This window comes from Sceloporus undulatus, chromosome 2, assembly GCF_019175285.1.
Source record: "Sceloporus undulatus isolate JIND9_A2432 ecotype Alabama chromosome 2, SceUnd_v1.1, whole genome shotgun sequence".
Taxonomy (NCBI): domain Eukaryota; kingdom Metazoa; phylum Chordata; class Lepidosauria; order Squamata; family Phrynosomatidae; genus Sceloporus; species Sceloporus undulatus.
Window position 1 is genome coordinate 214716696 of NC_056523.1, and position 64667 is coordinate 214781362.

The 64667-nt window shown below is 40.1% G+C and overlaps 3 protein-coding genes across 3 annotated transcripts; 2 read left to right on the plus strand and 1 right to left on the minus strand.

Moving 5' to 3' along the window:
- The first annotated feature begins 1344 nt into the window (after positions 1-1344).
- On the plus strand, positions 1345-16721 carry TMEM175 (transmembrane protein 175). Its single transcript, XM_042449606.1, has 10 exons — positions 1345-1378; positions 3071-3168; positions 3913-3964; positions 7557-7592; positions 9068-9146; positions 10180-10184; positions 10280-10444; positions 11930-12008; positions 13985-14114; positions 14585-16721. The coding sequence occupies exons 2-10, from the start codon at positions 3125-3127 to the stop codon at positions 15246-15248; spliced, it is 1254 nt and encodes a 417-aa protein (XP_042305540.1). The 5' UTR covers positions 1345-1378; positions 3071-3124; the 3' UTR covers positions 15249-16721.
- A 1878-nt stretch (positions 16722-18599) lies between these two features.
- On the minus strand, positions 18600-26127 carry MYL5 (myosin light chain 5). Its single transcript, XM_042449604.1, has 7 exons — positions 26044-26127; positions 25541-25648; positions 22450-22525; positions 21816-21920; positions 21044-21122; positions 19606-19654; positions 18600-18768 (listed from the first exon to the last, which is right to left on the minus strand). The coding sequence occupies exons 1-7, from the start codon at positions 26044-26046 to the stop codon at positions 18670-18672; spliced, it is 519 nt and encodes a 172-aa protein (XP_042305538.1). The 5' UTR covers positions 26047-26127; the 3' UTR covers positions 18600-18669.
- Positions 26128-32445: 6318 nt separating this feature from the next.
- Positions 32446-39840, plus strand: ATP5ME (ATP synthase membrane subunit e). Its single transcript, XM_042449605.1, has 4 exons — positions 32446-32596; positions 37771-37825; positions 38848-38946; positions 39714-39840. Exons 1-4 carry the CDS (start codon positions 32489-32491, stop codon positions 39737-39739), a joined length of 288 nt encoding a protein of 95 aa, XP_042305539.1. The 5' UTR covers positions 32446-32488; the 3' UTR covers positions 39740-39840.
- Positions 39841-64667: the final 24827 nt, after the last annotated feature.

The following is a 64667-nucleotide window of genomic DNA, read 5'->3' on the forward strand; positions in this document are numbered from 1 at the left end:
TGTGTCCAGTTCTGGATGCCACAGTTCAAAAAGGATGCTGAGAAGCAGCTGGAGCATGTCCAGAGAAGGGCAACCAAAATGATAAAGGGTCTGGAAACCATAAAGCCCTATGAGGAGGGACTTAGGGAGCTGGGTATGTTTAGCCTGGAGAAGAGAAGGTTAAAAGGTGATATGATAGCCCTGTTTAAACATTTGAAGGGATGTCATATTGAGGACGAAGCAAGCTTGTTTTCAGCTGCTCCAGGGAATAGGACACGAAGCAGTGTATGCAAACTCCAGGCAAAGAGATTCCACCTCAATATTAGGAAGAACTACAAAAAGAGTGGTTCGAAGTGGAAGACACTCCCTCAGAGAGTGGTAGAGTCTCTGGAGGTCTTTAAACAGAGGCTTGGATGGCCGTATGTTGGGGATGCTTTGATTGTGAGTTCCTGATGGCACGGATGGCCGTTATGGTCTCTTCCATCTCTACAATTCTATGATTCAAAACTCCAAGCCAACCCTATCATGGGGGTTTCTTGGGAAGTTTCTTCAGAGGGGGGTTGCCATTGCCATGGCTGAGGGAGTATGTCTTGGCCAAGGTCACCCAGTGGGTGTCCATGGCTGAATGGGGATTTGAACCTTGGTCTCCAGAGTCGTAGTCCAACACTCAAACCGGTATATCACATTGAACATACCACGGGCTAAAAGGATATTCTCGGCAAAACTCATCCCTTCTAAGATTAAGGACCAAAGTCCTAAAAGAAGATGGTCTACCTACCAGTCTCTGTACCAGCCACAAAATTTAAAGTTTTCCTCGCATATCCCAATAATTGTGGTTATTATACTTTACATTAATCTCTATCGCATTTAAATCATACCCTCTTTTCAGGTTGATCAAAGAGGCGCACTTTATTGTTACAACAACCCTTTGAGGTATGTTAGGCTGAAAAAGACTGAGTAGTTCAAAAGGACATAAAGGAATCCTTATTAGGGGCAGCTGTGTTGGCCATATAGCAAAGTACAATAACATCCAAAATCTACAAAACAATCATACTTCAAAAGCATGTATTTTATGCATTTTGGTTGGTCCAATAAAGTTATAATTGTTTTGTGGAATTTGGAAGTTATTATATTTTGCTGTATGGATATGTCTTCTGTATTGCATCTACTTTGTTCCTAAAGCTTCTGTTTATAATCCTATATCATTTTACTAGGTTAATTTTTAGGGTGATCCTGTAATTCCAGTTATTATATATATTTTTATATCTCAGCTATCTCTGCTTACCTATTATTTCATCTATGTGGAATAAAACTGCCATGTTATATATAAATTTATATATGAGTATGTTTCCTATTTCAGATTTTGCCTGTGGCCCATACGAAAATACATGCAGATCAGGTACTGTCTTTTTTATTATGTTTTGATTCAGAGTTTAATTTTGATACAGTTTAATAAATTACTGTATTCATGTATAAGCCTTTGAATCCCCCACAGATGTTTGTTATCATTATTATCATTTATTTATATAACACCATCCATGTACACTTTACAAACAGTTACACAATAAAACACTGAAAACTATTCAATAATACAGAATAACTCAAATACAGTACCATATTAAAATACAATGAATCCTCCTAACACAGAGAGACATAATGCAAAATAAAACAAAATAGACAATACAGATAATCAAGTGTGCTAAAGATGTAAAACATTAATCCGAAATGCCAAACGTTGTAGATAACAAACAAAACAAAACAAAACAAAAATCAGTTTGGATTTAAAAACAGTGAGGAAAGAACAGTCTGCAAGTTTACAGGTCCAACCATCCTTCCCCTCCATTTCTCATCAGTTCCACTCAGTATGGAGTGGACAAATGTAGGCTTCCCTGTACTACAGCAGGGGTTTACCCAACTTTGGGTCCCCAGGTAATGTTGGACTACAATTGCCATCATTGGCCTTGGTGGCTGGAGCCAATGTCACTTGCAGTCCAGCAGCACCCGGGGACCTGAAGCTGGGAATCCCAGTTCTAGAGTGCCCTTTTATTTTGCACATGTCTGTCAAATTAGAAGAAGCAGGCCGTTTTGTAGCTTTGAGGCTGGCAGAGCTATTTTCCTGCTGGTTTGCAAAGATTCATTTGGAGGAGAGAAACAGCAGAAAGCATTTCCTTGCAGAAACAACTTTATGAAATGGCTGCCAATCCATTTCCACTTTCCAGACACAGTTCAAAGTACTAGTTTTGTTCTATAAAGCTCTTTACAGCTTAGGTCCAAACTATCTGAAAGCTCATCTCCCTATATGAGTCTGCCCGAGTCATACAATCTTTGGGAAGGGCTTTCTGTCCATCCCAGGTTTGGCTGGTGAAGGCATGTGAGAGAGCCTTCTCAGCGGCTGTTCCTAGGCTTTAGGCAGATTTAATCTACATCCTCTGTTTTTTCACTAGCAGGCAAAGACCTTCCTGTTTAAATATTAAACATGAGTCCCAGTCCTGAGAAAAGAGCGGGATACAAACAAACAGACAGGCTGACCTGGGTGGAGTGATATGTAACTGGGTGTACAGTTTTAATTTGCAGTGTATATTTTGAGTGTTGTAATTATAAATGTTTTAAATACACTGTTTTAATTTAACATGCTGTTTCATGCTTTTTAAAACTTTTATGCTTCATATGGTCTTAGATGTTCTATTTTATTTATAGTGTAAGCCACTTTGAATCCTGTCTGGCAGAAAAGCAGGATATTAAACAAACAAACAAACAAACAAACAAAGCATTTATTTGTTGTAATTTATAATAATAATTAATAATAATAATAATTTGTTTTATTTATATACTGCTATTCCAAAGATCATAGCAGTGAACAGCAAGTAAGCTAATTTAGCAAGTAAGCTAATTTGCCCCAACAGTCTGGATACTCATTTTAGCGACCTCGGAAGGAGGCAAGTCTAAGTCAAGCAGAGAAGCTCCCACCTTAACAAAAATGACTTTGTAACGCTCTTTCCCCTTACACTTGTTTATACGAAAAATAATTGGTTGTTTCACTAGTTCCTTTAGTCAATAACAGGAGTTTGACAAGTGCTGTGTTTTATTTCAGGAACTCGATGAAAGTGTCCAGCAGCTCCTAGCCACCAAAATTGCCGTCTATCTGATGACTTTTTTAATAGTGACAGTTGCTTGGGCAGCTCATGTCAGGTATGCAGTTGTGTTGAAAAGATACACATGCCAAATTCTTTAAGAAATGTAGCTTAAAGCTCAACAAAAAGGAAGGCATGATATAACATGGCTTGCAGGGGAGATTAGACCTTCTGTGGATGGCAAAAGCCGTTTTCAGGTCTTCCAGGTTCCATTTATTAATTGCGTCTACATAGAAATTAGACTAGCCTTGACAGATAGTCCACAAAAAACACAAGAAGACCCAAAGTCCACAAAGCTAAGCACAATGTGCTTCCATTAGCAACCCACCTTTTAAACAGATAATAGTGGTGACATTTTACAAAAGCAAGTTCTGAAGTTCATATGAGTGTGTTTGGAGTAAAAGTGCAAAACTATGTCCAAAACACACTGCAGAAATAATCCAGTTTGAGGGTGCTTTAACTGCCCTGGCTCAGTGCCAGGGAATCCTGGGAGCTGTAGTTTATTGTGGCGCCAGAGCTCTCTGACAGAGGAAGCGAAATGTTTCACACAACTACAGTTCCCAGAATTTCCTAACACTCAGCCAGGGCAGTTAAAGCACTCTCAAACAGGATTAATTCTACAGTGCGTTTTGTAAACCATCCAAAATGTACATTTGTTAAACTTACAACTTATGTATTCAGTGGATGTGTCTGCTAGTGAAAACATTATGTGTTTGTTTTATTGGACAGTTGTTAATGGATCTCTCTCTCTCTCTCTCTCTCTCTCTCTCTCTATGTTTTGCTTGCTCACTCATTCTCACAGACTGTTTCAGGTGATTGAACTAATAGATGATGTACTTGCCCTTCTAAATTTGGTAAGTGAAATAAAGGTTTATTCAAACATCTGTTAAAAATTTCCACAGTGTTCTGACTAAATATTCCCAGCAATCAGTATTACTAAGAGCTTAGATGAAACAACTTTGAATGCTGTCCTCTCTTGGGGCCCCTCACACTACAGAATTATGGCACTCTGATTCCACTTTAAAGATCATGGTTCCATTCTGTAAAATGCTAGGATTTGCAATCTGTAGTAGGATATTTAGAATTGTCAGCCAGAGAGCTCTAATGCCTCACTGAACTATCTATAAATGCAGCCATGGTAGTTAAAGTGAAATCAAAATGGAGTGTTGTGAAAGGGCCTTGGTTACAAATTTCACTATACAGATATTTGATAAGAGCATTGGGTTCTGACCTTTTTTTGACTATCAAACTGTTACTTGTTTTCTGCTACACTACTACTCTGTTTTGGATTCTGAGTCATCATTGTCTTGTGTATTGGGTGACCTCCACACATGCTTGTACAATGCTTGTCCTACAGATCTTTTAATTTTTAATTTCCCTATATGCCCTTGAAAATACATATCCTGATATTAAAGGAATTGGAGGTCAGAGACTGAAGACCCTGAAAGCAGTAGTTAGCCCTTCTTATACACGGGTTTTTTTATACACAGATTCAAGCATCCATGGTTTGAAAATGTTCAAATAAAGTATAAATTTCAAATATCAAACCTTGATTTTCCATTTTTGATAAGGGACACCATTTTGCTATGTCATTATATTTAATGGGACTTGAGCATACACAGATTTTGTTATAACGGGGGATCTTGGAACCAAACCCCAGCGTATAACAAGGGTCCACTGTACAGTATATGCAATTTATAAGGAATTAAAATTCTTGGGGAAATTAGGCAGCTTATTTTAAAAATGCATAAATGAAAGCTAGCATTTATGGGGTTAATTGGTTGTTGTTGTTGTGTGCCTTCAAATCATTTCTGACTTATGGCAACACTAAGGTGACCCTATCATGGGATTTCTTAGCAAGGTTTGTTCAGAGGAAGCTTGCCATTGCTTTCCCCTGAGGCTGAGAGCATGTGACTTGCCCAAAGTCACCCAGTAGGTTTCATGGCCAAGCTGGAAATCAAACCATTGTTCCAAAAGTAAAAAGTTGCAATTTTTCTCTGCTTTGCTTATGGTTTAACTTCACATTATTTTTCTTTAACTGCGGCATTGTCTGATAAACTTTGGGCATTTGCATTTTTAATTTTTTTTTAATCTAAATCGCGTTTTACAGCAGGCTCTCCCTAGTGTGATAAACTTAATAGTTCAGCACCCAAGCCACTATGCCATGCTGGCTCATCAAGCACAAGATACAATCTGCAGTGATCCTAGCACATGTACAAACAAGTGGTTCAGCAAATCCGCACAAAAAATCTAGCTAATATGGAAAAACAATCTCCATTCTAACATGAAAAAGTGTTTAAAATTGGAGAACAGAATCCACTTTCTGGAAAATATAATTCTGCTTTAACGTAAGTTGCAAACGTTCTGCTTAGTTGTTTATTTTTGTTGTTTTTTGTAGCAGTGAATTGCACAACACCACAGCTATGGAGAGGTGCAGCGCCTGTTAGGTGAAGGGGGTATGTCCAGTGTGGCCCTCCCTGAAGCTGTTCTTAGTACAGCTATCTTAGAGAGTATTTGTATCAGTTGTTTTCTTTTGGCAGAAATCTTGGAGTAGAGCCTTTATGGACTGAAAGGAAAAGTGGTCGAGTTGTGGCTGCAGTCTTTAAACATGTATCTAATCTCACATTCATTTTTAATGTTTGATCACAACAGTTTTGCTGGCCAGTCCAACAGGACATTTTCAAGCTGTGCTGAAGTGGATGGTATCCACACAAGAATAGTTTTTTTGTCCACCTTTCTTTCATTTAAATATGCCTTGTAAAGAATCCTGGCCTTTATTGCTACTGTCTGTTATGCACAGTGATCATGTAGAAGAGAATTTAAGGAGATCTTTAACATGTATGATCTAGCCCTTTACATTGAATGAGTGCTGTGAAAAACATTTCTACATGACATACCTCAGCTAAAAAAGCCTCTGACAAAGAAGATCCTTTTAACCGTCTTTTAATGCCTGCCCAGTCCCCTCTTTTCCTCTGTGCCCTCTTTCTAACAGGGAGATTTTTTAGCAGCATTGGTGAAGGAGGACTGGAGAAACACAGATTTTTGGTGCTGTGATACAATAGGGTGTCTGCATTAAACACTGCAACAAAGCTTGAGCTTGGAAAGAGTAGGATTCTACTCTAACTGTATATACCTCACTATAATAGGGAAGATAAATAGCAGCTGTCTTTTGCTTTCCTTACTGAGCATGTGTGAACAACAACAAGAGGAAAAAAAGGGGGAAAGCAGATAGGTCTGCCTTACCAGCTTTCCCTGGCATGTTTTTTTTTTAAAGATCTATAAGACTGGCCAAGCAAAATGCAAACCATAAGAAATGTGGAGGGTAGTAAAAGAAAAGAAAAATCCTTTGATGATTTCGGAAGAAGCCTTCAGGTGGTCTCTAGAAGGTTCAAAATGTTTTTGTTTACTTATGGAAGTTTTACCTGATCTTGTTGTTTTATTTCACATGCGCAAATTAGTTTTTAATAAAATGTTTGCTGAAGCATGCTGGATTCCTCTTCTTTTTAGTGGTGTAGGAACCTATCCCTATTTTCTTCCATGTTATTTCTTCCTCTGGTACCAATTTTTCTCTTACAGAAATAAGGCCCAGGAATGCATCTACTTTGTTAACTGAGGCCCCATACAGACTGCCAAAATAAAGCTGCTTTGGGTCACTTTGGAGGTAAGCTGTTTAATTGATGCAAGCGTCCTAAGAGTCCAGAAGCTGCTCCAAAGCTGCGCCCCAGTCCTTAGGACTGGATTGTGGCTTTGGCACGGCTTCTGTACTCTTAGGACGCATGTATCATTTAAACAGCATATGTCTAAAGTGACCTGAAGCAGCTTTATTTTGGCCTGTCTGTATGGGGCCTGAGATATACCTGTATATCTTTCAGCTGGTATTTCCACAATACAGTAAAAGTATATTGGGACTGAAGAACTATCACATTCTAGAGCCTTCTTCATTGTGGAATTGTAGATATTACAGTTAGTACATCCTAGGAGAGAACATTTTAGTACCATTTTTGTCCAGCTTAGATAAAGCCTGGGGCTTACAGAGGTTTTCTCAGGTGGTTTGTGTATTGTAGTAAGCTTCTGACTATCAGTGTTCATCTGAAGCTGATCAAGTGCTGCAAGGATAATGTGAGAAGCCCCAGAACCTGTGGCTCCTTTCCAAGCCAGTGTCCTCTCTCCTAGAAAATGGACCAGGTTCAGAAAGAAGGTGGTATATGAGTTTCCTCAGTGTGACCCTTCTGACCTTACCTTGGCCATATAGGAAGGTGCGAGACATGCAAAAGCAGTCGCCTCTGCAGGGATCATGGGAATAGTAGTAAAAAAAACAACTTTTTCCAAGCTGCCACCCATGCTATGAAGGGTAATGTGAGAAGTTTCATACTGTATAAATGTGTTAATATACACTTCAAGCCACTTCATTCTACTTGTTGCTGAATCCTGTCTCTTTTCTCCTAGGCCTGTATGATGCTTATTACCTTTTTGCCATATACGGTAAGAATTCTGCTTCTTTATGTTGGAATAACTGTTTTGTTTGATTATTGGGAAGAAACTGTTTTTGGAATAGTAAATCTAAACATATTATAATAAACAATAGTGTGCCCAGTTTTCTTTGTGTTAGTCAGTCAGTTAGTCAGTTATTTGTTGTTTAATCAATTATTACAAAACTTCATTCATTATGAGTAAATGAAAACTGAGGATGAAATAAAACCAGACCAGAAGCAAAAGCAAAAGCCAAACCAAAGTGCATGTCGGTTTTTTATACACTGAAAGTGTTGTTACGTATGTGCACATTTTATCAGTGTATAGAATTCATTGGAATACATTTTGCTCTCTGTTTGCATTCAACTATAATGAGTCTTACAACTCTAAATCTAACATATGCAGACAAGTAAGTGGTTTTAACTAAATAGTTGGAATTAGCCAAATATTCATTGCTCACTGAATTATGAGCAATGAATTATGAGCTGATGATCACTGGGACTTGTTTAGGAGGACAGCAGTGTCACCATGATTTGAACCAAGGAAACCTGAGGAATGCAAATCAATGTAAATATCAGAAGTGGAAAGCTATGATTGGGAAGGAGGAGTTAAAGTTTGGCCCAACAGCAAAGCAAGCCATTAAAAGGAAACAACTCAAACCTTGCAAAACAAATCTTGTTATTGTTAATCATGCTTTGTATTAGCAATATGGAATACTGTTATTGTTCTTTGCTTTGAAAGTTGATAGCCATCATTATTGTCTTTTAATCTTGGCTTGTAGGCCAATAAAGAACTCCTTTCACCCAGTTCAGCTGCACCAGGAGAATTGAGACCATTAGGGTCCTGAGATCTCTGGGCTCCAGAAGGAGGGCTTCTGCACAAGTCCCTCCATTGCTTCATAGTTCAACAGAGTGGTGGGTTGTGCCCTATTTACATCAACTCTGTTGACTCATTGCTCTGGTAAAGAGTACCATCTTTGTGTCAATACTCACTCATAAAGCTTAAGCTATCTGTGATTCATTTTGGTAGCTTGTATTTGTTTTCGATAGCTTGTTCTGCTATTTGTTTGGTATCTGTACCTTCTCAGCAATGCTTGAAACTGTGCCATGACTAAATAACACATCTCACTGTTTTGCAATCTGCTGTACTGATGTTTTCCAATAGTATTTCAGCACAAGTGCTGGTTTTATAAATTGGGGGGGTTAATCTGATGGTCCATCTGCGATTTCTGCAAGTATATGCTTATTAAGAATGCTGTCAATTAAACTGTTTTTTTACTATATTCCACTGTCTGTTAATATAAATGCTTGGCCTCTGTCAAGTAACTTATAGAGTTATACATTTGCTTATTGGTACAGCTGAAGAACAAAGATTAGACAGCAGAGCTAGGAAAAGCGCTGTAAGCTGCTGTGATGTGCAACATCTCAGTTTCTTCTTTTCATGTCTTATTATGCCATATAACCGAACAAATCTTTCTTGTCTTACAGTTCTCCTTAATGGCCTCCTTTCCAGATACGCCATTTGGCATTTTCATGTTTAGTAGCTGTGCTGTTATAATTGGCGCTAGTCCAGGTACAATTGCCTTTCATTTCTATATTAAAATAAGGCTAATTTTATGTAATGTTAGTAATGTTAATAAAACTAAGGTATGTAATGTTAGGAGATAAGAAGCCATAGGTTGTTACCATATATACTCAACTATAAGTCGAGAAATTTATGCCCAAATGGACTCCAAACTCAAGGATCGACTTATGGAAGAGTCAATAGTTTACTACAGCTGTATAAGTTCATTAAAAAAGTGCCCAACCTTCCTCGTAGCCAAGAAACAGTCCCCATTTGAGTCCCGGTGGCCGGCAGCCTCTCCTGTCTCCGCGCAGTGTGTGTGTGTGTGTGATCCTTCAGCCCTCCCTCGCAGCTGGATCTAACAAGCAGCTACTGAGGGAAGGGAAAGATGCAGAGAGAGGGCATGCCCAGGCTTGGATCCCGTTTTGCAATCCATGTGTCTGGAAATGATGGAGTTAAAGGCAAGGCTGGGTCCTCCTTTTTCCCTCCAAGCCATTGGTCTGGAAATGATGGGGTTAAAGCAAGGCTGGTGTCTTCTTTTTTTTTCTGCAAGCCTTGAGTCTGAAAATGCTGAGCAAGAGGTGTGTGTGTGTTGTATGTATGCACCCAGACTTGTTTCCCCATGCTGATACTGCGTACCCTTGAGAGAGGTTCAGAGAGAGAGATGTAGAGCGGGAAGTGGTGCTTTGTTCCCCTTTAGATCTTTTGTAACATGCCCTCGACTTATCCACAGGTCATATCAAAATCCATGATTTGGCCCTCAAAAACTGCCCTCGACTTATACATGAGTATATACGGTAATCAGTAGATGACTGTTAGTTGACAAATGCTTTATTTTCCTTCTGAGGGTACCATTTGTTTAGAGTCCTTAAAAGAGGAAACATGTTTTCCTATTACTTTGCATCACCAGCCAAAATTGCTGTAGAGGGCTGTAAGAACTGATTTTAGGCAAGGAGTGGCAGGCCAGTACCAGTATAAAAATAATAAAATCACAAAAGCAGGAAAAAAGTAGGAGCTAGAGAAAGAATTAGGCGAGCTCAAGTCTTGTTCTTTTTAGCATTGAATCATAGTTTATTGTTACCTTTAAGCAGCCCCTTGGTCTTCTATACTGATGTACATTTTCTCTCTCCTTGTAGGCAGTTATTGTTGTGTATGGGTTCCGCCATCCTTATTTACTTAATCATGAAATACAGGAGTCTGAAAACCAGGAATTTTATAAGTATCATATTCTGAAGATTATACTAAGAGGACCAACACTTAGTTTTTTTGCTGCTATCTTCTCATTTTTCTTCATCCCATTGGTAAGCCCTTCTTAAATTACAACAGTGATTCCCATACTATGGCATTTTACAGACCGCCCAAAAAGGGTGGTCTTCCGGCACCATCATTTATGGCGCAGAGGAGCCCCAGCGGCCAAACCACATGACTCCTCTGCGCTGCAAAAAAGAAGGTGCAAAATGCAGCTTCTTGCGGCGCCCTTATGACGTTGCAAGGCACCAATGGCACACTCGTGACATCATTTGTGCTGTGCAATGCGTGGATGCTAGGCATCCGTGATGTCAAGATGGCTGCGCCTGTGTAGAATGGGCACCGCCATTTTGTATGCGCCAAGCGCATACTAGGGTTAGGGACGTCCAGATAAGATGCCCCTTCCTAACCCTAGTACGTGCTGAGCACGTACTAGGGTGCCTGTCTGGAACAGGCCTCTGTCTCACAAAATGAGTTGGAAGTGATCCTGAGAAAATTAAGCTGCCAGGTTGGAGGTATCTATCCTTCTGTGCCTTTGGCTGCATCTACACTGCAGAAATAATGCAATTTGACATCTTTTTAACTGCCATGGATCCATCATGTGGAATGCTGGGATTTGTAGTTTGTTTTGGCACCTGAGTTCTATGACAGAGAAAGCTAAATATCTCACAAAACTACAAATCCTAGAATTTCAAGGCATTGAGCCATGGCAGTTAAAGTCATGCTAAACTGCATTAGTTTTGCAGTGTAGATGCAGCCTTTGTATGGAAGACCCAGGTAGCAGGATGCTACTTGGCTTTCTGGGCCATGACAGTGATATCAGAATTTACAAGGCTCTCTAGAGCATCATCATTGCCAAGAAGTCAATCAAATTGATCATACTTTTCTTTCATTGGGTATTGTAGCCTTCTGAATCTGAATTTACATATGGGATTACTTTAAAAATATAATTGCAATGTTTATATTTTGGCAGAACATTTGCTTTACTCAATGTACTTCAAAATACCTAATCTCTTTCAAACCCATAATTTCATTTGACCTGGCCATAGTTTCTGGGGATTCTGGGAATAGTATACCAAAAAATACCTATTACATGATCTAGATTTTTTCCCCTAAGGACAGGGATGTGAAGCATGGTCCTCCAGAATAGCCATTACTGGGGAGTACTGGGAACTGCAGTGCAACATTTTCAGTACTACATGATAGCTACCCTTATCGCATAAGGAACTAGTCTGCAAAGAGACCACTGTTACTTAGAAATGTACAAGCAAAAAATATTAAAATAATTGATATTCTTGTGAGTTGTTTATGACATAGAATTAACTGAAAGGCTTCAGACCTGTTTTTCCTTTGACACCAGTTTTACAGTGAATAGTTCAATTAAATTCAATGTGCTGGGGCCGTCTGCTCTCAGTTATGGCCACTCAGTGTGTGGTTAATCTGGGGAGAAAGTTGACATTCACATTGTACAAGTGTTTTGTTGTAAAAAGAGAAGAAAAAGATTCCTGTGCAGTAAACAAGTCCTTATTTCCTTACAGTCTTACATGTTTCTTGGGCTCGTTACATTTTTCCCTCATATCAGCCAACTAACAAAATGGTTTAAAAGCAAGTTTCTTGGTGAGTGTTTTTTATTATTTTTCTTGTTTGTTTATTTGTTTGTTTGTTGTAAAGCTTCTAAAAAATTTCCAAGTGTAATACAGATATTTTAAAACTGGATACTCCATGACCATAGGCTTTCTGAAAGGAAACAAAGAGAATTGGGATAGTAGGTCTTAGTTAAGCAAAGCTGCTTTAAAGCCGTTTAAAAAATGCTAGCTGTTACAATGGTCCCTCCACATTCGCAGTGGTTAGGGGTGAAATGAATTAGGAAAAACTGCAGGAAAAAATTATTCTTTTAACCTAAGAGAACAGCTCTTTAGGAATCTCCAAGTCCTCCAGTGAAGCTCTATGGTCAACATCTGCTAGAATTTGATCGTAGAATCATTTTGGAGGACCTGCAGATGACTAGGGAAGTGTTTTCTCTAAGAACATCTAGATTCTCCAGCACAGCTCTATGGTCAACTTCTGGCAGAGTTGTGTTGGAGGACCTAGTGATTCCTAGAGATAATATATTAATCAAATCTATACAAAACAAATCTTCAAATGTGGAGGGCTGGCTGTACTTATAAAGCCCTACATGGCTTAAGTCCAGGCTATCAGACAGACTATATATCTCCCCATTCTTTCAGTCGTTCATGCTGTTGGTTGGTACATGAGATAGGCTCTTCACACTCTGGAACTCTCACCTTGGGAAAACTAAAATGTCTCCCTGTTTGCTGACCTTCCTTTAGCAGGTGAAGACTTTTTATTATTCTGACAGGCTTTTAGAATGGAACGTTTTTAAGGAAAGGACTTTTAACAGGGGGCAGTATTGAAAAGGGCTTGGTATAAAATAAGGCTCTTCATCATAATCCTCATTGTCTTCATATAGTCTCCACTGGCATGATCACTGAAGAGCCTGTTCTGGTTGAAGAGACAGGACAGCAGCTGCTCTCAGCCAACCCAGTGGTGTGGAGTTTGCTGCCCATTCTCTCATGTTCACACAGGAATTCTCTCCTTAGTGCTCAAGAGGCAAATTTTAAAAATACCATCAAAGAATGAAAAGGAAAGGACAGTTCAAATTGAAGAACTGTATATACTCATGTATAAGTCTAGAAATCTATGGCCCAATACAGATGGGCCTATAGTGCGCTCTTGTCACATGCTAGGGGTTGGCCAAGGGCACACCTCCCATACGTGCCTCACCCCTGCATGTGATGAGGGCATCAAAATGTCGGCACCCTGTACAGACGGGTGCCGCCATTTTGATGCAATGGACACCTAGCGTCCACACGTCACAACGCCATAATGATGTTGCAAGTGCATCATTGGCACACTGCAGCATCATTATGGCGCTGCAAAAAGGACTTCTTTTTGCGGGTTCTTTTTGCTCCACGAGGGAGCCACGCGGTTTGTCCACTGTGGCTTGGAGAGCAAAACAAGGCACGGGCAGACGGCCCTTTTTGGGTGGTCTGTAGCCTACCTTACTCAAATAACTGATCTCAAAAAACTGAGCCGAGTTATCTACGGGTTCAGGAGTAAATATTTGACCAAAAGAGCACTAGAGAGTTGTAGGTTTTTTTTCAATAAACAAAGATTTAGAAAAATACTGAATAATTTCTGCTTGCTGTGTATTATACTGATTAACTTTAAAAAACAAACAAACTGAACCTAGGCTGGATCACGAATGTTGTGATGTAAACAGTTGGTTTGTCATTATTTGCACTTTATACTCATCCTTTCCCCCTAGAACTTTCAAAATAAGCTTCCAAAATATTGAAGCCTTCCCTGGCAACACAGGCTTTAAAACTATATTTTAGAGCTTGTACAGGCCCAGCTTTCCCAATAAGCTTTGGCTATGCAACCCTTCTCTAGAAGAAAGTAGGAGACGAGTGGCATGGTGCAGCAATTCAGATGAATTATTTTTCTTTCTCTCTTTTCTTTCTGGAGGACGAGACAAAACAAAGGCTTTGCCATATACTGTAATTCTTAAACATGATTGTTGTGGCTTGCAGGTCAAGAAGAAGAGGTACCACTAGAGTCTTTTACTGTTTATCTCACTGAACCTCTCAGTAAGGAAAGAGTAGAAGCATTCAGTGATGGAGTTTATGCCATTGTAGCAACCTTGTTAATTCTGGATATATGGTAAGTCTTCAGCAGCATTCAATTTAAATGTTCCTCATATGAGATTAAAGCATTAAGTGGCGAGAAGAGTGTGTGGACAAGTGTTTTATTACCATGATCTGGAACTCCCTTTTATTGCTCATGGGCATATGACCTCACCAGTATTTTGTGCAATTGAATTATTACTTTCCAAACTTTATGAGAAATATCTGTTCTTAAGTGTTGTCAAATAATATCATGTTTACCTTCCTTTAAAATTGTTAGTATATGGCTGAGGTTATGTGGACTGCATACTGATAAGCTTAATATTTTGTGCATAGCAATCCAGATTCTGTTTCAAAGTAAAAGTTGAATTCTGAGACACATATAAATTGTGTGACTTAGGATGAATTGCATCTTTTACTATTTGGCATAATTTTTATACTACCACTTTTAAAATATTTTTCATAATTTACTTTAATAATAATAATAATTGTGTTTTCTCCCAACAGTGAAAATAATGTTCCTGATGCTAAAGAGGTTAGAGAGAAATACCATGGTCATCTCATAAATGCATTGAGTGAATATGGTCCAACTTTCCTTGCCTACTTTGGATCGTTCGTAACTATTGGCCTTCTCTGGTTTGTACACCATTCTCTCTTCCTTCATGTGATGAAAGCAACTCGACTAATGGGCCTCCTTAATACCTTTTCCTTGGCATTTATTGGAGGTCTGCCTCTTGCCTATCAGTTGACTAGTGAGTTTGCGGAAAAGTCTCACAATGAAATAGAAGCCATCCAGGTTAGCTGTGTTACCATCTTTTTTGCCAGCATTTTTCAGTTTGGTATATGGATTGCTGCTTTATTTTATGAAAGGGAAACACTACACCCTTTTGCCAGGTATGGTGGTAAAGAACATGCCTTTATGTTTGCCAAACTTGCCCTGTATCCCTGTGTAAGCCTTTCAGTCTTCTTCCTAACATGTATTGTTAGTGAATTGAGTACAACCATTTTCCATGTCACCCAGATAATTGTCCCATTTGCCTTCCTTGTGTTGCGCATCCTTGTCAGAATTTGTCTGTTGGCACTGAAGTTTATAATGTCTCTGTCTTCACGAAGGAACAACATACTTGAAGAAGAGGAAGCATGTTTGTCTCCTACTGAAATATTGTCATAGTTTTTCCTGCACTTTATTTGGAAAAATAGGCTATTGCTATGACTTAATATGTATGGCCCATGCCACTATTTGGTATATGCCACCTCTGACCAATTGCGATCCTTTTGTTTGTGAAATATAAATGTTCCCACAAGACTTCAGGTGCAAATCTTAGGGACTGAGACTTACGGACTCCCATTGCCATATTTTGCTTGCAAACTAACATTTGGGTCAATGAGTTGGTCTAATATGACTTATCAGCTGATCAACCTCAGCTTTTGGGAGGACTGGAATGACTGCAGAGGATGACCAAGACATTTTAGAAAATGGTATCGCATCAGCTGTCTGTTAGTGCTGATGTGCTCAATGAAGTTAGTCTGTGAAAGTAAAGCCATTATAATGGAAAAGGTGGATACAAATATATGTTAGCTTGCTGTCAGTGAGTGACCAAGGAAACATGTATTGTTACATATTCCAGAGTGTGTCTACAGTATAAGTGCATAGCTGCTCCTCTTTGTAATACATACCAGAACTGGAAGTATTTGGTGTGTAATACGTCCATTTTTAATAATTTTTACATTTGGTCTGAAAACTAATAGGTGTGTTGTAAAGCTGGGGAAAATTATATGATGGCTAGGGAAGTCTGGGAGTTGTAGTTCAAAAAAGTCATTTCCCCCAGATCTAGATGGAGTTGAACCAACTGACAGTGAATCAGCATAACATGTTGCCTTAAGGGCAATAAAAGAAATGGTTCCTTCAGGACTGGAAAAATCTGAAGGAACATAATTCTTCAAGATTCTAGAAATTTGATGACAGTGCTTGGAAAAATGAAGACTATATATCTGCCTGCGCAGATCTTATGGTGGTTCTCACAGAATATTGACTTAGAAGGATTTTATCACACCACTCCTATTCTCACCATAATCGCATTAAGTGTATACATACTAATTTGGGAGCACTCGGTACCGCATGTTCCTCTAATAGCGTGAATAGGGCCATTGCTGGCCTCTTGCACTCCCTCATCCTTAACCCTACTTCCCTGTCCTATGGCCTACCCAGCGTGCCTTTCAGAGTTTTGTGTTTGTGTGGGTTTTTTTTCCTTAACACAATTGTAAAGTTATGCTAACTCCATGGTTTTAAAAAATAAAAGAACGTAAAAAAATTCCAGCTGTTCTTGAATAGTGAAGGGGGACAGGGGAGAAGAGAAGGCACTGATAACTATATGATCACACAGTCAATTGCAACAGAATAATTTACTGTACCTGATAACTAGCACAATTGGAAACTTATTGACATGTGTTTCTTGTTGGCAAGAAACAGGCCTAACAAGAATTGAAAGACAAGGAAGCAATGGGAGAGAGGCAGCATCATGTGATAGGTAGTGCCAAAGGTACTGTTATTTAGTGTTTATGGTGGTTAAACCACCATAAACATTAAATAACAGTACCTTTGGCACTTGTGTGCCTTGTGTGATAACATCCTTGTAACAGAGACGTTAAGGCCTGTTACAGACAGGCCAAAATAAAGCTGCTTCGAGTCACTTTGGAGGTATGGTATTTCAATGATGCATGTGTCCTAAGAGTCCAAAAACCGCACCAAAGCCACGCTCCAGTTCTAAGGACTGGAATGCAGCTTTGGTGTGGCTTTTGGAGTCTTAGGACTCACGTATCATTGAAATACCATACCTCCAAAGTGATTCGAAGCAGCTTTATTTTGGCCTGTCTGTAACAGGCCTAAGATATCTTTGTAGCTCTGGCTTTATATCTCTTGCTTCCACTGGTGTTCTTCCCCAGCTGAAATACCTAGACCATGCGTAATTGACAAGGCAGTCTATTTATCTTGAATATTATCACAACTCAAAGCAAGAATTGTCTGTTCCTATTGGTTGATGCAGATTCTCTATGAAAAGGTCAGGATTATTTAGAAACACAGCACAGGGTCTTCTAGAAAGGTATAATCATGGGGTATCTTCTGTGTTTTCTTCCTACTGCACTTTATGAACATAATATTTGTATTTGGGTTGTTGGCAGCTTATGATGCTTCTGTAACCTGTACATGATTGATCATGTATTTCTGCTTTGGAGCAATGCCCTGTAAATATTGCAATTCAACCTAAAATCCAAAATATATTTCCTTAATGCTGTTTCATCCCTTGTGATTTTGTACATTTGTTAATTTTAAAATGAGTTGACTATATTTTTATTTTTGATTAAATAAAATGCTATGTTTACAGTTACAGCAGTCAGGAGTTTCATTACATTGCATCCCCTTTATGAATTATAAGCTTCATATTTTAACTACTTCAAATGAAGTATGCCTGCTTGGGATGAGCAGAGAATGGTTAGGGTTTGTTAACTATGTGCTGGGGCTTTATTTCAGAAGAAGGCAATGGCAAGTCACCTCTGTGTATTCTTGCACAAGAAAACCCTATGCAATTTATAGGTTTCTCGTAAGTCAACAGGTGACCTGAAGCCACATACACACACACTAATGAAGCTGTATTACTGAGAATAGTTCAGAAAAAAAATTAAAGCATGAGTACATGCAGTAGGTTTCTACCCAGTTGACTTAGCCTAATGCAAGACATCTAGGTAAGGGGGAACGGTTACTATTATCCGAATAACAATAGTTATTAACTAATATCTCAGATGATTTTATAAGCTGTTTGCTAATTTGGGCAAGACTTAGGACACTTTCTTCTTGTGAGTTTTTTAAAAAACATTAGTTGGGTCCTCCATTATTTCTGTCTTTCATACAAATGAGCTCTTTGGTTCCATAGTGCCTTGTTGGAATGTTTTGGAAAGGTTTTTGGTGGGGAACCCCATCCTGTCCTAGTTTAGATATACCCAGCTGATGTTAGCTCTACTGGGGACACACAGGTACAAATACTCAAATATTCTTGTTTGTCTTTTCCCCTGTGAAATTAAGGGTTGGGAAGAGGTAACGCTTATTAGTGGGGTAAAAACCAGAGGGAACGCATAACAAATGAGCAGCATGCTCAATTTGCATTTAAATAAGCATCCTTCACAAACATATTTGTCATCTTCTAAAATAATCAACACAGCAGTCCCATCGATTTAATTCAAGGCATTCCCAACCACCATCTGGATTGCACAAGGATGCACTGATTTACCTGCCTGTTATTCATAAAGCTGGTCTGTCTTTGCAGGACAGCATCCTCGAGAGACAGATGTGCTAGTGGATTAAAATGTTTCCAGAGACACAAAATGTTTGTTTCATAACTGTAAGCTTTCAAATGAGGAGGCACTGAAAATGTTTGAAAAAACATCAACTCTTCTCATAGGTACCAACACTGTTAATATTGTTTCAACTTTTCCTGTAGGATGTTCAAATAAATACACTGTAAAGCAATTAATGCACAAGAGTTCTTTTTATTAACTCATAGACACAGCTGGTGAAAATACTTTTGAAAACAGGTGGACTATTCTTTTTCATCTCCATGTGTGATGGTATAGCAGAGAGCCTTGTAATCGAGGTTTCCTGCAGCGTCAATAGGAGAACACTGGAACATCTGATCTATCTATACATAAAGAAGGGACAACATATTTAAGGATGGCATTTATAATTTTTGCAGAAGCAGGGGGCAACTGAAAAATGTTTCTGCACTCTTTAACATTAGAAATCACCTTTCAGTTTTACCCAATAATAACACAGAGCACAAATATTATTTCTCATCAAGCAAGACACACCGAAACAAAATGCATCCGAAACCAGAATCCTTTCTATCTCTTGGAGATACCTGAAACACCTCATTTCCTTCTAGCTTTTTTCACATCAGTGCACTTAAATGGGGAGGAAAAAACTTTAAATTGTTTGAATAGAAACTGCTATCTGTAACAGAATAATTTGCCATTGATTATGATAATTCTACAACCCGTGTTAGCTCTACTTAGAATAAATATATTGAAATAAATGGGACTTAATGTCAAAATCAGTCTGAGAAATTGTTAACTACAACCCTATAGCCAGCATATTAAATGGTGAGGAATGCTAGGACATGGGGTTGAACAACATCTGAAAAAACACAGTCTTCCACTCTTAAGCAAAATAAACTTTCCATCCCATTGAGTATTCAATGCAGGTTACATTGAATTTGGTCAGTGAACAATAATTTTAACACTACGAAAAGAACAGGATCATACTTATGGATATGTAACCTGGAGTCATATACAGTTGGTTCTCCATATCCACAGATTCAGCCATGCACAGTTTTAAAAGTTCCAAAAAGATATAAATTCCAAAAAGTAAACCTTGATTTTGCAATTTTATATAAGGGGCACCATTTCTCTATGCCATTGTATTTAATAGGACTTGAGCATCTCTTCTCTGTATCAAACGGTAAATAGAGAATACAAACCTCTTCAGCACTAAACTTGTCACCTTGAGACATCATTAAACGTTTTATGCTGTTGAAGGAACACAGAAATAATCATTAGGAGTTTAAAACATAATGATAAAAAGAGTTTAAAGCACCTTAAGATTGTGAGAGGCAATTTCAGTGCTTAGCAATTAATTATCCTTGCATGTGTGTGTATATGCCTTCAAGTTGCCTGTCGATTTATGGCAACTCCGTGAATTTTATAGAGTTTTCTTGGGCAAGGAATATTCAGAGGTGGTTTGCCATTATCTTCCTCTGAAATATAGCCTACAGCACCTGGGATTCCTTAACAGTCTCCCATCCAAGTACATAGGTCAAATGTTCCTTCCTCTTGGAGTATCAGTGCCACTGAAAAACCTCCCATGCATGCAGTCTATAGCAGTGGGGCTTCAATGGATGCCTTGATGGTGACTTACCAAGGCACGCCAAGCATGGGGGAGGAAACATTGGAAAGAAATCTATTTGAACAGGGACAAAGTAAATACTGGAAGGGTGTAGTTTTCCAGATGTTGCTAGACATCCATCATCTCACACAACTGACTTACCAGTTACACTTGATGGGCACAGACAAAATTAAAGTTGATGGATATAAAGGCATTTGTGACACCTTTGAGACTGTGTGAAAAATTTGTAGCAGGAGCTTTCATAGACTTGGTCTACTTCCTCAAAGCTTATGTTACAACTTCTTTCACACAGTCTCAAAGGTATTACAAGAACCCTTTGCATATTGATATTCCAGACTAACATAGCTATGTCTCTGAATTATAACTTGCCCGATATAAGCAAACTTAACACAACACCCCAAGTCCCGTACACTGGATAAGGTGCAACATTCCCAGTCTGCACAACGAATGGATATTGGGCCAAGCTCCATGTTAAAATGGCAGTAATTTTTTGTTGTGTACCTTCAAGTCATTTTCACTATGGTAACTTCATGGGGTTTTCTTAGTAAGTTTCTTCAGAGGAGGTTTGGCATTGCCATACTCAGGTTGAGAAAGTGGGACTTGGCCAAGGTTAACAAATGGGTTTACGTGACTGAGCCAGCATTTGAACCCTGGTCTCCAGAGTCCTAGTCCAATGCTCAAACAACTATGCCATGCTGACTCTCTGTATGTGCAATATAAATTGGTGAGATGTGATGAATCCTACTTGCCTACAACTTTTCCTACACAGCTCCTCCCTTAGCCACTTGGGGGGATGACTTTGACAGATGAACTGTGGAAGGTCTGGAAGGGTCATCATATTCTACTTGTAATGCCTTTTCCACTTTAAATGGCACACTTTATCTGGTGTTGGAACAGTGGTCAAGAAGGATCGTCAATATCTCAACCAAGATGATTGGCCCACAGCAGCCAATAGCATAAGCATAAGCTGCCTACCAGATCAAAACAGTTCTACTTAGGTGGCTAATACTTACTAATCCTTGTTAATGTTTCCTTTAGCATCTGGGTCAAACATTTTAAATGCATTTAATATGGTTTCTTCAGTGTCTGTACCTGCAGAAAATAATGGGATACCATTGAAAATAGCATTGATAACATGAATACCCCGACTTGTGAAAAACATCATTTAAAATCAGATCTTGAAGATATTCAGCCAAAGGATATGCAGAACCCATTCAGCAGTTATAACAGTTCTTCGGCTGTTATGTATCTTAGAAACTGAAACCTGCCCAAAAGCACTTGAAGTTTGGAAGCAAATTATTTTTTTCTCTCAAAATATGCATTACTCAAAATATTTTATGGTAAAATACACATTCTGAGATGGATTTGAGCCAAGAGCTACTTTGTACCCCTTGAAGAAATGCAAAATCAAAAAGATAATTAGGTTTCAATTTTCACATATGTTCCAGAAGCTCAGAGAAGGTAAGTTTACATCTAAATTTACAGACACCACCACCACCACCACCACCATCATCAATTTTATTTCTTACCCGCCTCTCCCCAAGGCAGGACACAACACAACTTAAAATATATAAAATCATTTAACCACTGTGAAAACACTGTTAAAAATCTTAAGCATAGAACACACTAAAATCATCTAGCATAAATCAATATCTTAATTTAAAATTCATACGCAGCATAGGCCTGCCAGAAGAGATAGGTCTTTAATATTTTTTTCAAATTCAGATGCCTCAAAGACTATTACAATCTTTCCCTTTTTATTTTGTTTTTAATTCTTATACTTACCACTTAACTTTTCCCCAAACAGGTTCAAAAACATTGTAAAATTAATAGGGCCAGTGGCTTCTTTAAGCATGGATTCCAACTCATCATCTTTGACGTTTGTTTTACCTAAAATTGAACAAAAACAACTTTCCCCATTGCATTTAATTTTAGATATAATAATAATAATAATAATAATCTTTATTTATACCCCGCCTTTCCACAATGTGATCAAGGCGGCTGTTAGTAGCTGTTTTTTATAACATTAAATTTCGCACTTATTTCTCTGTTTCTATTGAAATATGATGTAAAGGAAAAGCACATAGGGAATGTAAACTATTACTTTTAATGGCAAAATACAGAACTGAACTTCAGACCCCAGTGTTGCTTGCTCCTTGAATTAATAGCCTATAGCTCTTGGGAATGAGATGGCAGACATTTCCCAATGAGCAGAATTAAATTGTATAAAAAGGAGAAAAGCACATCTACCACCAGCAGCCTCTTGATATAGTTTCTTGTGGGTTTTCAAAATGTATTTTGATGCCACTGTCTTTTAAGCAGCCTAAAAAGGACCTGTATCTTGAAAGGTATACAGATACAGAAAACTATAAGAAATAAAGCAGTTGAAACTGAGAACAGACCATTCCAGAATACTTGCCTAAAGACGCATAGGTATCTTTTAAATCTTCTTTATCGATGAAGCCATCTCTGTTCTGGTCAATTAGTGTGAAAGCCTGAAGAAAATGTGTATACATTTATAAACTTTAAATGTGTCAGGCCACTAATTCCCATGTATTATATTTGCATCCTAATTCTAACTGTGCTTACTTGGGCCCAAGACCAATTCATGATAGATAGGATTTTATCCTTCAACACTCGGAAAAACAATGGTGTCATAAGATTTGACAATTGCATTTATTTATTAATAAATAAATATTTTGATTATTAATTGATAAATTATTTATTTATCAACATGGCAAAACAAAAGTAAAAGCTGTTACATTAGTAAAATACAACTCAAATCCTATTTCCCCTCCCATCCTTTGTGTGTGTATTATGTTATGTATCTTATTAAACAGTTATGTTCCTTCAAGTAATTTCTGACTTATGACCACTCTATCATGGGGTTTTCTTGGCAAGATTTATCCTGAAGAGGAAAACCATTACCTCCCTCAAGCTAAAAGAGTGTGACTTGCCCAAAATCACCCAGTGGGTTTCCATGGCTAAGTGGATTCAAAGCCTGGTCTAACAGAGTCCCAGTCCAACATGCAAACAATTACACTATTCACTCTTGTGTATCTAAATTACTTAGCGGGTTACAATACATTAAATTAAATTATTAAATAGGTTTAGGATCCAACTTAAATTTATACTTAATTATTATAACATGTATAGTTATATATTAATTTAAGATGTGTCTCACAAAGAATCCTGAAAATTTATGAGATGATTCCAATATTTCACTTAGAGAGGGAAATATAATGGACAGATTCTTAAACAAGCTCATCTGTAGGACAGACCTGCTCTTTGTTTATTGATCAATAAAATTGATATCTTCCAATGATCTCAAATTGGTATACCTGGCCTCCCTCTTCCCCACTTCATACTCAATAATTTCTATGGGTGGTTAGGCTAATAGAGAAAGTTACAATGCCAAGTGAGTTTCATGGCTCAGTGGGAAACATGCACATCCAAACCATTAACTGAAACTAGTTTAATAATAATAATTCCCACTTTTCCAGGAAATCCTGGGAACTGTAGCTTTCTGATGTGAAGTACCGTAGGTAAATCTGATAGAGCATTCCATACATCACAATCACTGCAGTTCCCAGGAAGGACAGGAGATGATGACACCATTAAGGTGATTGTAAGCCTGAGGGCAGGGATCCGTCCAATTAAAAAGATTGTATGTACAGTGCTGTGTAAATTTACAGCGCTTTATAAATAAAGGTTAATAATAATAATAATAATAATAATAATAATAATAATAATAATAATAATAATAAGTGAGATAAAACTGACATCTCTCTGTGCTGTATTCAGAGGTAAAGAATTTCTCAAATTGTTACTTAGGGCTCTTCCGGATTAGTCCCTGGGTTTTGCTGGTAGTTGTTGCCTCTACATCTACTTGTTCTCTGCTCATATTCTTCACAGAGAAAGAGGATGTAGAACACTACATATTAAATTGTTTGCAAATGCGGTGAGCATTTATTGTATGTGTCTCCTGCAAATGACAATTAGCTGTTAGACTAAGGGACGTAACAGACAGCCCCTTTGTGACAGCTTCCCAATGGTGTGGAGGCATGTTGCTTAGACAATGCACACGCCAAGCTGGTGGAGTCGCCGTGAAGCCACACACCCGAACACACAGCCAGCATATGGTGTTCATATGCTGCAGGAGTGCAGCAAAGCCGCAGTGGTAGCAGAAAGGCCAGCTTTTTGTCACCTCAAAAAGTAGTGGCTTTTTGCCACTTCTTTTTGGGCCAGCAGAAAGCTGGATCGGTGCTGCAGCATGTGATTGCCACGTCCCTGATGCAACTTTCTCAGGGGCAGCTTAAAATCACCCCATCAGGAAGTCACCCCTTCAAGTTTCAACCCTAAGTTCTGGAGATGTGACCTATGTACTCTAGGAGTGCTTTGTTCTTCCATTTTACATTGATCGTACATGATAACATCTGGATATTAATGTATCCCTGCCTATTAAAAGAAAAATAGGAAGTAATGTAGAAATTTTGCTATTTAATGTTCCCATACTATAAATTCACAACTAAAATGCTATCACTATTTTATAGTCTCGTGTCAAACATATACAGCAATGAAAAGTGATGCTCTAATAAGAATTATGGTATGTCATAATAGATCAGATATAATTTTTTTCGTTACTTTCTATCAAAGAGACGGGAAAAGTTGCTTACAATAGACAGCAAATCCTGAAACCTAATCCCTTAAAACCTAACCTGGAACATCTCATCTATTGTTTCCATTAATACATATGTCTTTCTCTCTTTTGATGTGACATTTGATTGACTGACTGACTAATTGAATTTATATCCTACCCTTTCTGTCAGGACAGCAGAAAGAAAAAATCATCTCTGGATACCTTTTGGAAAAAAAGCCTTCAAGTCTTTAGAAGTCCCAAAACTTTTTTGTTTCCTTTGGCAAGGCTTTTCTGACTCATTTTCACATGGCACATTTGTTAGTTTTGGATAAAAGTTTGCTCAACCGTCTTGAACTGCTTTTTATGGTGTAGGAAGCTATCCCCTGTTCTTTCCATTTATGGTTCTGGTACTAATCTTTTGTTAAATAAGTTATTCTCAGGAACACATTTACTTTGTCAATGGAAGTATAGCTGTAATTTGTTAATCCACGATCTCCTTTTATTTTTTTCTGATCACAGATCCAGATTTGCAAGTTGTGTAGGCTAAACCGGTGGTTTTTAAGGACGATGTAGGGGACCAGCAATCATTGTTTTCCAATATGCCAGGGTCCAGCACTGAATTTATGCCCACTGAGTACAATTGTTTCTTCCTTGCCTGGAAAGCCACCTGGGAAAGACCTGCACTGATTCACAGACCACCACTCTGAGCAGCATTGGGCTAAATAAAAAAAACTTATAACCAATGTCACAATAATGCCTGGCCACTAGACTTTAAATACAACCAAAAACAATCCTGCTTCAGATAATATAAACACCCAGTTTTATCACTTAGAACCAGTCCAAACCATATATTGGAAGAACATTTTCCTACTTCCTTAAATTCCTGAATCTGTGTCTGTTCAAAGTTGGAGAAGACATTAGACGAAGCTCTTTGAGCACGTTTTGCACCACCTTCCTTCTTCTTGGTTTTTCTGCTGGCCTGGAAGGAGGATAGACGAGAATGTCAGTAGCCACATTATCATCCAATATCACCAAAACAATGATATCTTTATTGGGCCAATCAAAATGCATATTATACACATTGCAAGCTTTCAAAGCACCACATTTTGACATTTGGCAATAGATCTAGCAACACATGAATAATTAATAGACCTTCTTTCCAAGTAACAACATGCCATCTAAAGCACAGCTGCAGTCCTATATGCCTTTACTTCAGAGTGAACTCTATCTATCTCAATGGGACCTACTCCTGAACAGACATAAAGGACAGTGTTTTGCTAGAAGATAATTAATCTTTATCATTGACACTCTTAAAACAAACTTTCAAAGGATAATGAAAACCACACATAATCTCTCCATACAAGTTGAACTCACCATCTTTCCTGGGAAGCTATTCTGCCTGTCTTACTCTGGGAAACATTCTATATTAAGGGCTTCTTATATGAAGGGAAGGATCTCATCTTTATAGCTGGCATTTCCCAAAGGAGATCCCAAGCGTCTTAAGAACCCTGAGCTCACAAGATCTCCTCCATACATGGTCACAACTGCAAGGTACCTGCTTCTCCCCAGTGGCTGGACAACTGTTGCTGATATTCTGAATCGTCTAGTATATCATTTGCTTTGGTCACTATAAAATAAAATGAATATGGTGGTACGTTTTAATATGTATAGTGCAATTAATTACATTGTAGAGTAATGCATCTGCTGAAAGCAGACTACAGCACACCAAAGTTATGGTTACACTAAGTTTTTTGGTCTTTAAGGTGACAAATGGCTTGTTGTTCTTGAAGGCTGCCCCTTTGGAAACTGTTTCCCATATTGCAAACATAATATTTAATCTTCATGTATTTTTATTGCAAAACACATAAAAGATGCATGAGCTAACTTCAAAATGCTAAATCGATCTAGTAATCATCTCAGCATTGGTTAAACTGAATTCTTATTATATCATAATTCAACACAATTTTGAAAAAACTTGGTCTGGAATGTGTCAAGATTTTGGAATGTTATGGGTTTTTTAAAAAATTATGTATTTATTTATTAAACCATGATAAAGTATAGCTAAACATATAAACAATAAAAACTGAAATGTAAATTAGTAATAATAATTAAACAATTTAAAGCATAAACTTAAAAATGATAACAAGTAGTTAAAGCATTACTATTTAAAACAATACACAACCCCCTACAAGCTCTTTCCTTTAAAATCTTCAGTTCTAAAGCCCTCTCAGAATTTTTAAAAAGTCTTCATCTATTGATAGAAAGACAGCAGGCCATTCTGGCCTCCCTAGGAAGGAGGGTCTGGAGTCTATAGGCAGCTACTGAGAATGCCCTTTCTCACATCCCCATCACTGTGCCATGAAGGTAGTAGACTTAAAGAAGGACCTCTCCTGTGACTCTCAGGGTCTGGGGAGGCTAACACAGAGAGATAGAGTTTGTCAGATAGCCTGGACCTAAGCTGTACAGGGCTTTATACATCATCAATAGCACTTCAAATTGTGCCTGGAAACAAATTGGTAGCCAGTGGACCTACTGGAGCAAAGGAGCTGTATGATCTCTGTAACCAACACTAGTTAACACTCTCGCTGCAACTATTTGTACCAAATGAAGTTTCAAATACTCTTCAAAAGCAGTCTCACGCAGAGCAAGTTACAGTAATCTAAACATGGCACATGCCTCTATGGTCAGACCAGACACTCCAGAAACAGGCGCAGTTGGCACACTAGCTGTATGTGTGAAAAAGCACCCCTCGTCTCACACACACACACACACTTAAGCATCCAGGCACAGGGCTGAATCCAAGAGTGTACCCAACACTGTATCTTCAGAGGAGTATCACTCCAGTCAGCACAGACTGAATCTGTTCCCAGACCTGCCTTTCAACAGATCATGGGCATCTGTCTCATCTGGATTAAGCTTCAATTTGTTCACCCACATCCAGCCCATTACACATGACAGGCACCAGTTTAGCATGGAAACAGCTTCCTTGCAATTAGATGGAAAGGTGGGTGTCATAAACATACTTGAGACACTTGTTCCTAAAACTCTGGACAATGCCTCCTAACAGTTTTGTGTACATGTTAAATAGCATAGGGGACAAAACAGAGTTAAACAGGGATCCCCCAGCACCACCCTCTGAGAGCACCCCTTCTGGAAAGACAAGAGCCATTGTAGGACAATGTACTCAACCCCAGTTTCAGGAACGCACCCCAGAAGGATACCATGGTTGAAGATATCAAAAGATGATGAGAGGTCCAACAGAGATACACTCCCTGTTCCTGGAGAAGGTAATCCACTGAGAAGACTAAAGCAACTTCTGTCCTATAACCACGTCTGAAAACAGTTTACAGTGGATGTAGACAATCCATCTCATCCAGGAATCCCTGGAGCTGGGAGGTAATCACTTGTTCTATTACCTTGTCCAAAAATGGAATGTTAGACACTGTATGATAATTATCCATGCAGGGAGATCCAGGTAAGGCTTTGCCAACAGAGGCCATACAATTGCCTCCTTGAGGCTTGTTGGAACACTACCTTGTAAGGGGGCATTCACTACCCCCTTCATCTACTTAGCCAGTCCCTCTCTGGCATATTAAATGAGCCAAGGAGGGCAAGGGTCTGGCAGACATGCGGTGACTCTCATTCTCCCAGGATTCTGTAAACATCCTTAGGCTCTACAAATAGAAAAAAAAATCCATTATTATGGAGCAAACAGTCCAGAGTGAGGTACACTGAGACTGCATTATCTATGGCAGCATCTAAGGGGTTCTTCAGACAGTGAATATACAATCCTCCCTCTGTTCTCACTGTTTCTGAAACCGCGTCCCTCGCTTATGCTCAAGGGACAAACAGAGGGGGAAATAATGGGATGCGTGCCCAAGGCATGCACACAGAGCTCTCATTTCACAGGTAGGTCTGGAATGGATGCCCTGCAAAAACAGAAGGTTGTCTGTAATCCTAGTAGAATGTGGGTTGAATCTTTGTTGTTCACAGGCATTTTGAGTGCATCCAATTAAGTTGGGGGGGGGGGGGGCTGCCTCCCAAAAAACACTAAACCCAGGATAATCAATCTTGGTTCTTTTTTTCTGAAAAAGAATAGAGTTGCATTGTCAGCTGCGTGAATAACTGATACAAATAGACCCAGGATAAACTGGGATAAAACTCTACATGACTTGAACATGGTTCGAATACACATCTACATCATCAACTCCATCTTTATTCAAGTGCTGGCACATGTGAGCAACAGAATTTGCAGAGATGCGTTTTCAATTAAAAAAAATAGTTTGAGCAACAAAACCAGAATATGTGAGTGAGATTATTTGGATAGTCACACTAAAAAAACAACCACAACAATGTCTGAATAGGCCCTAAGTCAGAATGGATCTCAGCAAATGTATCTCCAAAGTGCTGTACAAATTCTTCACAGCAGGCCATTGAGTGAGATGTGTTATCTTCTCAGGAGCCAGAATGTAGCAGTATTTTGACCATTCAAAATATGTCCACTGGCCACATCTTTGCAGATGACAAAATAATAATTTATTTACTGTTCATATTGCCACAGAATAGAACTTCAAACAGTCTCAGTCTAGCCTATGTTCAGTCTGACTCACTCTGAGCTTTCCACCAAGATCGCTGTAGTCCTCTCGCTTGCTTCATCATCACCAGTTCCTTGGAATAGGTGGGGCTGAATTGACTGTACTGTACTCCACAAGAGAGGACACCCGGGAGCACTTGAGTCCACAGATAGTTGGGGGGGGGGCTCTTGTCTTTTTTGGACTGTGTAAGATGTGTACCTTTAAGACATGATTGAACATGGTTAGAATTACAGACAATAAAATTCAGTTTAAAAGATTTTCTGGAGATTTCAAGACTAACTTTGCAGATATTATGGGGCACAAAGCTAAAAACAGTTACTGGTCCATTAGTTCCCCTCTTATCCAGGGAGGATTCATTCTGAGATCTGCAATGGATATCTAATACCATAGATAGTACCAAACCCTATACCAGTAAGGTTTTCGGACCACAATTGACCACGGATAACTGAAACCACAGGGGGGAAAAACGTGAATGAGGGTGGACTACTGTAATTTGAAATAGTATATGTGGTCTAAAGTGTAACACTGTAGCCAATGTATTTCTTCCATAATTTATCTTCTAAAGATTCAAAAAATAACACCTGAGCAATCATCATAGTTGTGGGTTTTTTTAATTATGCAAAGGTTTACAGAACAGCTGTTTATACATGTTCTTATAATTTACACATAATTATTGGGTCGAGTGTTGTGCTTTGATCTGCGACAGCTACATTAGATCTCATTAAACTGCAATACAACATTGAACCAAATTCAAATTTAACAAAAACATATCACATAGTAGGAATGAATCCAAGAAAGTAATGGTGAGAGTGAATTTCTAACATGTAATTTCATGACCCTTTAGCTGCAAAAGCCATTTGGCTACACCATAAATTAGGTAATTTAAATTATACAGTGTTAGAAATATTCATTAGCTCTACCCTTTTAACACTCTTGTGCAGTTCTTTCTTGCTGTTCATATCGTTTGCTTGCAGCTGCTCATGCTAATAATATTCACTAATTATACTGTATTATGATATTCTCTCTGGGCTTTCAGTATGCTCTGTGTGCGTATATCTTTAGCATCTGCTGTTCTCCTGCTATTTGGGATCCAATTTAAGAAATAATTTCCAGACAAGTCCTAAAAAATCTGTTTTTCAGTTCCTGGATGTTTTCTCAATAATTAGACAAATGCAATTTAAAGCCACATATTGGTGATTATGGATGAGTTGTCAAAATAATACTATACACTTTCCAAAAGGTTTATTGTACGTATCATTATAGGACTTAATTTCCATACATAATTTCTATATGGCCTGGATGTTTTAAGGTTATTATTTCTGCCATCAACGTACAGCAGTTGTTTTATTGTCTTTTGTCAGATTCGTGTGCTATGAATTATAGCATTTCAAATAAATAGACGTGTGACTGCATTTTTCAAGATTGGAATCAGAGCATACCTTTTCTTACAGTAGGGTTACCCATAAATTCAAAATCTATGAATCATAAAGATATCCCTTTATTGTCTCTAAGACTACATACACACACACACAGACACACACACACACACCACCCCCGCCCTCACCACCACCTCCAATCACGAAAGCGGAAATGACGACGCCAGTGCGCAACTAGTGACTCGCGGTGCCACTTCCGGGGTGCAAAAAGAAGTGCCATTTTGGCGTTTCTTTTTTATGGTGCTGGGGAGCCTTGCGGTTTGGCCGCTGGGGCTCCTTGGCACCACTAATGGCAGTGGCGACAGACCGCCACTTTCAGGCAGTCTGTAACGCGCCTTAGACACTTAGCCTGGAGAAGAGAAGGTTAAGGGTTGATATGATAGCCCTGTTTAAATATCTGGATGTCATATTGAGGAGGGAGCAAGCTTGTTTTCTGCTGCTCCAGAGAACAGGCTTGGAACAATGGATGCAAGCTCCAGGAAAAGAGATTCCACCTCGACATTAGGAAGAACTTCCTGACAGTAAGGGCTGTTCGACAGTGGAACACACTCCTTCCTCGGAATGTAGTGGAGTCTCCTTCCTTGGAGGTCTTTAAGCAGAGGCTAGATGGCCATGTATTGGGGATGCTTTGATTGGATTTCCTGCATGGCAGAAAAGGGTTGGACTGGATGGCCCTTGCGGTCTCTTCCAACTCCATGATTCTATGATTCCATCATTCTATACGTCTGCTGATGCAGCCTAGAATCACATTGACCCTTTTAGTTGCCCATCCAGGTGAGGCCTGACCAAAGCAAGAACCTTCCGTATAATGTGACCCCACACACTGTGTTGCAACCTTTAAAAACTAGGTTGTCTGCAACCGCCCAGGAGACCTTTTCAGCTACCGCTCCCAGATTATGGAACGGCCTGCTGGGCGAGATCCGCCATATTACCACCTTAAACAGCTTTTAAAAAGGCTGTTAAGAAGACAGATCTCTTCTGGCAGGCCTTTCCTTGAATAGACACCCAGCCACTGAAAAGAAAACTTAACTTGTTGACCTGTGATTTGACTGCAGCCACTGTTTATTTGTTATTATCGTTATAGTTTTAAGCATGTTTTAAATTGCAAATGGTTTGATTGTATTTTAAGGGGTTGGGGGTTATGTTATGGAATGCATATTTTAATGTATTATTATTATTATTATTATTATTATTATTATTATTATTATGCTTGTAATGTTGGACTATGACTCTGGAGACCAGGGTTCAATTCCCAGCTCAGCCTTGGAAACCCACTGTGTGATGTTGGGCAAGTCACACTCTCTCAGCCTCCTTTAACTGCCTTGGCTCAGTGCTAGGGAATGCTGGGAATTGTAGTTTGTTGCGGCCCCAGAGCTCTCTCTGACAGAGAAGGCTCAATGTCACACAAAACTACAGTTCCCAGAATTCTGTTCCCTTTCCCTCAGGCTTATGAAGAGTGACTGCCTGAGCTTATCCACTCTGCGCATGCGTCTTCCCTTGTTCCTCATTGGCCCTCCTTCATTTTACAGAGACAGGATAATACAGAGCGATACATGTCCCCTGACGGACGCAGACTTTGCTGCTATCTCCAGTCATAGGAACCATTTCCATTAACATCCGAAAGCAGCCACTCGCCCTGATCCCCAGACAAAGCAGCGGAGGGGCATCCTTCCCTGCGCTGCTTAGTACCTCCGAGATCCGAAACGGAGAGCCACTTCCGCATTCGGACCGGAAGTGTTCTATATATTTCTATCTCTAGTTACCCTTTTTCCGCCCTGACCTTTCCCGATGCGGCGTTCTGGGCAGCACCATAGATGTGGCGTACGTCACTTCCGTTCGGTCTGTGAGCCCAGAGACAAAATGGTGCCTCCGGTGCAAGTCTCCCCGCTGATCAAGGTGAGCGAGGAGGCGCCCTTGGCAGGGGCGGGTTAGGGGCTCCTCCCGCCTGAAGCGGAGCTCAAGGGGCAGGAGAGGGGGCCCTCGGGCTCCCAAGGTGACCCTGGAGGAGGAGGAGGCTGGCTGGTCTTCAATGGGTCCTGGTTGCCTGTTATCATCATCAATCATTATTATCCTTATTTATTTATTCTTTTTATTTTTTGTTATTTATTTATTATTTTATTATTTATTCATTCAGTTGTTTATAATTTTTGTTCTTTTGTTCTTTTTATTATTTATTTATAATTTTTGTTATTTGTTTATTTGTTTATTGTTTATTTATATGGCTATTTATGATTTTTGTTATTTATTATTTTTATTAATTATTTTATTCGGCTATTTATATTGTTATTTATTTATTATTTATATTTAGTTAGTCAATTAGTTATAATTTTTTGTTTAATTTATTATTTTTATATTATTCTAATTTTTGTTATTTTTATTATTTTTATTAGTTATCTATTCAATTATTTAATTTTTGTTTATTTATTATTTTATTATTTATTTATTCATAATTTTATAATTTTTATTTATTTATTTTTCAATTGTTTAATATATTTCTTCATATTAATTATTTTTAATTAATTATTTATTTCAATATCTATAATTGTTCAATTTATTATTATTAAATTTATTTATTCAATTATTTATAATTTTTGTTTATTATTATTTTAATATTATTCAATAATTATTATACTTTTTGTTATTTGTTTATTATTATTATGTATCATTCAAAGATATTTATATTTTTGTTAATTTAGTATTTTATAATTTATTTGAGTCAGAAAATTTGATAAGTTTGATTTAGTTAATTCCTTGTTTATACTATATTTATTCATTTAGGATTTTAACTTAATTATTTAGGAATTAGCGCCTATTGTTCTTACTTTCTTTGATTATTTTACCATCTTTATTTATTCAATTATTTATAATTTTTGTTTATTTATTATTTTAATATTATTCATAATTTTTGTTATTTGTTTATTATTTTATTATTTATCTATTCAATTATTTATATTTTTGTTATTTATTATTTTATTATTTATTTATTCATAAATTTATAATTTTTATTTATTTATTCAATTGTTTATACTATTATTTATTCATTTATTATTTTATTAATTATTTATTCAATTATCTATAATTGTTCTTATTTATTTATTATTTTAATATTTATTTATTCAATTATTTATAATTTTTGTTTATTTATTATTTTAATATATTCAATAATTTATAATTTTTGTTATTTGTTTATTATTTTATTATTTATGTATTCAATTATTTATATTTTTGTTATTTATTTATTTTATTATGTATTTATTCAGCTATTTATAATTTTTATTTATTTATTATTATTTTATTTATTTATTCAATTACAGTGGTACCTCGGGATACGAAATACCCAGGTTACGAAATTTTCGGGATACGAAAAAATCCCATTGGAAATCATTGTTCCGGGTTACGAATGTTTTTTCGGGTTACAAAAAAACTTTTGGTGCTTTTTTCGGCTTTTTCGCACGGAATCGCGACTTTTCCCCATTAGCGCCTATGGCAATTCGGCTTACGAAGGCTTTTCGGGTTACGAACGGTGCCACGGAACGAATTAATTTCGTAACCCGAGGCACCACTGTATTCATTATTTATTTATTTATTTATTATCAGGGCTGGGAAAGTGGAGGCTGGCTGTTCTTCAATAGGTCCTGGTTGCCTATTATTATTATTATTATCATCATCATTATTATCACCTATTATTATTATTATTATTATTATTACTGTATTTATTTTATTTATTATCTTGCATCCTAAACCACGCTGTAGAAATAATCCCCTTTGAGATCGCTTTAACTTCCTTGGCTGAATGCTAGAGAAATCCTGGGGACTGCAGTTTTGTAAGACATGGAGCCTTCTTCTCTGTCAGAGAAAGTTTGGTGGGAGTATTTATACCCTGCTCTTCAGCCACAAGGGCTCTCAGAGCAGCTTACAAATGGTTAATTAGACATTTCCCTGCTGCCCTCAGGCTTACAATCTAAAAAGACACGACACAAAAGGAAAAGAAGGCAATGGCAGTGGGTCCAGCAGTTTTGTTCAACTGTGGAACACACTCCCTTAGACAGTGGTGGAGTCTCCTTCCTTGGAGGTCTTTAAGCAGAGGCTGGATGGCCATCTCTCAGTGATGGTTTGATTTAGATTTCCTTCATGGCAGAAGGGGGTTGGACTGGATGGCCCTTGCGGTCTCTTCCAACTCTATGATTCTATGGCCCAACAGGCCAAAATAAAGCTGCTTCAGGTCACTTTGGAGGTATGGTGTTTCAATGATGCCTGCATCCTAAGAGTCTGGAAGCTGCCCCAAAGCTGCACTCTAGTCCTTAGGACTGGAGCATGGCTTTGGTGCGGCTTCTGGACTCTTAGGACACATGCATAATTTAAACAGCATGCCTCCAAAGTGACCCAAAGCAGCTTTATTTTGGCCAGTCTGTATCAGGCCAAAGATTCTCTCCCTCTGAGGCCTGGACCATGGTTACAGTTCCCAGGATTCCCTAGTACTGAGCCAGAGCAGTTGAAGCAGCCTCAAAATGGCTTATTTCTGTGTTGTGTTTTGAACCATTATTATTATTATTATTTATTACAAATTGAGTCTCCCTTCTCTAAAATGTTTGGGACCAGACGTGTTTTGGATTTTGAATTTTTTTTGACAACAGAAATGCCAGTGGGCAAGTCACACTCTCTTGTTATTGTTATTATTATTGTTGTTATTATGCTTGTAATGTTGGACTGTGACTCTGGAGACCAGGGTTCAATTCCCAGCTCAGCCATGAACCCCACTGGGTGACCTTGGGCAAGTCACACTCTCTCAGCCTCACTGGTAGGCAATGGTAAACCACCTCTGAACAAATCTTGCCAAGAAAAACCCAAGATAGGTTTGCCTTAGGGCAGTAGTTCTCAAATAGTGGGGCGGGCCCCCCGGGGGGGGGGCACAAGGCTCCGTAAAGGTATGTTATGCAGAGGTGTACTTATAACAATTTTATAGACAAATGATACTATTTACAGTCGCGTGGGGGGCACGAAATGTTTTCTTCTTCCTGGGGGGGCATGACAGAAAATAATTGAGAAGCACTGCCTTAGGGTCACAGTAAGTCTGAAACAACTTGAAGACACACAACAACAACAGTTATACATACATAACTACTTGGAGCAATTACTATGGAAAGTCAAAGATAAAACAGCAAAGGCAGGCATAATGCTGAACATTAAATATAACAAAAAAATAAAGGCCACAGAAGTTTTATATAAATTCAATCGAGACAACGAAGAAATAGAAATAGTCAAAGATTTCTCATACTTTGGACCCATCATTGACTAGAATGGAGACTACGGTCAAGAAATTAGAAGAAGGCTAGGATTGGGATTGGCAGCTATGAAAGAATTGGACAAGATCCTAAAGTGTATACAACTGAATACTAATGCAAGAATAGTCCAGGCTGTTTTTTTCCCCATCACCATGTACTGACTGAAGAGCTGGAGAATCAAAAAGGCAGATAGGAAGAAAATCAACTCATTTGAGATATGCTGCTGGAGAAGAGAGCTGAGGATACCGTGGATGGCCAGAAAGACAAACAAATGGGTCCTTGAACTGATCAAGACTGAACTCTCTCTAGAAGCCAGGATGACCAAACTGAAGTTGTTGTACTTTGGCCACATCTTGAGAAATATGACAGTAATGCTAGGAAAGGGTGAAGGTAGCAGAAAGAGAGGGAGACCACATGCAAGATGGTTGGACTCAACCGAGGCCATGGACCAGAGTAGAGCAGCTGAGGACACAAAGGCTTGGAGGTCTCTCACTCTTGGGCTTTCCATGACTCAAAGTCCCCTTAAGGGCAGGCAGTTAACAACAACAACATGAGATGTGTTTGAGATGGGACCCAAGTCTAAACACAAAATTCATTTGTGATTCAGATACACATAGCCTGAGGTAATTTTGTACATAATGTATTTTAATTATGTCACTCATGAAACAAAGGTTGTGTACATCGAACCATCAGGATGCAAAGGTGTCACCATCTCAGCCACCCATTAAAAAAAGTTTGTATTTTAGAGTATGTTGGATTTCAGAACTCTGGCTAAAGGAGACTAAACCTGTATCATGATCATTATTGTTCATTTCTATAGTGCCATCAAGTTGTTACAGGTGCTTTGTGAGTGTAACAACCTAAAAACAGTAGGCCCTTGCAAAAGCATACAGTCTATGTACACGTATGCAAAGAGGGAAGAAAGGACTAATAATGTAAAACGATACAAAATAATTATAAAACACATAATCCAGATAACGTACAAAAATACAATATGCAATGTAATATAAAATGAACTAACCAATTATAAAACAATATTAAACTAAAGTTCCAAAAGCTTTAGAAAACAAGTTTTTAATTCAGATTTTAAAATAGTCAGGGAAGGAGCAGTCTACAGATGCTGAGGGAGGCTCAGCAACCCATGCCTGAGCATCCTTATGTCTTTAAGGACAAAGCAGATCCTTTTGTATCTTATAAAGCACTGGCTAGAAACACCCCAATAGGAATATCTATGTTGAACCTTAGTTTTGAGTCTCTTCTCAGACATGAAACTGCTCTCATTTGGCTCTTAGCTTTAAATGTTTGACATCTTAAGCTTTAGTACAAAGTTAGGGCTGAAACAGACTGGCTTGAAATGCTGGCTTCCTGGCAGCTTGGGGGTGTGGTGTACGCCCCGACACTGACCAAAAGCTGTCGGGCTGCCCGCATGTGGGCCAGCTTCATGGTGCTCCAGCAATGTGGCGTTTACACGCTCCAGGAGTGCCATAAAGCTGTGGTGGGAAGGGAAAGCTGGCTTTTTGCCGACTCAAAAGGGCCCTGCATTTTGCCACTTTGTTTTGGGTTAGCAAAAAGCCAGACTGGGGCTGTGGAGTGCGGTTGCTATGGCCCCACACCAGCCCTCTCTGGGGAAGCTTCAAGCTGCCACTTCAGGGCGGTCTGTTTTGCCCTTTAGTCTCTCTTTAAATTCTTGTCATTTCAAAAGTTTGAGAACTGCAAAATAAAGGCTGGTGTATTTATGCATTTATTTGATGTTCTTTATGTTTTATATATCTCTAATTTATTTTGCAGTTCACCAGGTACTCAGCACTGCTACTTGGAATGATCTATGGAAAGAAAAGATATGGTAAGTGACTATGGGAAATTGTAGTCTAAACTTGTAATTGCGCTGTTTTCCATTTTCAGTAGTTTATATTTGGCTTTTGAAATCTACATTGTGATTATGAAAATGGGTAATTATATCTGCTTTTAGAAAAATGTGAATCTGAGTGGATTCATATATAGAAGTGTGGATGATTTACTGTTATGTCATAGATATTCAATTTTGTCTGTCTTGTGAATAATATGATCTTAGGTGGTTTGAATCATTTTAGTAATGAAAAAACGAGACATTTGATCACATTCATTATGTCAGTTCATTATAGAATTGACTTTTGAATTGTTAACATAAAAATGCATAGGTTCTGAGTCAATTTTCCCCCTTTGAATATGAAGCACAGGAACGTATTCTCAGACATCCCTGTAAAGTATATTATAAGCTGTTGTAGAAAGTATTTTTGATGAATATTATGTATAGTTGATACTCTAAAGTTTAAAGCAAGCATGAGCTTATGTAGAATGGGGAATGTTCTAGAGAATGTTGAAAGGAATTCAGGTTATAGGAATGAATAGTGAACCTAAACATTTTTTTCCAGTAGTGTTTACGAAGTCACACTCTCACAGCCTCAGGAAGGCAATGGCAAACCCTCTCTAAACAAATTTTGCCAAGAAAACCACATGATAGGGTTGCTAGAATGACTTGAAGGCAGACAACAAGAACAGTGTATGTTCCTTTGTGATGTATGTGGGCACTAATGACTGATATACGTCTTGTGCATGAAGATCAGTGTTCCAAAATACAGATCAGTGGCATCAATGGCTCTTTTGGCTGAACCTACCTAAACTATATACTTTTCTCCAGAGACTTCTCCAGCAACTTTCCTTGGAATATATCTTGATGATTCCTATGTCTTTAATGAGTTGGAGGTAAAGAATTGTGAAGAAAGACCTAGTATGAGTACTAACTGAGCAAGTCTTGAGCTGACTAAGTTGTAATGCTTTTTGTAAATATACACTGACTTTGAAAAATCATTTGCTTTAATCTGACAGACTACCTGAAACCTATCGCTGAGGAGGAAAGGAGGATAGAAGCAGAGGAGAAAAAGAAGCGTGAGGAAATGGAACGAATTGCAAAAGCACTTGCAGAAGGTATTTTTTTCCTACATGAGTTGATTTCCCCCCTTGTTATCTTTAAAAAATTGTCTCCAGTCTGCCAGGTCATTTGATAGATAGTCACTAAAACTGTGGGTTGAAAATGATATCCTGCAATATGCTTTGTAGCAACATGTTAGCAGAAGCCCCAGGACTTCAGTTCTCCTGAAGACCATTCATCACCCCCAGTGGTACATTTCAAAGAGGAAGTTTTATGCTAGCTACAAGATTAATTTTCATTATGTTATCTTGGTGGTCCTCCCAAAAATTTACTCTTTTTTTAAAAAGTGAGCCTTTAAAATATTTATAGCTGAGAACAATCTGAGGTAGACAGCTTTTAGTACTAATGGATTATTTTTTGTAAGGTTCCCTGTACAAATTTGTGAAATACTTAGGGTTATAATGAACATCTCATTAGCAATTTTTTCCTTATCTTTTCACTCAAATCTGTTTCAGAGGGTCCCCACCTTCTGATAATAATTCTTTACTTCAGCCATAAAAGGATAATGTGACTATTTCCAGTTCAGGGAAAAAAATGATAATTTATTGCCAGACGTATGGGAAACATAACTCTCTTGTATTATTTTGTGGAGGATTACATAGATGTGTTTGAACATCTGCAATGAAGCAATTATCAAATAATGACAACAGTAGCTACGGCTTCCTATTTTACGTTTTGCATACCATACTTAAGTTTGTAAACATTTAAGGCACATTTTACCTTAGTATTGGTGATCTTAATTGTTTCATTTTTTCATTTTCAGCCAATGAAGATACAATACTGAAATGAACCTGCCCAGTCCTCTTCTTCATTTTTAATATCCCGTGTTTGAAATACTGAAGTATAATCCTGTCAAATAAATTTACATCAATAAACATATTCTGTCAGTAGCTTCAGATTCCTCAGTGTACACAGTATCAAGAGAAGTAATAGTGACACTGTATTCTGCTCTGGTCAGGCCCCACCTGGAATGTTGTGTCCAGTTCTGGGCACCACAATTCAAAAAGGACATTGAGAAACTGGAGCGTGTCCAATGGAGGGCGACTAAAATGCTGAAAGGTCTGGAAACCTTGCCCTATGAAGAACGACTCAGGGAGCTTGACAACACTTAAACTGCCGTGACTCAGTACTGTAGAACCCTAAAAAAGGCTAAATAAGCTATATATCCCAAATATGACCATTCAAAGTGGTGTCAAACTGCATTAATTCTGCAGTGCAGATGGAGGAAACATAACACCCCCCACAATTGTTACAATTGTAAGGAACCCTGGGCAAGGCTGTCAATAGTAAATTTTTATTTATATCTCCTGCTTCTCCCTTGGGATCGAAGCAGGATTACAGCAATAAAAACCTCATAAAATACATAGACAATACACAATACTTCAATCAGAAATAAAAAGGAAAGAGTTGTTACAGTATTGCTCACAGTCATAAGAATTGAGTCATCGTATTCAGATATTCAAAATCAGATTAGAGGAGATCCTTTGGATAGACCCACCGAAAGAGATCCATCTTCAATGCCCTCTTGAAGGCTTCCAAAGAAGGTATAAGACGGATCTCTTCTGGTAAGTTGTTCCAAAGTCTAGGGGCCATTGCAGAAAACGTTTTACAAGAGCCAGTTTTCAACCTGGTTTTGGGGTGTTCTAATATTTTTGTGCCAGATGTTCTGAGAGTGTGGGGCGGATTATATAGGAAGAGGCATTCTCTTAAGTAACTCGGGCCCAGGCCATATAGGGCTTTATAGGTAATAACCGACACTTTGTATTGCACCCGGATGACAAGTGGCAGCCGAAGTGGCGGAGGTCTCAAACACCGGTTGTTACCGTGCTCTGATCTCGATGTCCTGGTGATCAGTCTGGCTGCAGCATTCTGACTCAGTTGGCTTCCGAACTTGGTACAAAGGTAGCCCCATGTAGAGCGCGTTACAGAAATCTAACGAGAGATTACCAGTGCGTGTACTACTGTTTCAAGGTCCCCCTGAGCCAGGTAGGGGCGCAGTTGGCGATTCAGCCGAAGCTGGCACCATGCACTCCTGGATTCGCCTCCACCTGAGATGATGTCAACTGTAGGACGATGCAGGAGCACTCTCAAACTGCAAACTTCATTCTTCAGGGGAAGTGTGACCCCATCAAGGATGGGTTGGGAAATCTCCTTCCCTTGACCAGGGGCACCTCCGTTTTCTCTCGGATTCAGCTTGAGTTTGTTTTCCTGTTTTACACGACAGAGTAGAGACAATGGGGCCATTCAATTGAATCGGGAACCAGAGGATTCCACCCATGTTTCATGCCTTCTGCAAGTTACTGCAAACTGAAAGTAAAAATAATCCATAAATTTATATCTTTGCAATCCCAGAGCAAGGGATTATAAAAACAAGTTTTCTAAGCTTTCATAGTTCTGTGGACTATTCTTTTAATTCATTATTATTGTGATGGATATTTATAATAAAATTACTAGGATATTCAAGTGTTTAAATATATTTGAATCTATATTGATTTCCTCCTTTTAAAAAATAATCTCAACACCTTTTTGAATGTCAGCATTGTATGCAATGTCAAAAATATCACTTATGAACCTTTTGAATGGGAGAAAGACACCAAGTATCAATTCATTTGAAATGCCTGGTAATACCATGGGAATTGTGCTTCATAAAAGCTTGTAAAGTCGAGAAAACCCAAGCCGCTCAGGCTGGTGAATCAGCAAACGGGAGGGGGCTATGAAAGTGTGCAATGACTTGGTTCAGCTAACACCAAATCTAGGAGTCCAGAAGTCATGTTGCATGACAAACTGTTGACCAAGGGAATTGAGAGAGTTCGTTAGTTGGGTGGGGGGTGGAGGAAATTAAACTGGACAAATCAACTACAGAATGGATCACTTTGAACAATGATTTGTTGGAAGACATGGAAGGTTTTTCCGCCTCTCTGCTTCATGACTGCGGATAGATATTCCAATTCCTGGTTGCCTTTCCTTCCTTACAAGTGACAGAGAGCTGGTGGTACTTGAGGCTTCTGACTTGGGAAACACTGGGGCTATACTGATTGCCCCTAAAGGACGGCATGCAGAGCCCCTTTCCTGGCTGGATCGGGGCCACGGCAACCTCATGCCATGCCCCGCCCATCTGGCTTCTGGAGAGCACAGAAGCAGACGCAAAACAGGCTTTGCGCCTTCCACTGACCAGGAGTCACTTTGCCAGGTTAGTTGGCATATTCAGTTCAGTAAAGAATATCATTTCACAGAAAAATAATCTGATTGAAATTAATGATTGACTCCTTGGCCGTTTTTGCTTGGATTCTTTGATCATTGCTTGCGGTTGAAGAAGCTAGGTGGGGCTGGGACGACAGAGACAGATATCTTCCTCTTCCCCACTCGCAACTACAAAAGCAGTTTGTACTTTTATGATCAGTTTGTAATTGCTGATTATTATTGTCAGACACACTATTGGGCTGTCTCTGTGGGCACATGTGCCATCGCCCCAGCACAGAGTGTTGCCATAGTTTGTTACTAGAAAGCCAGATGGACTGGCACTTTGCAATAAATAAGTGGGTTTTGGGTTGCAGTTTGGGCACTCGGCCTCTAAAAGGTTCAACATCACTGTCCTAAATCTAATGATTTCACTGCAGATTTGCCATAACACGCTGCTGCTTGCTGTTGCTACAACTATTCCATATCTACACACAGATGAAGGTATCTGTACCAGTTTTTAACACTGTAGAGCAAACTCTCTGTGGAAGATTTGAAGTTGTGGAGTTGGCTTGACAGTTACTATGAGACTAGTGACGAGAGTAGTAGATATAGCAGAGTAGATAGTAGTTCGGAGTACATCCTTTTTTGGTTGCTTTTTTCACCAGTGTTGCGACTGGGCATACTTCTAATTCTTTCACAAAAGCTATCAGAGTCCACACCAGAAATGAGCAAAGTGCAACTTTCCAAAAGTTATTGTTGCTGTTATTATATTTTTTGTTGTTGTTGTTGTGTGTTGTTGTTGTGTGCCTTCAAGTTGTTTCTGATCCATGCTGACCCTAAGGAGAACCTAGAAAATAACATATGGACAAAAAACATAATTCAAGACCAGGAAGGAATATAAAGATGATGGATTCAATAAGCAGAAGAGTTATACAAAAGAGATGACACAGGACCATGGAACAAAGAGCTATATGAAGATGAATCACATTCTAACCCAAAGTGAGGTGGAAGCTGCAATAAGAAAAATGGCAGAAAACAAATATCCAGGAACAGGTGATATTCCATTTGACTGCTGCAATTCACTTGACAAAGACAAAAGTGGCTAACCAACATATGTCAACGGATATGGAAAACAAAACGATTTCCAACAGATTGGAAATGATCAATATATCGTCCCATCAACTAAAAAGAAGGCACCAGGACTGCAGCAACTATGGACCACAGCCTTGATCTCCCACACAAGCAAATTTATGCTCAAATTCAGCAACTAAGGTCCGGTACAGACGCAGAAAGCTCCATTGTCAGGCCAAAATTAGGGTTCGGGCCGCCAGCAGCAAGCACTGCTCCCAAACCTTGCGCGCCGCAGTGGTGGCCCATCGGTGGCCTCCCGTCACACAGGGGCCACATACATGACACAAGCACCACACAGCATTCAGATGCCTCTGGCAGGAAGTGCATCAGGGGCAGCGGCCCTTCCTGTTTGCAGCACGCAAAAAAGAAGCCACTCTAGGCAGCTTCTTTTTTGGCAGTGCGTTGGTGCTGGCATGCACAGCCACTGCAGCACCGCTTGGGGCAAGATGGGCAGCAGGCGGACGTCTGTCGAGCTCCATAGGCCTCCAATCATACATGGAGAGAAAAATCGTAGAGGTCTAAGCAAGGTTCAGGAAAGGAAGAGCGCACTAGGGACTAACATTCAAACATACAGTGGCTAATGGAGTACACCAGGAATTTCAAAACAAATCAGCATGTGTTTTTATCACATACCAAAGCCTTTGACTGCTTGGATCATGAAGGCTGCTGGAACCCACTTAAGACATAGGGTGCCAACACATCTGATAGTCCTAATGAGAATCTGTACCGGATAAGAGACTATGTCAGAAGAGGAACATGAAGAAACAGAATGGTTCCCAATGGGAAAGGAGTCAACAAGTGCCATCCTTTACCCTACTGTTCAACTTATATGCAGAACATATTGTAAGAAAAACGGCTTGGACACAGAAGAGAAGGAGGGAGTGAAATGAAAGAGAAGGAATATCAACAATCTGAGATATGCTTATAACTCATAATAACGCATAAAACCTCACAGACCTGAGAACAACTGCTAAGGAAGCTCAAAGAGAGAAAGGTGTAAAGGCAGGATTACTGTGTGAATACAAAGAAAACAAAATAATGACCACAGAGAACTTACATAAATTCCAAACTGATAATGAGGTTTAGGCCTGAGACAGACAGGGGGACTGCCATCTCAGCCCCAAATTGGGTTCAGGAGCACACCGCAACCCCATGCTCCTGAACCCTAATACAGAGCGGCAATACCATCATGGCAGCCTCCTGTCCATACAGAGGCTGCCGTGATGATGCAAGCGTGGCACCTAGTCTGCATTTTAGGGACTGCACTCGCATCGTTGACACGACACAGTGCACCCAATGACACACTGATGGCGGCACTCCCATGCGCCCAAAAGCACATTTCTGCTTCTCTGGAGATTTAAAGCTAGAACTAAAAGGCTTGCTTTTGACATTTTTGATATTCAATATTTTTGTTTCCTTGGCAAAAGCTGAAGACTTAGGAAACTTAAATTACCCACAAAATCAAAGAAGAAGTGAGAATAATGGTGAAGGCGTTATGAAAGAACTAAGAAAGATCCTAAAATGCAGATATACAACTGAGCACAAAGTTAGAATCATACAGTCCTGTATGGATGTGAGAACTGACAGTTAAGAAAGATGATAGGAAGAAATCAATTCATTTGAGACGTGGTGTTGGCAAAAAAGAATGCTGGAGGATCCCATGGATAGCAAAAAAGAAGCAAATGGGTCTAGAGCAGAGCAAGCCAGAAATCTCCCTGGAAGCCAAGATAACAAAATTTAGGCTGGCATCTTTGACCACAATCAGATCGAAGAATAAATCATTGGGGGAAAATAATGCTAGGAAATGTGGGAAGGACGTAAAAGAGAGGGAGGCCACTGCTAGATGAGGAGATGGACTCTATTAAAGAGATCACAAGTGTGAGTTTGCAGGAGTTGAGCAGAGCAGTGGAGGACAAGGGGTTTGGAGATGTCTCATCAGCAGGTCTGCATGGGTCAGACTGAGGCGAAGGCAGTTAATAACAACAGCAGTAGCAGCCACCACCCAACAAAATAACAAAGGAGAACCTATCAGGGGCTTTCTTGACAAGATTTGATCAGAAAGGTTTTCCATTGCCTTCCCCTGAGGCTGGAGAACATGTCACTTGCTCAAGTCACCCAGTGGGTTCCATGGCCGAGCTGTGAACTGAACCCTGTCTCTAGAGTCATAGTCCAATACTCAAACCACTACGCCCCACTGCTCCTATCTTTATTTACATACCACCTTTTCCTAATTTGTGTCAGGAGTGGCTTAGAACATTTAAAACAGACATAGCTAAATGCATCTCATGCAAAAGTTAAAAACATAATTAAACTATCAATAAAATTAAAATCAGTTAAAAAAAGAACTGTTAAAAAGAAAACAGCAAATAAACAATACACCCCCATTATAGAAGGAGGGAAGGAGAGGGAAGGGCAGCGGGAAGGAGACCCTGGGGGTCCCTCTGGGGCCAGTGCCCCCATTGGATCATCAATCCAAGGGAAGCAGTGGGGAGGGGGACCTTGGGGAGGAGGAGGGCCTGAGATTTTTTTTTTGGAGGGGGGGTGATATGTATTGATGGCAAAAGCAAGTAGAAGGGGTTGGGTGTCTGTGAAGAGCTGTCACCTTCCCTGGTTCCTCCAGTGAGAACAAAAAGTGTTTCCAGCTAAAAGAGCAGTTCCAAACAAGGTCCCTTTTCATAGTCTGCATAGAGGGGCCCTTTTGGAACTGCTTTCATTAGTGGAGCGCTGCCGGGATCCAATGCCATGGGATTTCTTCCCCAGTGGGAATGGGGCCCTTGGTTCACTGTAACCAAAGATAGGATGCAGAACGGCATTCAAAAGACAAAAAGGACCATCATCCAAAGAAGATAATTCTAATAAAAACATTTCCAGAGTGTATTTCTTGCCATTTTCAGCTGCCTAATGGAAGTCTCCTTTACCCGAGTGGCAACACACGTCTATCACCTGTTCTAACCGATTCTTTTCCAGGATTTCAGCTGCTACTATTATAATAAAAGCTTGCCTTTAAGAAAACGGCAAGAAATATATTCTTTTGTAAGCAAGGAAGGGATCGATTTTAAACTAATGAAAAACCCAAGATCTTTTTGCAACAGAACCTCACTTATTATTGACTGGACTTCTTGTATTTGATTTTTCAATCCAGATGAGCCCTCCAGCCAGGAGGGAAGGGAGATGGGCTAAAGGAAGCTGGATAGGCAATTTGTTCCTTAAAACACTCAGATTTCATCATGCTTGTAGACAGTTTTTTGTGGGTTTTGGCTTTCTCATACTGTAGACATGTCAGGTACTGAGAAGTGGGGTTTGCTTAAGTACTCGGCCTAAGTCCTAGGAATGGCAAATCTTTGAGAGGTGGTTTAAAGAACCTAACGAGATTCCTAGAAGCTTGTCAAATAGCTGTTCTCCAAACTGGGTTGATATAAAGATATGAAAATATTTGTCATGATAAAGACCCTTATAGGTTTCAGAAAAACACACACCATCCAGAGATTAGGTTGAAGATGGCACTTAGTCACCCATCTCTTGCATAGTGTGGTGATTCTGATGAAATATATGATGCTTCTATTATGATGCGCTCAAAGTGCTCATAGTGATGGGTTAAACCCAGGAACCGGACAGTCGAGAGTAGAGGAGGAAGGAGGAGAGATTCATGGAGACTCCAAACTCCACTATCCAGGTAGGCTCTATATTTGTCATTTATTTATTTCAAATTAGGAAATCTAAAGAAGTTGCATGGTTAAAGCTCAATGGTGCTACTACTGGCATCAGTTATAGAACTGAGACACCCGTTGTGTGAAGGAGATATAGATATGATAGATAGATATATGTTGTGCTCCATATATAGAGCTATGGGAAGGCTGGCAGTTGAGAGATGAGTGATCTCCAATTCTAGAACAGTTTTTCTCTGAAGGACCCTGGAACAAGGAACCACAGCAGGCAGGTGAGGAGGGTTTTTTCAGTCTCTCCAACTGCCATAGTCTGACTTCTACTTGCCAAATTTTCCTAGCCAGAAAAATAATTTATTCTTTGTTATTTTTTCTTGGTTACAGAGTCTTCAGACTAACCACTGGAAAATAGCTGGGAGGGCTAAGGTTTATTTTAAGGTTTTGTAAATGAGAATGTTGTAGATTTGAAAAGCAATTTTCAAATTCAAAAAGACTTGGAAACCCATAGAAAAGAAAGATTTGTATATCAGCAGTGAGTTGCATATTTCATTAATTTCAGTTATCCAATGTTTTAAACTGGAATAGAGAAATCCAGGAGCTAAAGGAGTATGTAAACTGTTTCCAATTTTATCCAAGCATTGTGGCTAAAAAATCTTCAGCATAGAAAGTTCAGAGAAAGATTCACCAACTCATAAATAAAACAACAAGACAGACCAAACCTGATGTGGGTAAGCAAACATAATATGCTTCTAAATGCTCATGGAAGAATAGCCACAATCCCTATACATCAGAACAGAGTGGTTAGTCTTCTATCACCAGCATAGGAGGTAAGTACTTCAGAGTTGTCCTATGTAGGAAAGGAACAGATGCTTGACTATTTCCCTGTTCCTCTTGTCCTCTTTGAACCGATGGTATTCTCGAGTCAAGTGATACCTATCAGCCTGGAAAAACTCATGGAATGGAAAATGAAGGATAGGCCTTCGTTTGACTGTTTCTCACAAGCTTAGACAGCCAACAAATTCAGAGTGGAAGTGCTGAGTGAGATAAGGCATAAGCTTTTCATGAAGATAGACGTAAGTATTACCAACATGGAGGTAAGTCTTGGTCCTTTTTCTGCTGGTGGGACTAAACTAGGTTTATAGAAACAACCACTTGAGTGGCTTATAGTTTCTTTGCAGACTTGACAGTGGTTTTCCAAGTTTAAAGACGTATCTAGTTATTCCTGAATGTAACAGTGAATGAAAAGCTGAAAGAAAATGCATGGATTTCAACACTGTTAATAAGAAACAACCAACCAAAAAGGGATCACTATGAAGTAAGGAACAAAATGCATTGCTCTGCTTTAATGAATATCACCGAAATGCGGTAGGTAGGGCCTAAAGAGGCATTTTTGTGCAGTGAATGATCCTTAGTCTCCCAAACCTTCATAGATGACATGTTGAACCAATGATCATGAATCTCGCTCTGGCTGATGATATATGATTTCTTTTGCAGGGACTGAGCTGACACATAATAACCTTTTGCATCTTTAAAGAGGGAGTGTTGAAAAACAGGATGTCTTGTATGCAATGAGGAAACTGAATTTGAGAATCCCTTAAGTCAGGAACAGCACATGTGGAAGATTCCCAGCGTAGAGGTAGGTCTTTGGATCTTCTTTTACCAACTTCCCAGCTACTTTTGTCAATTTTCTTGTCTTACAAACCAATCCTTACAAAGGTTTAAACAGTTCTTTTGCAGAGATGTTACTCTTTCATCTGTTACTTCGGATTTGGGGACGGCTTGGGAACAAGAAAGATAGGCATGTGTCACCTTGTAAGTATTCCTGCTGCAATTACTGCTTTTGAAATGCTAATAATTACAGCATGATATGTAGTAAGGAGGAAGCAATGGTTCCAGCAGAAACCCCCTGAAACTCATAGTGTAAGGAAGAGACCCTCTTTTCCAAAGAAGGAACTAGAAAATTAATGAGTAATCAGTAATTTCTGAGCATCTGCAGAAATTGTGAAAATACCCAAAGTAGCTTCCTGCAGCAAAGGCAGGTGCAGAATTGCATTGCACACTGCTATCCACCGCCTAGCACTCAATAGTTATGGGCCTTGCTCAAGGGCTGGGAAGCTGCCTTCTGCAATGGGATGCAATGCACAGTGGAACTTTAAGCTCTGCAGTCAGTGTAGATCTTTGCTTGAAAGAGCAATGAAAAAGAAAAGCAGAATCAGTCACGACTATTCAGAACAAATTGGAAAGGCCAATAGCAGGAAGGATTCTACTGAGGCTTTTTTATTAGTTAAGTCCATGTGGCACTGCCCATTCAGGTTGTTTTTCCATGGAGAAAAGCAACAGATATACAAGGCTGGCCTTTTTGGCTACAGCACGGCCAATGGGGGTATGGGGACAGAAAGCAGGGATGGGAGAGGAGTAGGTCAGGGGTCCCTTGTGTATGGCTCTTGCTCATGGCACGCCCAGGCGAGTGCTGACTGCCACTTTTGGGGTCGGGAAGGATTTTCCTCCAGGGCGGATTGGCCTGAGATCCGGGAGGTTTTTCGCCTTCCCCTGGGCTCGAGCAGGAGTCACTTTGGGAGGTTACGTTGGCATATTCAGTTCAGTAAAGATATATATAAATGGGGGAGAAGGGAGTGATCAGGGGTCCCTGTTGTATGGGCTTGCTCATGGCATGCCCAGGCTAGTGCTGACTGCCATTTGGGTCGGGAAGGAATTTTCCTCCAGGCGAATGGGCCTGAGATCCTGGAGGTTTTCGCCTTCCCCTGGGCATTGAGCAGGAGTCACTTGGGAGGTTAGTTGGCATATTCAGTTCAGTAAAAATTATCATTTCTGAAGCAATAAAATAATATATATTAAATGGGGAGAAGGAGTCTCAGGGGTCCCTTGTGTATGGCTCTTGCTCATGGCATGCCCAGGCTAGTGCTGACTGCCACTTTTGGGGTCGGGAAGGAATTTTCCTCCAGGGCGAGATTGGCCTGAGATCCTGGAGGTTTTTCGCCTCCCCTGGGCATGAGCAGGAGTCATTGGGAGGTTAGTTGGCATGTCAGTTCAGTAATTATATCATTTGAAAGCAATAAAATAATATATAAATGGGGAGAAGGTATCAGGGGTGGATGGTATGGCTCTTGCTCATGGCATGCCCAGGCTAGTGTGACTGCCACTTTTGGGGTCGGGGAAGGAATTTTCCTCCAGGGCGGATTGGCCGGAGATCCTGGAGGTTTTTCGCCTTCCCCTGGGCACTGAGCAGGCAGCTTTGTCAGGTTGTTGGCATATCAGTTCAGTAAAACATATCATTTCAGAAAAATAAATCTGTGAAAATTAATGATTGACTCCTTGGCCTTTTTTGCTTGGATTCTTTGAACATTGCTTGCGCGGTTGAAGAAGCTAGGTGGGGCTGAGGCACAGACAGAGACAGTATCTCTCTCTCCCCCAGTGCAAACTACAAAAAGCAGTTTGTACTTTATTGATCCGTTTGTAATTGCTGATTATTATTGTCGACACACTATTGGGCTGTCAGCCACACTATTTTCTATTGCGTTGCTAGCCATATTATGGAAGCCAGATTATGTCTTGGTATGAAATCTTGCTTGGTGGTCAGTCCCAAAGTTCCTATTCCATGCCTTTATTCCAATCCAAGGCCCGACGATGGGAAGTTTGGTGATAGTGCTGTTCACATCAAGGTTAAGTCTATGGTATCCCGATATGTGCCATTGGAGTCAATGGGATTACTCATGGATTTGTGTGCACTGGACGATAGCAACCAACATTTCATTCCTGAGCAGGAGAACTTCCATTTCATTTCTTCTAACCAAGTCTAAACTCCTAAATTGCTGTGAGGCTGGATTTCTCTGGTTTTTATATTTCTTTGCATTTAGCATTTAGTATTCACAACTGTATGGAAAATATGTATATCCACACACATATCAATGTGTGCATTAATTGTGCTGATGCAGCACTACATAGTGCTGGAGCAGAGACAGTAGAAACATCTCTCCCTGGTTAGTATATCTGTTGCTGGAGAAGAAAGCATAAGTAAATCCTGCCATAAATTGGCAGCTCAAAGGATTCATCCTCGATTCCCTCTCACTTTCTGAGCTAGGAATAAGCAACTAGAAAAAAGTACAACAGTTTAAGAGCTTGGTTAGCACATTTGCAAACGATGTATTCAATGGGTATCTTATGTAACCCGGTTGCATTCAGACTGTGCATCGTGTGTATGTGCCTTCCATGCCTGATCCTTATTGCAACCCCATGAATTTGATAGAGGATTTTTGTCAAGGAATTTCAGAGCTGGTTTAACACAGTTCCTTCCTTTGGATATAACCTATAGTGTTGGTATTTGTTGGTGGTTTCCTATCCGAGTACTAAACCAGGGTGCCTGGTCAGGCAGGATCTGGTTCCTTTGGGGTATTTAGGCTACTCAGTATACACCATAGGTCCAAAACTCACCAGCAGAACAAGTCCAGTTTGAGACTGCTTTAACTACCCTGACTCAATGTTGGGGATTCTGGGAACTGTAGTTTTGTGACACATTTACACTTCTCTGTCAGAGAGCTCTGGTGCCACAATCAACTACAATTCTCAGGATTCCCTAGCACTGAGCCATATGGTTTCTGCGTGTGTGTTTGGGACCTTAGCCTTCCTGGAGTTGGAAATGTACAACGTGACAGCTGAACTACAATTCTGTCTCAAGACCTGATGAAGAGGACAAACTCAGGCTCTTGGAAGCAGCAATGCAGCAGAGCAGCCCCTGCTTGCTCTGTTCGAATATGTAGTTACAGACCAGAAAAGGATTTTGCCTATTGAAAAGTAATTTACACTGAATTCCCCCACAATTTATGATATGCTTTCAAGGCAGCTTCCACTTATGTTGAACCTATCCTAGGGTTTTCTTTACAAGACGTATTCCGAGGAGGTTTTCCTTCCCTTCCTCTGAGGATGAGAGAGTGTGAGTGCCCAAGATGTCATGGCTCAGCAGGGATCCAAATCTGCTCGACCAGAGTCAGGTTCAAAGCTCAAACACGATGCCACTCCTAGCTCTTCCTCCGGAATATTATTTATATGAAAACTGACATGTCTTTCTTCTGTATTGGAATGGTGCCTGGTAAGTATTAAAAAAATACCTCCACATACCTCACAGACTGTTCAGATGTCACCTTTTTCACAGATGGGATTTAAACAATTTTCGAAGGATCCCAAAACTTTGCCATGCCATTCAGTTTTCTTTCAGCTTTGCTATCCATTCCAGTGGCTGGAAGGTGGCACTTGAAAGACAAAGAGGACCACCATCCAAAGAAAGAAAAATCATTTACATAAAACCTTTTCATGAATATACTTCTTGCCATTTCCAGCAGGCATAATGGAAGTCTCCTTTATCAAGTGGCACCAGCAGCTCTTGTCACTGTTCTAACAGATTATTTTCCAGGATTGTCAGCTGCTACTATATTAACAACAGCTTGCTTTAGTAGGAATAAAGGCAAGAAATATATTCCTTTTGTCAGCAAGGAAGGGGTCCATTCACAACTACTGCCAAAAACCCAAGATCTTTTGCAAACAGAGAACCTTATTTTTTACTGTCTGGGAGTCCTAGAACTGCATCTTCAATCCACTTGAACTCCTCCCGGCAGCAGGGAAGGGAGATAGGTAACGGAACGCTGGATAGACGATGACATTTGGCCCAGAGACATTTAGATTTCACCATCCTGTAGACAACTTGCCAAACACAGATATATGTGTGTTTTTTGCTCACTATTGGCTCTGGAAAACCAAAAGAATGCTTTTAAAGAGAGAGACAGGGTTACAAATACACTTCTGTTCTGCATAAAGACTCTGTATTCCTTTCCTATTTGGATTAATGCAACAAGAGGTCTAGAGATCATTTTTAAAGGGGGGGTTCCAGCACTGTGTCCTGGAATGAAAAGAGCCCAGCCTCTAGAAGGAAGGAAGAACACAACATTCTGTTTGTGTCTGGATTTGCCTCTCTATCTTCTTGTGAGCAGCAGTCAACTTCAACTAGCTGTTTCCTCTCCTCCTGGCTCCTGAGAGTTGAACATACCCAAAGGATGTTACCCAAAGAACAGGGGTGTGTGGAGGGGGCAGCTGTCACCAACTCTCTGCATTACTTCAACTGTTGGGTTACTTAGCTTTTGCAAGGCGCTTGGGTACCTTTTGGGACTATGTGCCCAGTTTGTACAGTACTCACTGAGGAGAACTCCAGGTCTCAGGTGAATCCAGAAGGATTTGTTCAAACCACAGAGTGCTAATAACACACCACACACAAACACACACTAGCAATTCAGACAGGCACAGTCTACAGAGGGAACAAAATGGAAATGGAAATGGGGCGTCAGGGGCTGCTGGGGATACAGTTACCTGTCTGAAGAGCAATTGCGGAGGAAAGCTGGAGTGGCCCAGACTGAAGGGTCTGAGGGTGATTGATTCAGCCATACACAGAATGCAGGTGTATATGCCCACTGGATGGCTGTCATTTTAGTGTGCACAAACAGGGATGGGATCAGGGTATCCCTGAGGGAGGAGGAACAGGAAGCTTGACCGGCGACTAAACAAGGGATAGCAGAGGCGATTGGCTGACGGCTTTGGATTCAAAGAGATCCTCTGTCTCATGTTTTGAGAGGAAATGTAGATTCTTAGTGGAAGGAAGGAGCACTAAATATTTGACTGTCTCATTACCTGGATGCCACATACCATGGGGACACATTTCTTTTTTCCTGGGAACCTGTCATAGTGTTCCTAAAAGGTCATCTCTCAAAACATGCTATCTCCAATATGAGATATGAAAATTGAGGATCTCCAAAATACAGCATGCGGTATCAGGGGTGCTTAAAAAGGAAGATTATTTCCATTGTTTATCCCTAAAGGGAATCTAGAATGATATTTATGGGAGCGCCCCCATTCTCTGCGAGTGAGGGTTATGGGAAGGAAGACAATATTTTACTCAAAGTTTGTTGTCCTTGAGATAACTGTTGAGCTCATGGATTGTTTTATCCTACCCGCCTTATTTAAAAATATACAAGTTGAACATAGGTGGAAGTTAAATGAAAAAAAAAAGGCCCTGAGCTCCCCACTCACCTCAAAAATCCCAAGTCAGCTCTTAGCCTTCACCTATCCAACTGCTTTCTTCAGCTGCATCTGCACTGTAGAATTATTGCAGCTTGACACCACTTTAACTGTCATGGCTCAGTGCTATGGGGCCATAAAAAAGGCTAAATAAGCTATACATCCCAAATATGACTGTTCAAAGTGGTGTCAAACTGCATTATTTCTGAAGGGCAGATGCAGGAAACATAACGCCCTCAAGAACTGTAAATTTGTAAGGAACCCAGGGCAAGGCTGTCTTGGTCTGGTCAGATGACATCTTCCTAATAATAATAATAATAATAATAATAATAAATTTTTATTTATATCTCCCGCTTCTCCCTTCAGATTGAAGCGGGATTACAGCAATAAAAACATCACAAAATACATAGACAATAAAAAATACTTCAATCAGAAATAAAAAGGGAAGAGTTGTTACAGTATTCCTCACAATTGTAAGAATTAAATCATCATATTCAGATATTCAAAATCAGATTAGAGGAGATGCGTTGGATATGCCCACCGAAAGAGATCCATCTTCAGTGCCCTCTTGAAGACTTCCAAACAAGGGATAAGATGGATCTCTTCCGGTAACTTGTTCCAAAGTCTAGGGGCCATTGCAGAAAACGTTTTACAAGAGGTGGTTTTCAACCTGTTTTTGGGGTGTTCTAATATTTTTGTGCCAAATGTTCTGAGAGTGTGGGGCGGATTATGTAGGGAGAGGCGTTCCTTTAAGTGACTCGGGCCCAGGCTATGTAGGGCTTTATAGGAAATAACCGACACTTTGTATTGCACTCAGAAGCTAATCGGCAGCCAACGGAGAGATTTCAACACCGGTGTAATGTGCTCTGATCTCGGTGTCCTGGTGATCAGTGTGGCTGCAGCGTTCTGAATGAGTTGGAGCTTCTGAACTTGGTACAAAGGTAGCCCCATGTAGAGCGCATTGAAGAAATCTAAACGAGAGGTTACCACTGTGTGTATTACTGTTTCAAGGAGCCAGGTAGAGGCGCAGTTGGCGTATCAGCCGAAGCTGACACCATGTACTCCTGGCTATCGCCTCCACCTGTAAACTGTATAGATGAGTCCAGAAGCACTCCCAAACTGTGGACTTCATTCTTCAGGGGAAGTGTGACCCCGTCAAGGATGGGTTGGGAAATCTCTTTCCCTGCACTAGGGGCACCTGGTCCCCTTGCCCACAAATGGTAGTAAAGAGACTGGTCTATACTTTTTCTTTATCAGGGAATCTAGAGAGGGTTTCTTTAAGAGTGGCTTAATCACTGCATGCTTAAGTACTGATGCAAATTTCCCCTCTCTAAGGGTTGCATTTATTATAGTCTGAAGCAGTAATGTTACAGCATCTCCTCCCTGAACGGTCAGCCAAGATGGGCAGGGATCAAGAGGGCAAGTCATCCTTCTTACACATCCAATGAGCATTGGTACTCACAAGCTCAAAAAGATCCAGTCTAATGCAGTCCACAGAGGCACTGGATACCTTTCTCATAGTCTCTGTTTTAATGCCGGCATCCAGATCGACCCGTATCTGAGAGATCTTATCGGCAACAAAGTCATTGAATGTGTCACAGCAGGCCATTGTTGGTTCTAGCAATACATTCAGGGTGGGAGGCATTTGGATTAGCTCTCTAAGGACCTTGAATAGCTCTGCTGGACGAGACTTTGTAGATGCAATACATGCAGCACAGAACAAATTCTTTGCTGCATCGATTGTCGCTGTGTAGGAAACTAAAAGGTTTTCTAGGAGTGTCTTGTCAGATAAGCATCAGTGTTTCCGCCAGCGGCTTTCTAGTCGCCGCACGGCTTGCTTCATTTTCTGAAGGTCTTCAGTGTACCATGTTTTTTTATTTGAAGCGAGCCGGAGAGGATGCTTGGGAGCGAGACTGTCTATTGCCCTGGTTAGGTCTTTATTCCAGGTATCAACCAGGGCATCGACAGACTCGCCACCATTTCCAACCATAAAACCCTCTAGGGCTTCCTGGAACCTTTTGGGTTCCAGCAGCCTTCAAGGGCAGATCAGTTTAATGGATCCTCCACCCCTGAGGGGGGTGTGGGTAGTAGCTTTTAGGCCAACCTTGACCAAGAAATGGTCTGTCTCTGACAGGCTATAGGTGTTGATAACCTCTGACAATGGGCTTTCCTGTTCCGTACAGAAGACCACATTGAGTGTGTTACCCGCATAATGTGTGAGACCCGAGACTAGTTGGGATAGGACCATGGCTGCCATGGAAGTCAACAACTCCCGAGCTGCCCCTGCAAGATCTGATGATCCAGCCTCAAAGGGGATGTTGAGGTCCCCCAAGACAAGAAGTCTGGGGGACTCCAACACCAGCTCTGAAACTAGCTGTGTCAGCTCAGCCAGGGAGTCTGTTAGATTATGGGGTTGACATGATAACCATTCCCTGGGGCCATACAGCATCAATTGGAGAGGGATCCTCTCATGTCTTCAACTCCTGGGGCCTCATAGGTCTTAGGGATGAGACAGCTTGGTCCCAAAAGTGATAACTATCCTGTCCATGGCCTGGGGCATTGAGCACGAAGGTGCAGAAATGACTAATCCTCATAAAGTTACCTACTGTGTACCATTATTTTTTGTCAAGAGCTCATCTCCCTGCATTCCCTAGTGCCACCATCTTTGTTCTTCCAGATTTCTCAATCCATCTCCCTTAGTCTTTGAGATGTGGACATAAGGAGCCACAGAGAAGAGCCCTGTTGTTAAAGATGACTTCCTCACTCTGTTCAGCAAGTAGAAGTTTCCTGGATCAAGTGTCTTGGAGGATCCCTTCCATCTGCAGTAGGGTTTCTCTGTATGCGATCCAGAGATTTGGAAGAAAAGCTCGACCGAGTCACAACCTCATACGAATATCCCTCTTGGTTCTTTCTGGTCTATATAGATTTTATGAAATGTGTCTCAGTTCACTATTATGGGGAAGAACAGCTTCTATCTATCTATCTATCTATCTATCTATCTATCTATCTATCTTAATCAGTGTTTTGCCTTGGCATATATGGTAATTGTAATGTGAACCTATTATGATGTTTTCTGAGGGTGAGAGTGTGTGGCTCACCCAAAGTCACTCAATGGTTTTCCATGGCTGAGTGGGGAATTGGATCCTGGTCTCTGGAGACATTGGCCAATGCTCAAATTATTACACCACATTAATTTGTGTATTTGTGTGCGTGAAGGTATTGTTTGGTGTTTTTCTCTCTCTCTCTCTTTTTCTTTTTTTACAATAGACAACATCACCACACTCAGGTTTTCTCCTTTCCATAATTTGGTGGCTCATTTTTTTAAAAACTCAGCTGCTGTGATAACTTTGCTTAGTAAATACCAAGTAATAGGTGTGTGTTCAAATCTACATCCTGCTTTGCATAAAGAGTAGAGACAAATGGGCCCATTCAATTTAATCAGCAAACCAGAGGATTCCCACCTATGTTTCAATGCCTTCTGAAAGTTACTGCAAACTGAAAATAAAAATAATCCCATAAATTTATATCTTTTGCAATCCCAGACCAATGGGATTTTCAAAACACGTTTTCTCAGCTTTCATAGTTCTGTGGACTATTCTTCTTTTTAATTCAATTATTTTATGTTGATGGGTTGCATAATAAAAATTACTAGGATATTCAAGTGATTAAATATATTTGAAATTCTGTATTGATTTCCTCCTTTTTTTTTAAAAAAAAAATTCTCTTTCAACACAGTTTGAATGTCAGGATTGTATGGCCTGTTACAGACTGCCAAAATAAAGCTGCTTCAGGTCTCTTTGGAGGTATGCTGTTTAAATGATGCATGGGTCCTAAGAGTCCGGAGGTTGCGCCAAAGCCACAGTCCATTCCTAAGCACTGGAGTGCAGCTTTGGTGCAGCTTCTGGATTCTTAGGATGCATCCATCATTTAAACAGCATACCTCCAAAGAGACCTGAAGCAGCTTTGTTTTGGCAGTCTGTAACAGGTAAGTAATGTCAAAATATCACTTATGAACTTTTTGAATGGGAGAATAGACACCAAGTATCAATTCATTTGAAAATGCCCTGGCTAATACCATGGGAATTGTGCTTCATAAAAGCTTGTAAAGTCAGAGAAAACCCAGAAGCAGCTTCAGGCTGGTTGAATCAGCAAAACGGGAGGGCTATGAAATGTGTAGCAATGACTTGGTTCACTGCTAACACCAAATCTAGGAGTCCAGAATGTCATGTTGTCATGACAAACTTGTTGACCAAGGGAATTGAGAGAGTTCTGTTAGTTGGGGTGGGGGGTTAAAATTAAACTGGACAAATCAACTACAAAATGCATCACTTTGAACAATGATTTGCTGGAAAACATGGACAGGTTTTTCCTGCCTCTCTGCTTCATGACTGTGGATAGAATATTCCAATTTCTGATTCCCTTTCCTTTCTTACAAGTGACTGAGAGCTGGTGGTGCTTGAGAGCTTCTGACTTGGAAACACTGGGGCTATCCAGATTGCTCCTAAAGGCCGGCATGTAGCTGCCCCTTTCTTGGCTGGATCTGGGCCACGGCAACCTCATGCCATGGCCCCGATCTGGCTTCTTGAGAGCACAAAGAGGAGACTCAAAAAGCAGCTCCTTTTTGTCCACCAAGAGGTGCCATAGCTGTGGCAGTGCGGCTTTATGATGCCCATTTGTTGCTGCATCATGTGGATGCAACGTCGGAGGTGCATCAAGATGCAGGACAGAGAGCAAAAACAAAAACAAAAACAAAAAAAAAAACCAGCAATGAAAAGAAAGAAAGGAAATTAAAAAGAAAAGAATGGAGGCGTGAGAAAGAAGGGAATGGGGGAAAAGAAGAAGAAGAAGGAATGGGGAAAGGAAAAGAAGAAGGTATATATATATATATATATATATGAAGAGAGCACATACAGATAGGCCAAAATAAAGCTGCTTTGGGTCACTTTGGAGGTATGCTGTTTAAATGCTGTATGTGTCCTAAGAGGCCAGAAGATGCACCAAAGCCATGCTCCAGTCCTAAGGACTAGAGTGCAGCCTTGGCACAGCTTTTGGCCTCTTAAGATGTGTGTGTCATTTAAACAACATACCTCCAAAGTGACCAGAAGCAGCTTTATTTTGGCCTGTCTGTATGGGCCATAGTGGAAAAGGTAATCCTAATTAACAATATGTGATTTGGCTAATTCAAATTAAAATGAACCTAAAATTAAACTTAATGACCAGGTTAAAGCTGAGAGAGTGTGACCTAAATAACGAGCCCAGCACTTTAGCAAGGCCTAAGCCACTCAGCTGAGTGCAATGTGGCTCACAGCCAGAAGGGAGCCCTGGAGAGGCAGCCCAATGTGGCTCTAGTGACAGTCCCCAGCAAAATCAAAAGAGAAACTGAAGCACCAATGAGGCCCAGGCGCCAGGCCCCAATAATCTAGAAAATGAATGGAGATGAGGGAGGCAGAGGCCAGGCTTGGAGAACAGGGACGCCAGCCAGACCAAGTCAGACCAGAAGAAGCCAGAAGAGCTAACCTGTCCTAGTTAAGCCTTCCGGGAGACCCCTGCAGAGGGAGGAGGTTGTCTGGGTCCCAGATCAGATAGCAAACTCTGATTAGAGGGGGGAAACAGCCCTCCTCCTCCAGTCCCTGCCTCCAAGGCTCACAACCAAGGGCCAGTATTAAAAGATGGGCCACTAAACCAATGTGGAAGGAAGCCAGAAGCCCCAAAGCCCCAGCAGAGGGGAGGGGGTAACCAAGTCCCAATTCACCCAGGGCAGGATCAGTCCCACTACTGGGATATGTCCCCAAAGCACAGCTGGGCTGAGCACAAAGCCACAAACAGCCCAAGAAAGGCCTACCAATGCCCTGGTGGGGGGGAAGACTGCCCTCCATCTCAATGCTCCACTCCCTGGACAAAATACTTAGCCTGATCCCAGGCCTGGAGCAAACCAATTGCTTGCTCTCCATCAGACGTTGCTCCCTCTTGGAACACCAATTGCAAAGAGGGATAAGGAAGGGTGGTGCTGGTTTAAATAGCTTCAGCTCCAGCCCCATCCCTTCCCTGATGTGGGGTAGAAGCAGCACCACATCACTCAAGAAGGCAGCAAACACACGTCTCCAGCCATGGGGCCCCGGGGGACGTGAGTATATGACATGAGGTATAGCATAAAATGGAAAAAGTGAGAAGCATTTAAAAAAAAACAAACATCTCCAGCATTTTGGTAAGTCCCTAAAATGTACATCATTTTATTGGGAAGAGAATGCATGTCTCCAGTCATGGTGGCCAGGGGACGTGTGTAACATCTGCCACACTTGGAGTAAACAGACTAGCAAAATGGCTGTGCTCACTCTCTATACAGCTTTACTTTTGACACTTTTAGTTTCCCTCCAGGCGTCTGCCATATGAAACCACCTACCTGATAGTAGGTACATTTACTTTTACTGTGTCTGTATTATACCAATCTACTAGTATGAAGCCAGTTCAAATGCCATGGCTCCATTCTTCAGCATGGTGAATTCTATAGTCTTGGGAGGTACTTGAACATCTTTCTTGAAGTTCAAGGGTGTCATAACTCACTCCCTGAACAATTCAGGAGAAGAGGAGAAGGAAGAGGCAGCTTGCCAGGAATCTGCTATTCCTGATACTGAAGGTCCCAAGAGCTGAGCCGGAGGTAGTAGGGGTCCCTGCTCCCCATCAGAAGGTTGCAGAGGCTGAGGATGCACCACTATCCTTTGCTGAATAATGAACAATAAACACTGATCCCAGAAGCTGGAACGCAAGAGATGCTGATGATTTAGGCAATTGGTATTGTTGAAGGAGATGCCCATTATTCTTCCAGCAGCCCCCAATGTCCTTATTGTTCACAGCTGTCTTATGTGGGTATTTATCCTCTAGTATATGAGTCTCCTTGATCTTGGACTAGCTTTGGTTTGACAGCTTTGTTTACTCCTTGATGGCTTCTGGTGTTTTTAAGCCTGACTTGTTGTAACTACTCCTGGACCGACTGACAACCGCCCTTTAGTTTTACCCTCCATCATGCACTAGGCCTGAACTTCTTCCAAAGCAGAGAGAATTGGCATTGGCACACTTGCCTCAGGCACCTTGACCATGGTCTGTTATATGGACATTCAGGAGCAAAGCAAAGTCTAGCTTGTGATCTTTACCTTCAAAGAGAGTGCCCACCTTGTCCCATTCTGGACAGATTGAAATGCTGTATTGGAGAGCTTACATGCACTACTTTGTATATTCAGTTTGATGGCTAATCTTTTTTTATTAAAGCTTCAGTTTGTTAAATCCCACCCATCTTATTACTGATTAAGGAGTCATTATCTTCTCTGCAATCTGATGGATAGACAAAGTTGTGTGCCACCTGAACAATAATGTTCAGTGTACCTCAGATTCCCTTTTCCAAACTATAATTGTATAGTCTGGATACACTCATAAACTGGTATCCTTTTTTGAACACACAGACTAGGACTTCAGCCTACTTGTTTCAAAGTGCTTTGACTTCTGTACCGAGCTTTAATTCTCAGTGTGGACCATATGCACCCAATCCTATTCATTTACTCCAAAACCCTATTTATTTAAGTGGAATCAACTCTTGGGCAAGTAGTCATATAATTCAATCCTAACTTCTTCGGATATAAATGGTCAGTTACAATCTGCTTTTAAGCAAGTGTGTATTGCATTTATTTCACCAACAATTAGATCCAGCACGGAAAACCTAAACCACAAGGCTGACACAATCAACATTTCTAAAATGTAATCCCATATCTTTAGCTATCTGGTAGAACAAGTCTTGTTGTCATAGATTCCTTGCAACATCAAGTAATAAAAGTGTACGTAACATATCAATGAAAAAGGCAAAGGAAACAAGAAATATTTTTAATCAATAAATTTATTTTTCTTTTATTGTCTCTTATTTGTATTTATCCTGGTTTATCTTTATTAGTTTTAACATTTTAATTGTTTTTAAGATGCCTTTTGAAAATTGATCTGAATTTGCCAACCTCACAAAGTGACTCCTGCTCAGTGCCCAGGGGAAGGCGAACAAACCTCCAGGATCTCCAGCCAATCCGCCCTGGAGGAAAATTCCTTCCCGACCCAAAAGTGGCGTCAGCACTAGCCTGGGCATGCCATGAGCACAGAGCCATACACAAGGGACCCTGATACTCCTTCTCCCCATTTATATATATTATTTATTGAACTGAATATGCCAACTAACCTCCCAAAGTGACTCCTGCTCAGTGCCCAGGGGAAGGCGAAAAACCTCCAGGATCTCGGCCAATCCGCCCTGGAGGAAAATTCCTTCCGACCCCAAAAGTGGCAGTCAGCACTAGCCTGGGCATGCCAACAAGAGCCATACACAAGTGGACCCTAATATTCCTTCTTCCCATTTATATATTAATTGTATTGCCTTCTTGAAACAATATTATTTACTTAACTGAATATGCCAACTAACCTGACAAAGTGACTCCTGCCCAGTGCCCAGGGGAAGGCGAAAAACCTCCAGGATCTCAGGCCAATCCACCCTGGAGGAAAATTCCTTCCCGACTCCAAAAGTGGCAGTCAGCACTAGTCTGGGCATGCCATGAGCAAGAGCCACGCGCAAGCGCACCACCCATGCTCCCTCTTCCCCCGCCAGTTCTTGTACTGTGCTCCTTGCTGGCTCCTGCAGAGAAAAACATTGTGAGTAGACACATGGAAGTGAGGGTGTATAGCCTTCTTTGTGCAGCTCTGGACTGAACTGAGGCTTTGGTGAACAGCTCTGAACATTGACTCCGGAAAGTTCAGTTTCCTATTAAATCAGCAGAGAAATCACAAATACGCTCTTTAAAAGGTTAACTAGTATTTTGGGTACATAGGATTTTGAACCGGCATCAACATCAAGAAAAATTGGCTAGGAATCTTTTCCTGTCTTTTCTTCCTAAGGACTCACCTCCATGATGGGAATGTTCGTTTGTGGTGCTTTACACTCCATTTTAAAGAAACATGTTGTGCATTTTATATTACTTGAAACTTGTTTTTGGAGCTGACTGCTTTTTCAACCATATTCATCCTTTACAGTAGATGCTTTATAAACTAAACTAACTCCTGCGTGTAAAAATGGTCTTGTCAAATTCTATATTCTTCTGTTTATTGCAGATGAAAATTTACCTTAAAGATCTCTCTCCCTTTTTCTCTTCAGAAAACAGAAGGATTCCACTTCTTAACCTGAAAATTTCCTTTCAGATCAACAAAGAGGTCATTTACAAAAAGAGGACATAACCCTTAAACCATAACACATTTCCCGGTGCTTAGTTGCAAGATGCTGTCAAGTGAGGAAAACCAGGAACCTGTACTCTTCCAAATAAAGAGACCTACCGTATATACTCATGTATAAGTCAACCTCATGTATAAGTCGAGGGCAGGTTTGGGGGCCAAAATTTTGGATTTTGATGTAACCCTTAGAAAAGTTGAGGGTAAAACTTAGGGATGTGTAACAAAGGGTCTAAAAGATGAAGCAAAAGAAAACAGTGCCAGAGAACTAGCAGTGATTAATTTCTGTAACTTTATAAGTTTCCATAAATTTTATATTTTACAACTCTTTTGAGTGCAAGTTTGATCATATAGTAAAGCACCAACTTCACATTTTTTAAAAAAGAAGACTCATTGCAAAGCAACATCATAATATCCTGTTTAACATAAGAATTGTCTTTACATTGAACTGAAACAGTTTGATAAAGAATGGAATGTACATAGTTGGGTCATGCTACAGCATCTTCTGAATACATTTTTAACTAGAAGTATATTTTAATGAAACCAATAACATGCTTCAATGGGTTATTACAGTTTAAAAGTTTGCATACTGGTTGACCCTGCTGAAATCACAAGGACTGCAATCACAAAAGAGGTGAATAGACAATCCCCAAGGCTATTGTTCATAAGTTTCCAGGAAGCTTTTCAGTACTCTTTTTTTAAACTATAACTTTGCCTGATTTTAACGCAGAAAACTACTAAACAAACCCTTACCACAGCTCTGTTTCTCTTGCCATTCCTTCGGCTTTTGCCAGAAAAAAGTCTTGCAAAGGAGGTTTGGGATAGAAGGCTGATCTGGTGAGTTTTAGAGATCAGTGATACTTGCTGAAATGAAATACTGAGTGTAGTTTCCAAATATCCTGAGTACTGCCATATCTCTACATGACAGCTATAGGAAAAGAGATTCCACCTCAACTTTAGGGGAAACTTCCTGACAGTAAAAGCTGTTAGATGTAGAACACACTCCTTTGAAGTGTGATGGAGCCTCCTTCTTTGGAGGTCTTTAAACAGATGCTGGATGGCTATCTGTCGGGTATGCTTTGATTGGGAGTTCCTGCATGGCAGGGGTTTGACTAGATGGCCTAGTGGTCTCTCCCAACTCTATGATTCCCCCATTTTTTCTCTTTCTCTCTTGCCTTCCTCCTGATCCCATCTTTGCAAGGGAGGTTTTGGATGCAAAGCTGATCTCCCCCCATTTCTTTCTCTCTTGCCTTCCTCCTGATCCTAGCTTTGCAAGGGAGGTTTTGGATGCAAAGCTGATCTCCCCACATTTCTTTCTCTCTTGCCTTCCTCCTGATCCTAGCTTTGCAAGGCAGGTTTTGGATGCAAAGCTGATCTCCCCCCCATTTCTTTCTCTCTTGCCTTCCTCCTGATCCTAGCTTTGC

Excerpts from the sequence above, each read along its gene's own strand:
- TMEM175 (XM_042449606.1), top strand. The coding sequence starts at position 3,125 with ATGACTTTTTTAATAGTGACAGTTGCTTGGGCAGCTCATGTCAG. Across the intron at positions 3,965-7,556 it reads TACTTGCCCTTCTAAATTTG|GCCTGTATGATGCTTATTAC; the intron begins GTAAGTGAAATA and ends CTTTTCTCCTAG. Across the intron at positions 12,009-13,984 it reads GTTTAAAAGCAAGTTTCTTG|GTCAAGAAGAAGAGGTACCA; the intron begins GTGAGTGTTTTT and ends TGTGGCTTGCAG.
- ATP5ME (XM_042449605.1), top strand. The coding sequence starts at position 32,489 with ATGCGGCGTTCTGGGCAGCACCATAGATGTGGCGTACGTCACTTCCGT. Across the intron at positions 32,597-37,770 it reads AAGTCTCCCCGCTGATCAAG|TTCACCAGGTACTCAGCACT; the intron begins GTGAGCGAGGAG and ends TTTATTTTGCAG. Across the intron at positions 37,826-38,847 it reads CTATGGAAAGAAAAGATATG|ACTACCTGAAACCTATCGCT; the intron begins GTAAGTGACTAT and ends TTAATCTGACAG.
- MYL5 (XM_042449604.1), bottom strand. Across the intron at positions 21,123-21,815 it reads GTTTGGGGAAAAGTTAAGTG|GTACAGACACTGAAGAAACC; the intron begins GTAAGTATAAGA and ends TATTTTCTGCAG. Across the intron at positions 19,655-21,043 it reads GGAAACATTAACAAGGATTA|CATAAAACGTTTAATGATGT; the intron begins GTAAGTATTAGC and ends TTCCTTCAACAG.